Genomic DNA, 71,305 nt, shown 5'->3' with positions numbered 1-71,305 from the left:
TAGTTTCTAAAGTTCTTTTGTCCATTCGTTCACTGCTATGTGATCCAAACCCAGATGACCCTTTAGTGCCAGAGATTGCACGGATCTATAAAACAGACACAGATAAGTACAACAGACTGTCTCGGGAATGGACTCAGAAGGATGCCATGTGATGCTTCCTTAAAGTCAGAATAAACTGCATTAGAGCTGGAATCAAACTTTGAATTACCCTTCCTTTTTTGATTTTATCTGGCTGCTCTCCTATCAGTCCTCATCAGTTTTTAATTTTATTTTTTGTCTACCTCCCTCCATTCATTCACATGCTCATCTGAGAAGACTTAAGTTCTTCCAGCTTTGAACAATAACTGCTTTTAGAAACTGTAGTTACAAGAGGACGGTTGCCCAAGATTCAGAATTCTTTTAAAACATGGAGCGTGTGTGTTATGTGACCAATATCTTCACTCTAACTTGGTTATGGGACTAAACCACTGCTCACTGCTGTGACATGCTGAAGAAATCATCTGAGGGGGAGGGAGTTGGATGCTCAACTGTGACGTTAAAGGAAGCGGCATTATTCTAGCAACATCCATTTTGTTTAAGCCTTTCACTGTTAGATATTTGAGGGTGCATTATAAAGTTTATGCTCATAACTGATGTGACTGGAGAATTGGTATTGAATTTGCAGCATCAGCAGAACAGAAAATATGATGTATGCTATGTATGTCAATAAAGGAATGACCTCTTGTACTACAGAGAATGGAAATTGGAAGTTAAACACCCTTCATATTCCAAAATAGGGTCTCAAAACATTTTGTAATTTTCATTTAAATTGTTAGGAGGCTTGGAGTTATTAGTTAATCTATCTTCCAATACACTGTTCAATATAGCACTGAATAAATGATGCAAGTTGTCAATGGATGAGTGATCAACTCATAGCTCTGCTAGTAATTGATATAGTTCTTCAATAAATTTGCATAAACAAACAAACAAAACCCCCCATTTGCCACATCACTAAATGCACACCACATACCAGTGGATGTGTTCATCTGCCCAAGCAATGAAACCACTACCAATAGAGTACCTGTGACTGGAGTTATCGCCAGGCTAACCTTGTTTTCTGTACTGGGCAAATAGGTAAATTAAATGGTGATGTGCTGGAAATCACCATTCCTGCATGCTTAAAGTCCTCATGGGGACACTAATCTCTGCAGTACCACTAGGAATGTAGTATTGAATTTGGTTGCATTTTATCCTAGGTGGAAGCAGTATTTTAGCCTTCTGAGATGGGAGAAGAGCTGTTGAACAGTTCTTTGTGTGTGTGTGTGAACTGGAAGAATGACATACACAGACAAGAAGGCTGAGAGCAAAGTAACAGGATTTATTAAAGTAATAGAAAGAAAAAAAGCAGAGCCCCATCAAGGTTATGGGTCAAGAGAGGGTTTCCCGGGGTGGTTACTGTCAAAAGGTTTATATGCTAACGTTAGAGGGGAGTTAGGTGGCTTTGAGGACCACAGACTAGAGATTGTAAAGAAGTAGGTCTTTTGAGTCTATTCTTATCAGGACACCTGGTGTTCATGCACCCCGTGTCCAATCAGGATGCCGATCCCGTTCAGGGACTGGCTCAGAGTTCTGGAGCATACCTTCTGCTCCAATGGAGTCACTGATCATGAGCTGTCTACTCTATTTGTAAACTCCTGGGGGAGAGCAGCGTTAACCCTCTCTGCCTAACACATTTATATCTCCTGCTCTCACTTCCACTTGACCTTTCCCACTGCAATAACCCTCATTCCTCCCATGGGGAAACAATGAGGGGATTCTCCCAGCTGTTGAGTATGTCTATTCCAATTTTGCATTCTGGAACTGGCAAAATAACAAGAAGGTAGGTTTTGATATCCACTGAACCCACTAGACTCAGTCCCGAGCTAAAACTGCATTTATTACCTGACCTCCATAATCCCCAACTCTGACTAGCGGACCACAGTGACGTTTGGAGTGTCCTGGAATTGTTGCAGGTTTCTCATGCAGAGAGATAGGACACCTGGGTGTTCAGCAGGAAGCAGCATTTCTTAGTGCCACCACTGGCCCGGCTGTTCTGTAGCCAAAGGCTGAACCCCGAGCACAGTGGAGCATCGTCTGATATACCCCTCAGGCACATGAGTACTTTCCTTGCCTTACGTATATGGTAACAAACATCTTAATTGGGTATTCTATACTATAAAATTGTAACAGAGTTGTGACAGTGTCATGAACATCAAGATTATGGCAGAGTTGGGCCTGCACTCCAAGTGTGCCACATCTCCTTTTCTTTGTTTTGGGGGCACGTGTGCACATAGTGATCGATGGTGCATGTGCACATAGACATCGAGTGCATCTCCTGGCTTTTCTCTCTGTTCTGGGAGAGCTCTCACCACATTACCCCCTTTGATGTTCGAATCCCTTCAGGGTCAAAGAGCATCCCCCTGATTCAACGGTTTATATTTCCATAACATCATAACATGTGCAGCCATTTTCCTTTCAAACATAGCCTCCATTAGACTGAGGGCAGATCTTATAACCAAGGGTGGCAGGCAGGGTAGGATTAGGCAGGCCCTCAGCATCAAAACCACAACACTTACGAGAGTTTTGAATCCCAAAAAACGTTGAAAACCTTCCCCCAAATAATTCCTCAGCATTCCAACCTTTCCAGGTCTGGACCAGGCTGTAGGTGATCTTTCTCATTCAATCTGTAATTTCTTCTACCACCTTGCCTTCGTCATCAATCTGAAAGCAGCAGTTGCTCAGGTTAAATTTCCCACATACTCCATCTTCAGAAACAAGTAATTTGTCTAAAGCCCAGGGGTTTTCATGGATAGCCTTGTGCATTTGAGTACTTTCCTTGGTCAATAAATTGTGGGCTTGTGCAGTCTCATTAGTTATCATTTCAACCACAGCCTGTAGCCTAATGATGCAACCTAATGTGGATGGGAGTTTCGTACCCCCAGGACCCATGAGGTCCAGCCCAGGTGACTGGACCAGAATAGTGAATTATCCACTAGGCACCATTCGTCATCTTTCCAGTTACCAAATGCGAGAACTCACCACTCTCTTTGGGCCCCTCAGTCTTCATATATTGGGATTCCCAAGTGCTCCCCTCTGGCTAATGGAAGGAGGAAAAAGGAGAGGCACATTGCCCATGGTATACAAGATTCAGATGAGGATTGGGGCGGTTAAACAGAGGTGGCCCTTCCACATATCAGTGTTGTCCACCTGGGGCTTGCCATTCAAGTTCTGAGGCAGCATTGTCCCAGGCCAGTTTGAGTTTAGAGAAATTTGACAGGAGTTTGGGATGCAGTTTTGTGTGATTTTAAGATACTCACCACTGGCTTTTCCTGGTAATTACATTATAGAATTTTTGGTCCAGACATGTTAAAGTCCCAACTGAGATGTTAAACTGTTTACCCTCTCAGGCAAGACAATATTTTCCAATAATTGAAGTTTTGAGGAACAAAACACCAATAGTTGAATGGGAAACATGATTCCACTATAGGGCTCATGGGGGCGCTAGCTCTTCAGCCTCCCATGGCCACTGATTCCCCACGTTAGTTCTTCCATACACATAGCAAGAAGAGACGTTCAGAGATTGAAGTGCAGTCTCCGCCAAGGTTAGGAAAAGGTTTCTGATCATTATGGAGATAGGAAGCAGGCTTTTCTCCTTTTCCTCATAAAAGGAATGAAAGACCTGGTGGGAGGAAGACTTCAGTGAAGTTGTGACCCATTTGAAGTATAGTATGGTTCCTGTGTCAGTGTCTCACCCAGCTATCCATATGCCAACTTGGTAGGCTGTTTTCCATCTAGAGTCTTCCTGGTCAAGAATAGTGAAGTACACAGCTAGCTCCCCATAAGAATCTGTCATTTAGCCAAGCCTAAGCACTACTAGTTTTCACCAGACTTTCTAAATAAAAGGCCACCCATAAGAGGCCAACAGGAACGGGATTGGCTACAGGTTTGCTAAAAAATGCAGAATAGTGAAACTGACAGTGTCCCAGGCTTCCGGTTTACTGTTGGTTTTAGTGACAGCCTTTTGAAGGAGGGCAGTTTTGTTCTTAACTCTACCAAGTGGCCGATGTAACACAACTCCAAGAGGGACCAAAAAGAAAAAATCCTGGCATAATCAGGGATCACATATGATTTGCAGGCTGTGTCTGTGTGCACATATATTAGTCTTTGACCTTGTGCCTCCTTTCCCCAGATAAGCCTCCACGTGATGTGGCAGATGTACGGTTGGTCACAGCAATTGCCCAAGTCTTGCTCATGACCTCACATGCATCAAAACGTACTGACACTGGTTGATTTCGATTAGTGAACTAAACTTTGTAAATCAATGGGCCCCATTCCAAATCGCCATCTCCCGAGCTTTGGACTTCCAGCCACTCCTCAGCTGGGGAATACTGTGGGTCCAAACAAGTGTATTGATCTCCCGGTTGGCAGATAGAATAGGTGGTCTTATGATGTCTGCAGATCCCTGAGACTGTTCCCTGGCAAGAGAAATGGGCATGATAAAGTAGGGTTTTGTTGATACCTTGCCTGATTGACGGGCTCAACGGGAGCCAGATCAGACACAGCCAATAGCAGTGGAACACCCTATCTAAAGGAGGTAAAAGGGCTGGGGCTGTAGCTCGGTGGCCGAGCGCTTGCCTAGCATGTGTGAGGCACTTGGTTTGATCCTCGGAACCACATTAAAAATAAACGAATAAAGTAAAGGCATTGTATCCATCTATGATGAAAAATATCTTTTTAAAAGAGTTTTTTTAAAAGGAGGTAAAAGACTGCTACTACAGACTTTTCAATGCCATGCCAGTTGGCCAGAGCAGTCTCTGCTAATAACAAAAATTAAGACTAAGACCTTGGCACAGAGAGGAGTAAGGGGTGACAGTAACAAGGCACCACAGTGCAAAGACTAATACAGGAAATAAGAATAGTTTATTTATCCTGGCAGGCAGTTGATTCCTCCATCTTCTTCCTTGCGTAGATTAGTTAGCTTCCGGAGTGACTAAAGCAGGGCTGTCGTCTCCGGGGGTCCCTTGGGATGCAGCTGGCTTGTTTGGGATGGTTAACTTGCATGGTGGAGCTGGATCAAGAACGCACTCCCAATCCTGAGACGCTGGTTCACCCTGCTGTGATGAATCCAGGGGCATACCTCAGCCACTTCACTGCAGTAGGGTTGGATAAAATGACAGTGAAAAACCCCTCCCAGGAGGCTTCAGGGGTTGGACATTCCATTCTTTTATTCAGTCGGCATCTCCTGGTTTAAAGGGATGGGCATCAGTGCTCAGGGTCACAGGTAACTGTTCCCTAACCCAACGGTGTACAGTGGTTAGGGCTGAACCAACAGCCTGCATCTGCTCAATTCCTTTCCATCTGCTTGTATGCCTCTTATGGGAGGGTGTCCATAACGAAACTCATAAGGGCTGTCTGTTTAGAAGGTTTAGAACTAATTCTTAACAAAGCAATTGGCAACACCTGGTCCCAGTGTAGGTAGGTTTTCCTGACACAGTTTACATAATTGTGACTTTAGAGTTGGGTTCATTCACTCCACCTTCCTGAAAATCCTGGGACAGTATGCAGGATGTAACTTCCAGATGTACTTCAACCCCTCTGCCACCAATTGCACCCCCTCAGTCATGAGTGATGGCAAATTTTCCGATACCATTGTGACTGGGATTCTGAGTCGAGGAATTATTTCTGTTAGGAGAGATCAGGCCACTTCATGTACCTTCTCTGTGTGAGTATGGAAGGCATCTCTCCAGCCTGAGAAAGTGCACACAAAGACTAACAAATACTTATTGCCCTGGACCTGGGGGAGCTCAGCGAATTCCACAACTATATCATCAAATGGGGTCCCTCCAACACTTTGCACCCCAGGGGAGGCCTTTGGTCCCTGAAGTGGGTTATTCCAGGTAAATATTTTACAGTGTTTGCCACACTGCTCAGGCTATGCTGGGGAGCAGGGGAATGTAGAAATATCATCCCAATGTGGCCGCCAGAACTGTTCGGCAAATGTGGGTCTCCTGGTGGAACTGTCTGACAAAGACTGGGGTTAGGGCTCACTCGTGAATAACTTCATGGCCACCTAAATTGCATTGTCCAGGCAGTGAGAAGGGGCAACAAGCTGTGGCTACCTGTGGCTTCCACCATAGTGGCTTGTCTCTGTGGGAGGGTGCCCACAGGTTGGGTCACCACAGAATGTTCTGCACCAGTATTGGCCATGAAGCTCCTGGGCTGTCCCTCCACTGTCATTTGGATCATAATCTCCTAGGGGATTAATAAAATGGAGCCCAGTCGGTCCTAGTCTTCCTCATAGTTTCCTGTGCCATCCATTCCAACAAAATCATCCTCAGGGTCTTCTTAAGGTCGCCGGCCTGGTTGGTACCATCCTTGAATCACCTGGCCTCTCCCCCATCATCTGGGAACTGGGCAATAATGCTTTGACTGTTGAGGGGGCACTCATTCTTCTGGTGACCTTCTTGATGGCAATGAGCACACTGGTTCTATCTTAATCCTACCTCTGGGTGAGGTGGTCCCTCTTTCCAACTTCTTTGGCCTCTGCTCCAACCTGACAGGACACCTCTCCGGGAGTGCCCAGCTGCTCCACTGGGGTGGTGCAAACAGATCCACGTTCTTCTTCATTCTCCAGTCTGCCTCACACCGGGGCCTCTTGGTTTCAGTTGATGAATACTTTCATCATAACCTCCAATACTTGGCTGGCCTTCATTTCAGTGAATCCCTCCAACTTCTGCTGTTCACAATGGCTGCCTCCCTGGACCTGACCAACAAAGGGTGCATTAACCATTAGATCACTCTCAGCTGCTTCTGGGTCAGAGTGGGGTGTAAAGACAGAACACATTGCATAGCCTCTCACAGAATTGACTTGGGCTCTCTTCTGGACCCTGGCACACCTCTGAGGCCTTGCTCACGTCCATGGCCCTCCATCCTCCTTCCTTCCTGCCATCCAAAAGAGCATCTCAATAAAATTCAAGCATCTGAAATTCCTGGTCATCATTACAGTCCCATCGGGGATCTTCCTTGGGGAATTGACTCTGGCCGTAAGCCTGGGCATTTCCTTTTCCTGCGGGGACATGTTCCTCCAAGCACTTTAACTCAGCCTGGGTAATTTGGTGGTGTTCTTCAGTGTTAGAGAGACTCAGGAGTAGCTAGTAGCAATCAGTCCAAGCGGCCTTGTAGGTCTGAATGATGGATTGCTTTAGATCAGTCATAGCCCGAGGCTTCTCAGTGAAGGAAGGGGTATGGTTTTCCAATTCAGGAGATTAGCAGTGGTAAGAGGTTGATATATGAAGGTGCACTGTCCCACTTGCACCTGCCTGTCTTGATCATACTAGATGGGACCCTGGGTTTCTCTCAGTGGCAGCTGCAGGGCACATCGATGTGTACTGGGACGGGGTATTGGCTGGGACCTCCTGCTTCTCTCCAGCCAGAGTATACAGGGTTAAAACTGGAGGCTATGGGATGGCTACAGTCAGGGCCATTTCAGGTGGTTTCATGGCAAGAGTAGCCTCAGGGATGGGAGCAGACTCTGGCAAGGTTCTGGCTGCAGTAGTTGCAGGCACTGCTGGGGCAGCAGGGCATACAGTGGTGCATAAGGTGGGGAACGTCCTCAGTTCTCCAGATAGAATGGGCTTCTTGGGTTCTGGTAGGCACTCTGAGGGAGCCATCGCCACCATCGCCGGGCCCTTCATAATTTTACAGTTCTCTTCCAGACAAGACTTCAGCCAACATGGCCAAGAGAGGACCACATCTTTCCAACAACCAATCTAAGGGAAATGCTCAGAGTGACTGGGGTTCCCTACAACGACCCTAAACATCTCTCTAACTAGTTCTTTATCTAGTGACTCCTGGACAGGCCAACCTACTCTGAATGAGGGTCAAAATATTTCACAGGAGGCCTGGAGTTTTCTGGGTGTCAACTTCACTCTATAGTCTCTGGAATACTCCTTTTTGAAATGTTTTACCATACACCCTAGGGGGATGAGCTTACTTCTATTTGCCAAGCATTTCCTCCCCCTAAAAGATGGCAATCACACTCATGAGGAGTGGGGGGGAAAGGGAAAGGGTCACTTTGTCCGTCTCTGGGACTTTCAGGCACCTCTTAACATTGGCAGGTCGGTATAAACCCCCAACCGGGGCCAGGCTCATAGACCTTGTGGAGAGCCTGGCACAGCCATAAGCTTCATGAGGATCACCACAGACCTGCAATCAGGAGTCTGCATTCACTCTGGGCTTAGCCCGCCTCATTCAGTCACCATTAACTGGTGTTCAAATGGTCTCCAACCTGCTGCCCAGGACCTTAGAGTTGCGGTTTCATCTCACCCAGCTGAGAATACCCGGGAAACTCTTGGAGTTGATCATGCTCCCCTTGTGCCACTTAGGGCAGGTCTACCTCTTGAACTCGGGTCCCTATCTCTCCAAGGGGAAGAACTCCCTGAGCTGGTTCCTGGGGTCCCACTGGGTTCCCTTCTGCTCCCAGGGTCCTTGCCTGGCACGCCTGGAGTGTTAGTCCCCTGTGGATCAATCAGCTCACTGGCGCCAGGTGAGGTCACCTCCCCAGCATCCCGGGGACCTCACCCCAGTGACAGAGGACATGTAAACACTGCCGCCAAATCCCGGACAGGAGCACCCAAGAATTATTGCAGCATTCTCCCTCCGAGAGCAAGGGAACAGCGTGTTCAGCAGGAGGCAGCATTTATTAGCGCCTGCACAGACTTGGTGGAGCCTAATCCAAAGGCTAGCAACAGAGTACAGCAAGTGTTGTCTTATATACCCTGTTACATGCTAACTCCTTCTCTTCCCTATAGGGGAATATACATTTTGATTGGGTATTCTATCAATAAAATGGTAACATAGTTGCCACAGCGTCACACACAACAGGATTACCATAGAGTTACACCTGCACACAGAGTATCCAGAGCGTGGGAGTGTTGGCAGAGTTGCGCCTGTGCACCGAGTCCGCCATGCCGCCTTTTCCTTGAAGTGCACATGGGCACAGAGTTCTTGAGTGTGCCATGTCACTTCTCTCTCAGTTCCGAGGAGAGCGTTTATCACAGAGGTAATGTCAGTTCAGAGGCCATACACAGTAATCCCCAAAAGGTCTTCTAGTTCTGTTCCTTAATACACCAGTAAAAGGCTTAAGGTTTCTTTGGGGAAGGCTGGGAGGGAGGTTAATTGTGTAAGTTTTGGTAATGTGCCTGAGTCCTTCCACAATCAGCCTCCCCTTCATTTAAGGGGTTCTGGGTCTGTGAGCCGGCTCAAATCTGGGAACTGATTGTCTGAGACAATCAATTATTATTTTATTATTCAAATTAAACTTGTTCACTTGACCTAGAACTCTTCCACTTACATGGTTCAATAAGAATTCTGTAGGCGTCCTGTTGATATCGCTTCTAGGAACACCATGATCAATGGTCAATGCCACAAGTCCCTGTAAGTTATAGCATTCTGATAGCTGATTTGACTCTGTGTTTCTACTATTATAACAGTGCCTACCTTGCGTTTGGTGATTAAGTGCTACTGCTTGGTCCCTGCCACTCTTGGATCCAATTATGCCCACTGCATTTAGGTTCTCCAATTCAATGGCAACAGTCGCCACCATCATTTCTGACTACAGAGCTCTTCAAGGATGCTCAGGCTGCTCTCACAAACTTATTTCTCCAGACCCTCCTAGGGTGAGTAAGTCTGAAACGATAAGACCCCTCTAACATTCCAATCTCCCTAAATCATTGGATCTTTTATCTATACTATACCGAGGAAAGTCTGGCATTGGAACTTCATTTAGTGGAGGCTACCTTTTGGTCCATCCACATCATAGCTATCTAAATAAACACATAGAGCCCTTTCTAACTCCTCAAGCTCTAATACTAAATCCAGAATCCCTCCTTTGTAGTCCCATTTCAATCAATTCAGCCTGATCCAACTTTATGTTTCTTCCACCATTGCCCCACATCCTTAATGTCCATACCCACGCATAGACTTCAGATTTTTGTCTACATGTACTGAGAAAAAAATCCTTATTCTGTTCTTTTGGAGTGTATTGCAGCACATCAAAGGTCACATTTTGCACCTCACTTTAGAAACCTGCCGTGATATAACTCTAGGTATATATGTAGAAGCAAAGCGCATGGGTGGAGTGTGACTTGATGGTAATCAGCAGTTCCTTTCAAGGCAAGTATCACAGGGGGTACCGTTACATTTTCCTCAGGTGAAGCAAGGTTCACCTCCTCAGGCTGGGGTAGAGTGGTTGCTTCTGCTAAGGAGAAACACTCATCGGAAGATAAGGGCTCAGTGTACCCAGCACCATCAGGATCTTCCCATATGCCCCCCACTTCAACATTCAGGGTCCCATCCCTCCCCAGTCAATGCCCTCACTTTAGCAGCAGATAGGCTGCATGGTTGGGAGTTCAGTTTGCATTCTGATGCAGCTACAGGTGGGATGAGAATCTGGGGTTGGTATCCAGCAATTTCAGCTCTATGTTTATAGGAGATAAAGGTGTCTCTCAGGGCATACATTGAAAAATTCAGGTCGTTTACATGCCACTTGAACCGGGGATTCAAATCCCTGAGTTCATCCTTTTCTTTCTCTACTTTCTACACCAACACAGTTAGAAACAACCCACCAATCTCATTACACTTGTTGATTTGATAAAAAGTTTCAAAGGTATCATAAAAACCTGCAATCTTGCTTTTATAAGATCTGATTACGAGTATCCAACACTGATATTTAGTGTCTCTAATGTCACATAAGACCATGGAATATTGGTGCTGTATTTACGACTGTAAATGGAGTCTTTAGTGCCTTAACATCTAATCAGATGGAGAACCAATTCCCAAATAGCCAAGATCCAATTCAGAAAACTCGTCCCTAAATTCTGTTCCTCTAGAACTACTCTGGATATGAAAATCTATATTAGTGTTTTCCAGAGAAACAGAAACAATATGTTGTGTGTGTTTGTGTGTGTCTATCTGTCTGTCTGGGAGGGGGACAGGGAGAGGTCTACTATAAGATATTGGCTAACACAATATTGGCGCCTGTTGAGTTTGACATATGCAGAGTAGACCAGCAGGATGAAGGCTCAGAGAAGAGTTGATGTGGCAGTTTTTAGTCCAAAAGCAGTCTAGAGGCATAATTCTTCTTCCTTGGATTTCAGTCGTATTCTCATAAGGCTTTCAATGGATTGGATGAGGCCAATTCATTACACGAGGACCACCCACATCATGGAGAGTAATCTACTTTCCTCAAAATCTACTGATGTAAGGTTTAAACACATCTTAGAGCATCTTTGCAGCCAGGTATAGAATGGTATTTGGCCACACATACATACATAATGGACTACTGCTTCATCATAAAAGGGAAGGAAATTCTGTCATCTGAGACATCATGGACTAAAGTGGATATCGTGAGGTTAAGTGGAATAAGTCACTTGCAGAAAGACACATGATATCATTCATTTGTGGAATATGAAAAAGTTGATCTCACAGAAGTTGAGAGTAGAACAGTGGTTAGCAGAGGTTGGGGAGAGTAGGGAAGAGGGAGGAATGGGGAAAGGTTGGTCAATGGAAACAAGATATAATTTTAATAGGAGAAATGGTTTCTGGTGCACTGCCACAGAACAGGATGACTAGATAACAATAATGTACTGTATATTTCAAAAAGCTAGAAGAAAAGATTTTGCATGTTTTCACCATGAAAAAATGATGAATGTTTGAGGAGACTGAAGTGTTCAACCTAATTTAAATATCATATATGGGACTGGGGCTGTAGCTCAGTGGTTGATCACTTACCTAGCATGTGTGAGACACTGAGTTTGATCCTCAGCAATGCATAAAAATAGAAAAATAAAGGTATTGTGTTCACCTGGAAATAAACAGTAAAAAAAATCATAGAATGATTTAAACATTGTACAGTACACATGGCACTCCATTAACATGTACAATTTATATGTTGCCATATATCTGTTAAAAATTTACTTTTTAAAAAGCATTCAACATATAAAGTAGTCCCTGCATATCTTCAGGGAACACGTCCCAGGAAACCCTGTGGATACCTAAAACCTAAGATTCTTCCAAACCCTATATATACTATGGTTTTCCATGTATGCACACAACTGTAGTAAACTATAATTTATAAATTGGGCATAGTATGGGATTAAAAACAGTAAACATTAATAACATGGAATGGTGCATGCCTGCAATCCCAGTGACGTGGGAGGCTGATGCAGGAGGATTGCAAGCTCAAAGGCATCCTCAGCAATGTAGGAGGCCCTAAGCAATTCAGCAAGATTGAATCTCTAAATAAAATACAAAAAAGGGGGACTGTGATGTTGCTCAGTGTTTCAGTGCAACTGGGTTCAATACCTGGTTTTAAAAAAAAGGAATGATTAAAACAAAATGTTGTAATAAAAGTTGTGTGAATGTGATCACTTTCTCCTTCTCAAAAATTGTACTCTCCCATTTTCACTTAAAGCATAGCTTCTTTATTTCGGTACTACATGGCTCCTCTGTGTCATATCTGAATTGTCAAGAACACTATTCTTCTTCTTTGGGATCATTGCCAAGTAAAATAAGAGTTACTTGAACACAAACACTGCAGTGTCACCACAGTCAGCCTGGTAACCAAGAAAGTAACTAATGGATGAGTGGCCCGGATAGCATGGACATGCTGGAGAAAGAGAGGAGGATTCTTGTTCCTGGTGAGGTGGAGCAAAGCAGTGCAAAGATTTCTCAGGGAAGTGCACAATTAATTCTTGTGAATTATTTATTTCTGAAACTAACATTTAATGTTTTGCACCATGGCTGACGTTGACCATGGGTGGTGACTGAAACCTTCGAAAGTGTGATGGGGGACTGCCAAAACCGTAAAACACTGAATAAATTAGAGTTACAGTAAGTTACTATAGTAGGAAGAAAAGAAAGGTGAATAGGCCAGACAGTCATGTGGTGGAAACAAAGGTCTTGATGAAGCTCCACAAAGGTGAGGTAGACCAACGGGAGCCCTTGCTTCTTTGCCAACTTTAAAGGACCCTGCCCGTGTATCCGCCATCTACACGAAGTTTGCGGGATTTTAAAAGCTGGCAAAGATGACAAGGGGAATGTTACCCCAGGGGTAACACTGTGGCAGATTAATCAAGATGAAGATTCATGTAGGGGCCATGGTCTTCTGGCTCAAGGCCTGGCTGAGGACCTGAGGCCATACATACAGGTATGACTAACACCTACCTTACTACCCTCAGCCCAAAATAAGAGCTCTCCTATCTTTTAGGGTAATCACATCTTCGTTTCTCCGTTAGAGTCTTATCAGTGTAAAGGAGTACTCAGAAATATTAAAGTGAGTTTTTACTCTTTTTGAACTCTGTAGAAAGGAAGTCATAAAGTATATGTGATTGCAGATCTGGTCATGTGGCAGCCAGTAGCTATGTGATAGCTCCTAAAGTATTTCCATGTTCTTATCCCTGCAACCCATGGCGGCGATTGGTTAGACAGCACTATGGACCGAATGGTGTCTCCCTCTCCTAAATTCACAGGTTGGAGTCCATTATCATCCCCAGTGTATTTGCAGATAGGGCCCCGAAGAAGATGATTAGGGTTGAATGATGTGATGAATAAGGAGCCTTAATCTAGTAGCACTGGTGTCATTCTAAGAAGAAAAGACACCAGGGGTGTGCATGCACACGAAGGCCTTAGGAGGATACAGTGATCATACGGACATCTGCAACGCAGGAAGAGGGGCCTCCCAAGAAACCAGCACCTTGACCTGGGACTTACTGAATCCAAAACCAAGAGAAAACAAATCTGTTGTTTAGCCACCTGGTCTGTGGTCGTCTGTTATGGCAGTCCAAGGAGACTAATGCACGTGGAAAGGGGAAACAGGTAGTAGACAGAACTGAGACTGATAGTCGGATGACCTTAAATTAGGGAGCATATCCTGGATTACTTGGCTCAGTGTAATCATAAGTGCTCTTCAAAGTGGAACAGGGCGTGAGAGGAAGAGCCAGAGAGACGGTGGAGTGGGAAGGACTCAGACCAACCGTCTACGGCTCAGAAGATGAGCCAAAGAATACAGGAAACCTCCAGAAAAAGGCAAATGAGTAGAACCGACCCTAGAGCTTCCAGAAGGAATGCAGCCCAGCCACCTTTTGAACATAGGTGGTCTCTCTCTAGAGCCCATATGCACAGAAGGTTAGTATCTGTGTCTCCCAACGCCTCTATGTGGATTCTCACAGGTTTGTTGCTATTATCTGTTGCTCCGCTTGGTTGTCAAAGGTGTGACCATTTCTCCTCGTTCACCCAGTCACTTTGCATTGAATGCTAAACACGGAATATGAAAAGCTTTCCGAAATAATTTGAGGCCCAGAAGGATGTTTTCTTCATTGAAAAAAGGACTTAGTTTTGCTTTTAGCAGGCATCTCTGGGTATTAAAAATGAGAATTACTGAAGCTTTAGATGAACTGAAGGTGGGCTTTAGTTTCTCCTGGAGCTGGTGTAGTTTCGATTTCCCTAACTCCTGGGGTGTAGCTCTTCAGGTCTGCAAACCAAAACATGGGGGTGTGTATCCGGCCAGACTTCTTGGCAGGCCCTGGAGTCCAATTTTTGCCCCATCATTTTTCTAGAATAGGAAAGCTCTGCTATCTTCTTAAACGTTCATCTGCCACTTTTGCAATTCTCAGGCACCCCAAGAACAAAACCATACCCACAGATTGACCCACCTTTTTGAGTATCCTCCTGCACTGGATCTCAAACCTGTAATTCTCCCCTACCGCATTCACTTTCCAAAGATGTTAAGAAGGTTTTTTTTTTTTAAAATACATTCTTCAGTCTCTTCCCAATAGCTCTCCCAATATTCACATGTTGAAGCCCTAACCCCCATTATGTCAGAACGTGACTATATTTGGAAACAGGGTTTCCTAAACAGGTCATCACGTTAAAATGGGGTCATTAGGATGGGCCCTAGGGCACTACGACTGCTACCCATTTAAGAAGAAATTTGGACACAGGTATACACAGAGAGAAGATCACATGAGGACACAAGGATAAGACGGCCACCTAGTCAACTGATTTCAACAATGCTGCCATGACCACATGAAGGGGAAAGGACACTCCTTTCGATATATGATGCTGGGTAAACTGGATAACCATGTGCAGAAGAATTAAATTGGACCGTTATCCCACACTATTAAAAAATCAACTCAAAATGGACTAAAGACTTAAGTGTAAGACCTGAAACTATATAACTACTATATGAGACACACGGGGACTCTCTATGACATTGATTGGGGCAATGAACTTTTAGATAAGGAGCCAAAAAGCATGGGCTAATGTAGAGAAAAATGGAGTCTTGTTTAAGAGTCCTATCAAAAAGTGAAATCAGGGCAAGGAGTAACAACTTGCATGAGAAACTTAGTGGTCTGGCAGTGCCCCCGTTCAAGGACAGATAAGCTCTCTGTCCGAGACCATTAAGGAAAAAAAAAAAAAACGGGCTGGGGAGATAGCTCAGTCGGTAGAGTGCTTGCCTTGCATGCACAAGGCCCTGGGTTCGATCCCCAGCACCAAAAAAAAAAAAAAAAAAAAAAAAAACCAAAAACTTAAAGACATCTGGTTTCTGCTCTCAAGGCCTGGCTCCTGGCCAGATCCAGGTCTGGAGACCAAGCGTACTGAAGGCACTGAGTACAGTGGCTACAGACAATAACTTTATATGTTTACTCCAGTGTATTTAAGAGGGATGAGAAGAACTCAAAGGGGACAAGACTGCTTTCTTTGAATATGTATGCTGTGAAATGCCCGTGATGTCTCTCTGGTGCTGAGTTGGTATGCTACCTGGGATGGTTTTCCTTTTGTATATACTTTATATGTCTCAACAAATACTATGTTTTCCTATACGGCTTGTGGCGGTACATTCAGCGGATCAACCCATAAAAATTATAAGTCTGTGCACAGCAACGGGAAATATGTTCCCAGACAGCAACCAAAGCAGAAATGGGCTGAGGTTACAGCAAAGTAAAAAACAACTTTTGCACAAAGAAACAGAACAGTAAGCAAAGTCAAGGGGCAACTTACAGAAAAAAAGAAAAATATTTACAAGCTTATGTCTGACAAGGGATAGTACCCACAACACGTGAGGAACTCAAACGACTCAATACGAAGAGAACAAAACCCAATTTGAGAAAGGGCAAAGCACTTGAATAGACATTTCACAAAAGACCACATGCAAATGGCCAACGGGTATGTGAAAAAGCGCTCAGCATCACTCATCTGGAAGATGCAAAATGCAATCACAATGAGATATCCTCTCATACCTCTTAGAGAGCTCTTATCTAAAAGATGAAAGAGCTTGATGCAATGGCACCTGCCCATAACCCCAGCTGCTCAGGAGGCTGAGGCAAGAGGATTGCAAGTTCGCAGAGAGCCTGGACAACTTAGTGAGACTGTGTCTCAAAATAACATTTTAGGAAAGAGCTGGGGCTGGAGCTCAGTGGAACCCTGCTTGCCTACCATGCATGAGGCCTTGGGTTCAATCCCAAGAACCACAGAATAAATAAATAAGACGAAAACCAAAAGATTACAAATGTTGGCAAGGACATGGAGAATAGGTACCCTTGACACTGTTGGTGGGAATGTAATTAATACAGCCATCATGGAAAACATTGTGGAGGTTCCTCGAAAACTCACAACAACCCAGTGACGTGGGAGGCCGAGGCAGGAGGATCATGAGTTCAAAGGCATCCCCAGCAACTTAGCGAGCACTTAGCAACTTAGCGAGATGCTGTCTCTAAATAAAATACATAAAGGGCTGGGGATGTGCCTCAGTGGTTAAGCACCCCTGGGTTCAATCCCCAGTACAAAACAAAACAAAACAACTCATATCAGGAACTACCTGCACATCTGTGTTTCTTACAGCACTGTTCACAACAGTCAAGACGTGGGGTCAACTTACATGCCCACTGATGGATGAATGGGTGTAGAAAACGTGTACATATGCATGTAAAAGCATACTGCTCAGCCTTAAAAAAGAAGGAAACCCTGTCATTCATGACAACATGTATGAACCTGGAGGACATTATGTTAACTCAAAACAGCCAGGCACAGGAAGGCAAATATTCATGATCTCACTTGTATGTGGAAATTAAATGGTCAAACTCATGAGAGAAGAGGACAGATTAGTGATTTCAGGGGCTGGGATAGAAGGGAGGATTCAGAGATGTTGGTCAAAGTGTCATGGGCTGGGGATAGAGTTCAGTGGTAGACTGCTTGCCTAGCATGCACAAAGCCCTGAATTTGATCCTCAGCAACATCAAGAGAAAGAAAGAAAGAAAGAAAGAAAGAGCTCTTTGTTAATATATCACAGTGAGTTCCACCTTTATGTATATTTATGAAGCACAGATTTTTTAAAATAAATAAATAAACAGGAGGAAGACCAGCCAAGTAGAAGAAGTAAAACAGGGGAATGAGGAGAGTAGGAAAAGAGGAAACACTGGGAACAGAAATGGATCAAATTGTATTCTATGCATGCATGATTATGTCAAAATGAACTTCACTATTGTGTATAACTAGGATGTATAAATGAAAAAGAATACAAAATTTCGGTTAGGAGGAATAAGCTGGAGAGATCTATCGTGCAGCATAGTGGTGAAAGTTGGTGTTAATGCATACTCTGTACTTGAAAATTGCTAAGGGAACAGATTTCAAGTATACTTACCACAAAAAATACAGGTATGCGAGTTAATGTATTTATTAGTATTCAATTTCACTCTTCCACAAAGTATACCTATTTCAAAATACCATGTTGTACACCATAAATATGTACCATTTTAATTTTCCATTTAAAATTAAATGAAAATAAAGTGAGAAAAGGAGCAAACAGAATAAAATAAATTAATTTCATCCAAAAACTGGTGTGATATTGGTGAGGATGTAGATAAACTGCAAACCTTATGAGCTATTGGTTGCAACGTGAAATGACTCACCTACTATAAAAATACATAGAGCATTTCCTCAAAAATTAAAAAGAGTCACCATATGATCTGGCAATTCCATTTCTGGGTAAACATTCAAAAGAATAGGAAGTTGGTTCACAGAGACATTCATACACCCCTTGTTCGTAGAGGCATTATACAAGAGAGCCACGAGTAGGAAACGAACCAAGTGTGTACATCGATAGATGAGTAGATATACAAAATAGGGCACATTATTTGACCTTAAAAACAGAATATTGTTCAATATTTAAAAGGAAGGAAATTCTTACACATGCCACACATGGATGAACCTTGGAGGACACTATGCTATAGAATGAGTCCTTCACAAAGGACAAATGCTACGTGATTCCACTTATATGAAGTACTTAAAAGAGTCAGATCACAGAAACAGAAAGTGAAATGCTGGTTTGCACAGGCTGGGGGCAGAGGAAAATAGGAGTTGTTGTTTCATGGGTATACATTTCGGTTTTGTAAATGAAGACATTCTGGAGATTGACTGCACAATAATGACACCACGGAACTTAACATGAAAAAAATTATTAAGATGACAAATACAAAATGGGACTGGGGATGTGGCTCAGTGGTGAAGTGCTCCTGAGTTTAATCCCTGGTACCCTCCCCCCAAAAAAAAGACAAATTTTAAGTTATGTTTCTCTTACCACAATTAAATAAAAAGTGATGTGATTTCTGTCTCCAGAGTGGACCCTGAAAAAGAAGCTGTTTATATTATGATGACTCACATATCCATATGTCTGTCTCCAACCCAGAGTCAGATCTCTGCCTACTCACCATCTCAAAGTGGAAGTCAAAAAGACTTCTCAAATTCACATGTCCACGACTGAAATCTGCATGTGGAATGCAAGATGCAACCAATACGAACGTGATCTGTGATGCCGTTTCTACAAAGGTAAATAATAGGTCACACCAAACTATATTATGTACACATGGGATGTACACATGAGATATTAAAGCCGTAAAGAATAGTGAACAAAGGATGCTCAGAAAAGTGAGGATGTGTTACCTCCTTGAGGGGGAAAGGGACTGATATCACACAAGGACACCTCAGGAGTATTGGGGGGGGGGTGCTGGTGGTGTTTGGGTCTGTGACCGGGAGGTGACACCATATAGATGTCCTCGAAATTCATTTACTAAACTGTGTACATATATTGTGCAGTTCTCTGGATGCATATTTTATGTCACCAAGCCATGGTGGGGATCACTAATAATACTCATACATCTTTGTCATTAAATACTTCTCACAACCCACCAAACCTGGGTGTGCCTGATATCTTTTCTCTCCATGCAGTATAGCAGGGCATGGATTCTTTCCTAAATACAACTGGAAATCAGTTCCTTCACAATGGAGTAAGGTGGAGCAGTGCAGAGAGCCCTAGGACGGCGGCTGGCATTGGGCCAAGAGGTGGCGCATAATTAGTGTTAACACGGCGTGATCTACTTTTGCCTGATTAGTTAATGTCTCTTCTGCGCTAGTGGTCAACAGATGTTCCCCATTCTTTCTTGATTGGTACCGTGGCGCATGCTCCAACCGTGCTACTTAATCCTAAGCTGATTGGCTGCCTTAGTGTATATAAGACATTCTCTTCACCTGGGAGGAGATCGCAGAACGAAGGTTGCAGTTCACAGAACGCGGGACTAAGCAGACACCTCCAGATCACAGGTCACAAGACACACCACTAAGAAGCACCTCTGATAGCACGCACCTCTAGCATGCACCTTTAGGACGCAGGATGCAGGACGCACCTCTAAGAAGAAGCGGTAGAACTTTGATAAGCGTAGCCTCTCTGAAAGAGTAGCACCTCTAAAATTAAGCAAAGTCTCTCTTCCTCTAAGCAAAGTCTCTCCTCCTCTAAGCAAAGCCTCTCTTCCTCTCAAAGCCTCTCTTCCTCTAAAACTAAAAGTAAGCAAAGCCTCTCTTCTTCTATAAACTAGGGAACAAGCAAACAAGCAAGGAAGTAGCCTAAATAAAGTAATAGAAGTAGTTCATTTCCAGTCCACCTCCGATAAATTACTGCGAGATCGTTGCTGCGGGCGGCAACAGAGCAGCACTCTGGTTAAAGTTAAGATCACCAGTCGTGGGACAAACTGAAATTGAGAATATCCTGATCGGGCAGGGTGTCAGTGGAGGGGCAGGTTCAGCTGGCCTGGGGTCAGGTTTGGGGCCAAGAGGGGCTGGAACCAGTGGAATGCTGAGCCCAGGACCCATGGGGCCATGTGGCAGGCTGCTGGCCTACCAGTGATTGGGTATCAGCCCAGGGATCCGTGGCTGCTGGTGGGAATCTGCAGCGCTCCCTAGGCCTGGGTCCTGGACTTCCTGCCCTACCAGTTCCCGCTGTGGCTGCTGGAGCTTGAGCTTCACAGCAAGCTCATTTTTGGAAGTGAAAGAGGTTCCACATGTTGAGTATCTACCACGTGCCTCACATACAATGATCACCATGAGGTGAACCGGTTTCCTCTGCCATGTGTTCCCGCCACGGTGCCCTTCCTGGCTGCAGGCCCCAAAGCGACTGGGCCACCTGACTGTGGATTGAAACCTCCAAACTGTGAGCCTAAATGAACGCCTCCTCAGAACAGAAAAATAACTCCTGATGTCATGTACTCAGAACGAGGGCACGTGTCCTATGCAAGTTACCTGCCCCAAATGTTTAACCTGAATCTAATCATGAGGGAGCAATCGGACAAATCTTGCTCCAGGGGCTTGCTGCAAAACAGCTGCACGGGATCTTCAAAACTGTCTCCATCACGCAAGGCAAAAAGTCAGGGGTTATAGTTGAAAGGATGCTATAGCAACTTGGCAGACTGCAATGCATTACCCCTTGATTGGAAAGAAGGGTTTTAAGAAAGCAGTTGTGAAGGATGTCATTGGGGCAATCAGAAAAGGTTTCATGGAGTCATACAGTAGGAATCAGTATTGTCTCAAAGTTAAATGGTCTTCCTGTGATAACTGAACTAAGGTTTTGTAGGAGACCATTCTGAGATATGTGCTGGATATAATGAAGGGTGATGTATCAAAGGGTCTTCAAGTGAAACAAGTGTTTCAAAAAAATGATGAAAAATACACACTCACATAGTCAGGCACGGTGGCATTTGCCTGTAGTCCCAGCTAATTGAGAGCCTGAGGCAGGAGGCTCTCTGGAGCCCAGGATTTCGGGACCAGCCTGTGTAGTGCAGGGAGACCCCACCTCGTAAAAGAGTAAAGTGAAATGAGATAAAATTTAAAACTACTTGCTGTTATGGTTTGGATATGAGGTGACCCACAAAAGCTCCTGTTTAAGTTAATGCAGGCGGTGAAATTGCTAAATTAGGAGTGCTATCACCTCTTTAGATGATTAATCCATCTGTTGGATTAACGAGTTAAAAGGACTAACTAGGTGGTGAGTGTAGGCAGGTGGGGTGTGGCTGAAAGAAATAAGTCAATGGGGGCATGACTTTGGGGTTTATATTTTGTCCCTGCTGCCTCCTCTCCCCCTACCCCCCCCACTCTGCTTCCTGGTTACCATGAGGTTAGCAGCTTTCCTCCCCCGTTCCCTTCTGCCTCACTTCTGGCCCACGGCAATGGACTCGGCCCAGCACAGACTGAGCCCCGGAATCCATGAGCTCACAATACACTCTTCCCCCTCTAAGTTGTTCTTGTCAGGTATCTTGGCCACAGTGATGAAAAGCTGACTGGCACACTTACAAACACAAATGGAGATGTCTGAGAACAAATGAATTGACAAATTGTTAACAACAGATGAGTCCAGGTGAAGGATATATGGGGTCTCCTTTCACTTTCCTTGCAATGCCTGTGGAGGTCAGAAACTTTGAAAAGTATAATCTCCAGTAAAGGGGAATATTGTGGGCCACGTTATTCCAATTCACTTGAAAATGTAGAAAAAGGTCACCAATACCTAGAAGACATAACTGGCCCCAAACTGATGCAAGATGGAGTAGCGAACCTGAATCATAACCATGACAGAAATACGTCAGGGGTCAAAATGCTTTTAACAAACAGACAACTGCCCCAAATGCAAGCAGACAAACAAACTCCAGAATTCCCCCACCAGATTCTGACAGACAATGCTAGGAGTGAACACCTTCGTTCTGACACGAACTCCTGGAGGAAACTGAAAAGGAGGGACACTCCCCAACTCATGCTATGAGTTTGGAATAACCACCATCCCAAATCCTGACAGAAGGCAGTCTGAGAGAGAAAAATCCCATGTCAAGCACACATTCGTGACACAGAAGCCAAAAAAATTCAGAAAGACGGTGTTAGCCCGTAGAATCCTCCAGCATACATGAGGGAGAGCACATGATATGCCAAGATTAAATTGGATTTATTCCAGGAATACAAACTCGATTTATCCTCAGAAAATAAAGTAACATAATTCTGTGCATTTACAGATTAGAGGAGAAAAACATGATTTTCATGTTGAGAAATGGTAATTAGGTAATTTCAATATCCATTTCAGATGTATTGTTTACAGTTTGTATGTAAAAACTCAAGAGTTCTGGAAATATAATTTACTTACAGGTCTATGAGACTTGTAAACACATACTTTCATGGAACCACTATCACAATAAAAAATGGAGAACATTTACATCGCCCCCAAACTACTTCATGCTATTTGGTAGTTAACCCCTTCTACTAAACCCCTGGACGCTGGCAGGCAACAATCTGTACTTTGGCCCCTATGCTTTTGTCTTTGCCACGTCTGTCATGAAAACGGAACCATACAGCCTGGAGCCTTTTTAAAATTGTCTTGATTCATGGAAAGGGACACAGATGGGACTTCTGAAGGTACAATGTACAGTCTCTGGACCAGGGTAGTGGTTACTTGGCTTTAGCTCTTCGTAATTACTTGCCAAATTGTATGCTTATGTCTCCTGTGCTCGTAAGTTTACACATAAACCATCTGTTTCTTTATTTACTTTTAAGTATCTTGGTAAGGGGTTTTCATTAGGCAGCAATCGTCAATCCTTTAAGCAGAAGTGAGTGATTCTTGGAGAAGTCAGGTGACTCCCGAGATCTAGGGAGGGGCATGTGATTGGGGTGGGGCACACAGGAGGGTCCCAAGGTTGGCAGTGCTGGGATTCTTTCTGAGTGGTGGTTACCGGGGTCTTCCACCCTGTGCAACTGTGGGGGCCCGTTGACGCTGTTGTCTAGCAAACAGTGCACCATGGCTTCCCGCAGGTATGGTTCACATGGCCAGCCTGGTGGCCACAATGTACACAGCCAAACCTGGCAAACGCTGGCACTGTCTTCACCCCAACAGGAAATGATGATGAGGCACCACGCATGGGGAAAGTTGTTCTCGGAGACTGCAGACAGACGGGCACGAAGCTGTCCAAGTTCACCCAGGATTTTGTGACAGCAAGGACTGGAATCTGTGGTTGTGACTCATCATGACAATCTGATGCCGTGGACGTCACCTCACACCCGAAAATGCATCCTGCTGAGCCTCCACACAGCTGGGGATAGCTGCCCTGGCTGCCTCTCACTGGCCCAGATGACATCCCTTTCGCCCTAGCTGGAGTCTGGTGTGGGGAGACCATCTTTTCTGCTCTCAGGGTGAAAGCTTACATTTGGAAATGAATAACTGGGAGCCTGGGCACCTGGTTCGGGTGGGATTTATCTCAGGGCTCCAAGGTGCAGCTGCATCAAGCACAGGCACAGGGAGGGTTCAGCCAACCTCCAGAGCCCACTCTGAGCAGAGTAGCACGAAGAGGCAGCACCAGGACAAGGGCTCTCCAAGCCAGCGCCCAGTCCTCCTGGCTGGCAGGGGAGGCTTGAGGGAAGGAGCAGGGTGGGGAGCGCACGCTGAATGAGGGAAGGGATGTGACCTCCTTTCCATTTGGGCCCGATGGAATTTTCTAATGCGAGCCTCGGAATCTGCCACCTATTCCACTAGAGCTGGGAGATTCAGCCCTGACAAGTGCCAGTGGCGTGGTGTACTCCTTGAAGCAACATTACTGTGCCACGGCTGGTATGACTCTGGAACAAGAGAGGGCCTGTGCTCAGAGGGAAGGAGTGGGACTGGTAAAGCTGGTCACCAAGGGTCGAGCTCGTGCACTGGCAAGCGTCAGTCAATATGCTGCTCCCCTTGTGAAGACGGCCTCTTGCCTCCAAGGACAGTGCCGGGTGCCAGAATTCACCCCAGTCGGAACCGGCCTAGATGTCTCAGGTGGCAGAAACCCCCAGATGCAGAGTCTCTGCCCAGCTTCTTCAGGCAGATGTCAGCTTGTTGCGTTACCCCTCCAAGAAATAGCTACTTAGGTCAGCGTCTCAGACACAGCCTGAGGGACCCAGCCCCCCTACCCCGCTCAGGTGGAGGTTTGAAGTGGATGGTGTTAAGTCCCCGCCGCCCATCCTTTCTGGCTCTGAGGACTGATTGCCCTACCACTTGTGTGACAATCTGTCTCCCTGAGCCCATCCCACAGGGCCCAGAAGGGACACGGAATGAGAATACAGGGAAGGGTGGTCCCAAGCATGACCCGCTCTCCACAGGCAGTCCCTCTCCCCTACTCGCCATCTTTGCTGTGCCAATTCTGCCCAGGCATCGGTTAGCTCAGGGCGTGGCCATCTCCCACGGGAGCACCCTGCTTCAAGATGAGGCGAGAACCAGCCACTCTGAGGTAGCCAGCCTGCTAATCATTCTGTTGGCAACACAGGACTTTTGAGACACGATATTCATCCCAAAGGAGGATCAAGAGCCTCTGCCAGAGACTCCCGACATTTTGACAGCACTGACTCCATTGCTGAGTTTGGCGACTTTCACTTCATCCCAACCCACGCCCTCCTATGACTTAGGATTTGGACAATACCCCTTCTAAAAGGTAGATGCCAACCTTGCTCCGCTGCATTCTATCACCTGTGGATTGCAGGCCCTTCCCCTACTGCCTCTGTTCCCTGGATCTGATCTTTCTCTGTCCAGGGAGATCATCTCCAGCTCATCTGATTCGCCAGCATATGCAGACACTGACAGGCACAGGAGAGCCAGCGCACGCATGCGTGCACACACACACACACACACAATGCTATATCTTCATTTGTCAGGTTTGTCTGTTAGACATGCAGCCTCTCCAGAATGGGAGCTGTCTCACCTACTCAAACATGCATCTGTCCCTGAGTCTCGGGCACACCCAATCCTGAACCCTGGATGAGGCAAGGAACCCAGCCCACCTGTCCATCAGTGAGGGTAACATAGAACATGAAGCTCAGACAAAACTCTCCTGTGACCTCAGGAGGCAGTCTGGAAGATGGAACTGGGACATGCAAATACCACATCCAGGAAAATCCGTGTCATGGGGTTGATCAAACAATATCTTGCTGGGGACCATCCATGCACATGCAGACCTACCACCCACCTCTGCCCTTTTCAAATGAGAGCTACGGAGCTGACAGGCTGGGCAGATTTTCCCCAAGATAGCATAAGGGAGCCAGAGGGGACTCACCTCCTCACCTCCAACCCAGAGACAAACCCACATTTCCTTCCATTCCCTACACCCTACTCTTTCCTCCCATCTTCCCTGTACCTTTGCTTTGCTCTCCACCCACTGGAATGTGACCTCTGCCTCCATCCCTCTACTGAGAGGAAGAAGGGGAAACCGACAGGATTTGGCCACTGAGCTTTAAGGGTGAGGGCTAAGCAGGAACTAAGGATGATGGGCGATTTCTAGCTGAGCTGTCCCTCTGTGGGGTACTACCAGAAGAAGAGAGAGAGTCCAGACAGTGGACTGGGCCTGGGACGGGAAAGGTGAGCTCAACTGTGCCCTCTCCATGCCTGCCGAAATCACTCACTAGAACGAGGCCACCCGGGGAGAGCCATGGGAGAGATCAAGGATGCACAGGGGACTGAAAAGAAGCGGGGGAGGGGAGAAGCAGGGCAGCAAAACAAAGGAATAAAGGCAGGAGGGACTGGAGATCTGGAAGGGGTTCATTAGTTACTCCTGAAAGGGGGGACCAAAAGGCAAGAATTTGTCCTATGAGACCCCTAGAGAAAAGGCTGTTTGCAGAGAGCACCAGGAGGGCAAGAGGAGAAAAGGGAGAAATTCTAGTGTCCAGGCCCAGTTCACAGTGAACACAGACCCAGGGGTACCATGGTAAGCCTGAACACCAGGCTCCTGCTCAGAGGCCAGCCCTGACTGCCCTCTGGGAGAAGCCCACCACAAAATGCCAGGGATACTGTTCTTTGTTTTGTTTTGGTACCAGGGATTGAACACAGGGGAGCTTAACCACCCGAGCCCTTTTTAGCTACTTATTCATTCACTCATTTTAATTTTGAGAAAGGGTCTTGCTAAGATGCTGAGGCCGGCTTTGATCCTCCTGCCTCAGCCTCCCGAATCACTGGGAATACAAGCGTGCACCACTGCACCCAGCCAGGGATACTGTTCTTAACCAGTTTCCCCATGCTACTCCTGGCCCCTGCAGGCCCTCAGCCCTCAGACAGAGCAGACCACAGAACAGGAGAGGTACTTTAATTTGAAACTGCTGTGAGTGGGCAGGGGGGCCTGGCTGTAGGAGAACCAGAGGGAATCAGCTGGGCCGCTGCTCCTGGGCTCCACTGGTGCCAGCTGCTCGCCATGTACAACAATGCTGGGTTCAAACTGTCGAGCAGAGCAGAGCAGAGCAGAGCAGAGTCAGGGCTGTCCCTTGGCCAGAGCCTGCATGCAGCCCTCCCAGACAGCTGGGATTGGGGGAAGGGGAACGGTGAGCATAACACTCACTTCCAAGGTCCTGGAACTTGTGAGCGAGGGAATGCAAGACAGCTGAAAGAGAGGCATAACTGAGCACTCAGACATAGGCATACAAGGTCTTGTCCCCTGGTCCTCTTCTCCCATGCCCTGTGTCCAAACAGCCGTGGGACTGACTCCCCCACCCACCACTGGAACTCCATAAAGGAAAGACATGTACCGTAAGTGCTCGAATACCGGGGCATGGCAGAACCATCCAGAAACTTGTTAAGAACAAGCAATCAAGCAAACAAATGTAGGGCAACAAACACCAAACAAGCCACACCAACCAGAGCTTGAAGGGAAAATAAAGGAGGGGTCTCTAGAGGCCCAGAGAGGAGGAGTCTTTGGGACTCAATGGCAGAGGAGGTGGAGGTCAGAAAACGCACTGCTCTTTGTGCACAGCCCCAGCAGTCAAGGCACAGAAGGCACCAGGGCCAGGGCAGCTTGGTTTCCCCCACCCCACAGGAAGGTCCCTCCCTGTGGTGCTGCCTATACCTGCAGCCCAGCCCAGCCCAGCCCCGCCCCGGGAACCTGCATGGAGACACTGAGGTCTGCCTCTGCCCGTGTCCCTGCCCCAGCCCAGGCTTTGTCATACCTAGTTGCTCCTTGAGGTCGTCTATTTCTTTCTGTAGCACCACACACTGACCCAGCCAACAGCAGAGAAAGAGAAACGAGGAGTAATATCCTGGCCTCCTGTCTCCCCATCCTCCCACTCCCCCCCGCCCCCACTCCTCATATCCTCCACAACCCCCAGCCCAGGGGCAACACAGGCAGGGAATCCTCAGTGGAAAGGAGGAGGCCTCTGTCCCTGGGATGTGGGGTGCCAGGGGACACCCAAGTCAGCTTAACCTGGACCCGGAGCCCCCCATCTAGTTGGGGCCAGCATTTTTGGAGCCAGAGGAAAGCCTTACCCGGGGACAGCCCTGTGCTCCAGGTGGTTGCTGCTGCCTTTCCGGAACCCGGGTCTGCACAGGTGGATCCTGCTCACCTGAAAACAGAGCACCAACTCCAGCTCCCCAGCCTGGGTGTGAAGTGGAAAGAGCCTGGCTGGGTCTAAAGCGAGGCAGCAGCCCCCTCTGCAGGCAGCAAGTTGCACCTGCTCTCACCTGCCATTCCACCCCTTTCTCTGAGCCTGCCTTTCCTGCTCTGCAGTGTCAGTCCCCCACAGCTGTCACTGTGGCTCTCGGTTGGACACCAGTGGAGCTGCAGTCACAGCCAGCCCCTGGTAAGTGTCACATGGCTGGACAGGACACAGAAGAAAGGGCCGTATTCCTCTGAAAGTCTCCTTCTGGGAGTTGATGGTTGGGGCACCACTACAAATCACCCGTACCACATAAACCCCAAGCCGGGGACCAAGAGGCCTAAGGCCAGTGCTGCCCACACCCAGCTCCCTGTGGGAGCAAGGCTGGGTCCCCAGAAGTGACAGGGACAGAGATTTCCCTCCTCCACCCCTTTCCCCTTCACTGTTATCAAACCACGGGACTCACCAGAGGGCGCAAGGCCTCTGGGAGTGAGGACTCCCTGGCTCGAGTCCAAGGGCTGGGAGCTTCCTGGTGGTTGGGGGACTCTGGTGTTGGGGTCGCCACCGCTGAATTCTCCGGGGTGCATGCACAGGCAAGGTGTCCCTGGCCTGTGGGTTGAAAGCTAACACAGAAATTTTTTCAATGAGTCCAGTCAGGGTGTGTGTGCGCTTGCGCACAGGGGCTGGGGTGAGGCGGGCAACAAGGAGGAATACCAGCGCTCATCTGATCAGCACTGTCTCTTACTCAGGCCCAGGTCTGGAGGAAGAGCTGAGTCAGGGAGAAGCATGGGTGGGCTGTGAGGGGGCCGGATTCGAAGAAAGCCCAGGCCCCCTGCAAGGCAGGCTTGGGGAAGAGCTGGGAGGGAAGAATCAGGAGACAGATGGGGCTAAACACCCAAGATGGGCAGCTCAAACTGTAAAGGGTCACCTGATCAAGTCAGTGGCCAGCCCTGCTTTCCATCCCAGCCCTGTCTAGGAAAGAGGCAGGAAATGCACAAAGTGTGGCGAACAGCGACTGGTACCTACCAGGTACTTTCCTGTTGTCTGCCTGGACTACAAAGACCCCTAATTTGGCATCCTAATGACAGCAGGCTCTCAAAGACAACCTGAGCAAGGGGCCCGGGAAGCAAGAGCAAAGAACCGTGGGTGGAGTGGCAGGAGGAAGAGGAGTAAAGTCTACTCACCTGGGCCTGTGGGACTGCATCTCTATTTGAGTCATTATCTTCACTGGTCATAGACTGGGACTCCCCTGTCTTATGGGCCACAGTTCTCTTCCCAGTACCGCTGTCCTCTGACTGTGTGGGTCCCAAGGACAGGAAGGAATACCTCTTGGACCTCCCAAGCAGCGGAATCCCCGAGACTGGAGGGAAGGTGGCCAGTTCCAGGGGAGTTGCCTTGAGTCTTCGCCCCCATGAAGGGAAGGGCCCGCCCAGGGTTGCTCTCCAGGCACCTCCCAGGGATTTCCTCTCCTGGATGACTTTCTTCCGAGGAGTGGCCCTGGGCAGGCCCCCTGCAGCTGCAGGGGCTGCTGCTTCTGCTCCTGGGAAGCTGGGCCAACTCTCTCCCTTGCCCCAGAGCACGCTTTGCATTTTCTTGGAGGAGCGGGCTTCCAGCTCTGCCGAGGCCTGTCTTCCCAGGGCTGAGGTGAGATCGTGGGGAGCGGAGGTGGGCAGAGGACCCAGCATGTGAAGGAAATTCTCCCTGCTACCAACGCTCACGCTGGAGCGTCCAGCAGGGTCTCCAGGTTCCCTGGGGCTGCTGGACCTGGCCTGGCCTCCTCCTTTGGGGCAAATGCTCACCCTCATCGGCTGTATCTCACTGGACTCATCTGAAGACTCGGAGCCGGAAGAGGGCCGCTGGCCTTCCCCGCTGCCCGTCATCCTACTTTTGGTGCCTCTCTTGGCCTTCCCCCAGGCCCGGCCCCCCTCGGGCCCACTGGGGTGGCTCAGAGGGGCGGCAGAGGCCTGCTGCGCTTCCACGCGGCTGGGGGCCAGCGCGCCTCTCGTGCTGAAGCCTGCCTCTGCGTTCGCCCAAATGGCGGACAGTTCGGTGGCGAAGCTTTCTGGGGACGCGTATCTGCGGGTGCCCCAGGGCTCCCGGCCCATCAGCTCCTGCACGATGGCCGAAGACTCCAGAGTGAGGTGGGGCACCAAGTCCTGAAGTCCCGTCTCGTCAGCCGGGGAGCCAGGTCTGCCTTCACGACCCGGCAGCACCATCCCGCTCGCCTCTATCTCTTCCCACTCAGCCTCCAAGTCAAACTCAAGGGCTCTGGGGTCTGGGAGGCCACCCTCGCCCTCCCCACTACGCGGTGGTCCCAACTCAAGGCCAAGGCCCAGGCCCTGGGACCACGGGGCTCCGAAGGATGCAGAACCGAAGCCCGCGGGCTTCCCACTGTCTGCACCAAAACCGTCTCCCTGAATGGAAGCCTCATCGGCGGAGCTCATGGCACCAGTCTGGGCGGCCAGACTCCAGGGGAGATGACACACCAATTCCAGGCACTAGCAGCTAGGGCCTCAGGGAACACAGTCACAACAGGAGACACACGAGACCGCCTCAAGCTCACGAGGCTTCACGCAGCATCGTGAGCCTTCTAGGCCCACGTCGAGGGCCCTTTTATTGGTCCGCCTCCCCGCCAACCAACGCACGGCTTGTTGGCGCCTCTCTCCGTGCGCTCGCCAATAGGGATGAGGGCGCCAGACTAGTTGCGAAGCCCTGGGTTCTACCAGCTCTTCACCAGCCAGTTCCAGCAGGGGAGTCTAATTGGGAGTGCTTTCCTCGCATCTCTGCTCATCTTACAGCCTCTCACTAGTGGTGCTAATGCTTTTCCTGTGAAGGTTCGACTTAATTTTCACTCATCTGATCGGCCCTGGGCAGGCCCCCTGCAGCTGCAGGGGCTGCTGCTTCTGCTCCTGGGAAGCTGGGCCAACTCTCTCCCTTGCCCCAGAGCAAGCTTTGCATTTTCTTGGAGGAGCGGGCTTCCAGCTCTGCGGAGGCCTGTCTTCCCAGTGGGAAGCCCGTGGGCTTTGGTTCTGCATCTTTCGGAGCCCTGTGGTCCCAGGGCCTGGGCCTTGGTCTTGAGTTGGGACCACCGCATAGTGGCGAGGGAGAGGGTGGCCTCCCAGACCCCAAAGCGCTTGAGTTTGACTTGGAGGCTGTCACAAACGCAAGGAGGAGTCAATGAGAGTAAATTTAGTCCAAAATCAATTGGCTTTTATTTGACGCTAATCGCATGTTTATTGTAGTTATTTTATCTTTAGTCACACCAACATCACACATTACTTAATCACTAAATTGCTATAAGCCCTGAATAAACAAGACTCACTTGTTACTGAGACACGTTCCTAAGGTCCACTCCTATATGATGTGTCTTGAGTCAAAGGGCAGCTACACCCAGAGGTTAGTCAGCAAGACAGCTCAGGAGATTTCCCTGGGGAACTCCCTGTGGCTGGAATCCTGAGCAGGGAGGATGGTTGGAAGGCGAAAGAGAGCTTCCAGGTCAGGCAGGCAGGCTGGTGGAGACATCTCAGGCAGGATGCACATGGGCAGCTCCGTGGTCACTTCCACAGGAATATCTCGGTCACCGTCAGGACAACAGATATTCCAGCAAGCAACAACCAAGTCAGTGAGTCTCCTCCAGGCTTGGTGGAGCACTGGCATTATTGGTTAAAACGGAAACTGGAGCTAGGCTCAACATGAGTCCTTTTAAATTCTTTTTCTCAGACCCTGCCAGCTGATCTTCATCAGGGAGAAGACTCGGGGTCAGTTGCACATGTCTCCAGCTTGGGGCAACGTCAATCTTATCTTGGGGCAACACCACATCATTACCTCATTACAGCACAGAGCACTCAAGTTACTTTTTGCAAGTTACACAGCACACAGAAGGTCACACATTTAATTTTGCTCCTTACAGAGGCTGAGTGGGAAGAGATAGAGGCGAGCGGGAGGGTGCTGCTGAGTCGTGAAGGCAGATCTGGCTCCCCGGCTGAAAAGATGGGACGTCAGGACTTCGTGCCCCACCTCCCTCTGGAGGCTGTGGCTATCATGCAGGAGCTGATGGGCCTGGAGCCCTGGGACACCTGCAGATACCCGTCCCCGGAAAGCTTCACAACTGAACTGTCTGCCATTTGGGCAGACTCAAGAGGCAGGCTTCAGTGTGAGAGGAACGCTGGTCCCCAGCTGCATGGAAGTGCTGCAGGCCCCTGCTACCACTCTGAGCCACCCAAGTGAGCTCGAGTTTGGCTGGGCCTTGGGGAGCCCAAGAGAGGCGCCAAAAGTAGGATGATGGGCAGCAGGAATGCCCACCGGCCCTCTTCCAACCCTGAGTCTTCAGATGGTTTCAGTGAGATACAGCTGATGAGGGTGAGTTTTGCCCCAAAGGAGGAGGCCAGGCCAGGTCCAGCAGCCCCAGGGAATCAGGTTTCTATGCTAGAGGGAATTTGCTTCATATGCAGGGCTCTGTACTGACCTCCACTCCCCAGAACTCACCTCATCCATGGAAAGGCAGGCCTCAGGACAGCTGGAAGCCTGTTCCTACAAGAAAATGCAAAGCATGCTCTGAGTCAAGGGAAGGACCAAGCCCAGCAACGCAGGAGGTACACCTGCTACTGCAGGGGGCCCGCCCAGGGCCACTCCTAGGAAGAAGACCATCTGGGAGAAGAAATCCCTAGGGGGAGGCTCAGAAGTTACCCTGGGCTGGACCTTCCCTTCCTGGGGGTAAGAAACTCAGGCAGCTCCCCTGGAACCCACCACATTCCCCCCAAATTGCATAGGGTCCACTGCTTGGGAGATCCAACAGATATCCCTTGGAAGCACTGGGACTCAAACAGTCTAAGCACAGTGAAACTGGGGAGAGATGTGCACCTAAGGAGACACTGGAATCCCGGCCAGTGGCCAGTGATGATAATGGGCCAAATACAGATGCAGTCCTACAGGCCCAAGTGAGTGGGCCTTCATCTTCCTCCTTCTCTCACTCCTCCCTTCTCCTCCCCCAACACACACTTGCTTGCCCTTGTTCCCTCTGCCCCTTGCACAGAGGTTGTCTTTGGGAGCCCGCCGTCATTACAATGTCAGCTAGGGGTGTCTGTAGTCAGGGCAGACATCGAAAACGTAGCTGGTGTGTGCGGGTCCCTGTTGATCACATTTTGTGCATGTCCTGCCTGCTCCCTAGAGGGCCTGGGATGGAAAGAGAGCGTGGATGCTAATATGGTCGAATGATGACCCCTTTCACTTTGGGCTTCACATCTCGGGCATTTAGTCTCATCTGCCTCCTGATTCCTTCCTCCCAGCACTTCCCCCAGGGGGCCTGATCATTCTCAGTGTCCCCCTTAACCCCACCTACCCTGCATCTCCCTGACTCAGCTCTACCTCCTTGCCTGGAGCTTACTGAGAGACATTGCTAATGAGATGAGCCTTGGAATTTCCCCTTTGTTCCCGACCTCATCTAGCTCCTGTGCACACGGGATCATACTCAACAGGCACACCCACTAGGCGAGTCAGAAATGTCTGCATTAGCTTCCAGCACACAGGTCAGGGACACCTTGCCTGGGCATGCATCATGGAGAATTCAGCATTGGTGACTCCAACACCAGAGTCCCCCAACCTCCAGGAAGGCACCAGCCCTTGGACTTGAGCCGGGGAGGCCTCACACGCAGAGGCCCAGCCCCCACTGGTGAGTCTTGTGGGCTTTGTAGCAGTATCGAAGGGCAGGATATGGAAACCTCTGGCTCTGTCAGTTCTGTGGACCCAGCCTTGGTCCCAGGTTTTCCTGCCTACCAAGAGAGTACTCACATAAGAAACTGGGTTTGATTCCAGCGGCTCGGGAGGCTGAGGCAGGAGGATGGTGAGTTGAAAGCCAGTCTCAGAAACTTAGCAAGGCCCTAAGAAACCCAGTGAGACCAGGTCTCTACATAAAATACAAAAAAGGGCTGGGGATATGGCGAAAGAAAGAAAAGGAAGGAAGGAAGGGAGGGAGGGAGGGAGGGAGGGAGGAAGGAAGGAAGGAAGAAAGGAAAAAAAAATGAAACTGGCTGTGGGCAAGAGTAGCTACATGCCATTTGGTTCCCTGTGTGGGTTTTATGTGGTGTGAGTGATTTGTGGCAGTGCCCCAAACACCAACTCCACAAGTAGACTTTTGGCAGAATTGAGCCTTCTTATTGGATCCTGTTCAGCCACATGGCTCCTCCACGGCCAGGTTGTGGGTGTAGCCCTGCTGGTGTCCAACCCAGAGACATAGGGCTACAGGGCCACAGTGACAGCTGGGGCTGACACTGAGCAGCGGGGAAGGTCACCAGAGAGGGTATGGAGCTGCAGGTCAGAGCAGGTGCAACTGGCTGCCCGCAGAAGGAGATGCTGCCTCACTTGAGACCCAGCCAGGCCCTTTCTGTTTCCAAGGGAGGGCTGGGGAGCTGGATTTTGTGTTCTCTTTCAGGTGACCAGGAACCAGCTGTGCATCCCCTGGTTCCTGAAAGGCAGCAGCAGCCACCTGGAGCACAGGGTTGCTCCCAGGTACTGCTTTCTCTGGCTCCTAGAAATGCTGACCCAGCTAGGTGGTGGGCTCCCTGTCCAGGATAAGCTGATGTAAGTGGCCCCTCGCATCCCGCACCGTAGGGATGAGAGGATGGATGGTGGCCTCCTCCTTTCCTCTGAGGATTCCAGGCCTACGCTGCGACTGGACTTTTGGATATGGGGAATGGGAGAGGTGGGGGTGAGCAGGAAGTTGAGGAGAGAGGAGGCCAGAATATTAATCTCACTTCTCTTTGCCCAGTGTCTGCTGGCTTAGTGTGTGGTGCTACAGAAAGAAAGAGATGACCTCAAGGAGCAACTAGGTATGAGGAGTCCCGTGTGGGGCTGGGGTGGGACAGAGGGAGACCTTGGTGTCTCTGAGTGAATGTGCCTGCAGATTCAGGCAGCACCACAAGGATGGACTTTCTCGTGGCTGGCCTGGGAGTCTTGTGTGCATTGACTATTGCGGCTGTGTACAAAGAGCGGTGCACCGTGTGAACTCCATGAGCTCCACATTGAGTCCCAGATGTCCCCTTTACTGAGGACCTTCACAGATGCCACCTTCATTTTTCCTTTAAGGGCTGGTTTCTGTAGTTTCTTTAATGTGTTTGTTGTCCTGTGTTTGTTTACATGCTTGTTTGATTTAAATCATTTCTGTGTTGCTGCCACACTGCCCTGTGGCCCATATTTCTCAAGTGCTCAGTTTTGTCTCTCTCTTTCAGTGGCCATGCCGTTCCTTGATGACAAGTTCTAGGACCTTTGAAGTGAGTGTGTGGCTCCTCACACCCCTTTCCCACAGTCCTGGCTATCTGGGAAGGCTGTGGTCTGACTCTGCTCTGCTTGTCAGGTGGCACAAAGCATCTTTCTACAAGCTGAGCCTAGCTACTGGTACCTGTGGTGCCCAGGAGCAGCAGCCAAGCTGGTTCCCTCTGTTTCTTCTTCAGCCAGGGCTGCTTCTCTGCCCCCACTTTTGGGCTTGCCCACCCCAGTTCACAGAAGTTTCAAAATAAAGTGCCTCTCATGATCTTGTGCACTTTCTCTGAGGTGTGGGTGCTTGGGTGGGGACAGGAGAAGTATGAGTAGCTGCCCCCTTTCGGAGCACATCGTGGAACAATATCCCTGGCATTCTGTGGTGGGCCTCTCCCTGAGGCGAGTCTGGGTCAGCTTCTGAGCAGGAGCCCTGTTCTCAGGCTTACCATGGTCCCCTGGGTTCTGTGTGGGCTGGGTCCAGCCACACCAGCATTTCCTCCCTTTCCCCACCTGCCCTCTTGGTGCTCTCTGGTGACATTCTTCTCTCTGAGGGTCACATAAGGACCCGTTATTGCCTTCTCTCCTTCCTTCTTCAAGTAAAAATAAGCCCCTTCCAGAGCACCAGTCCCTCCTGCCTTTTCTTTCTTTTTTTTTTTTTTTTTTTGGAAAGGAAGCAGATACCTTGCTTCTACCTTCTCACCCTACTTTTCTGCCCAGAGCGTCCTTGATCTCTCCCATGGCTCTCTTCTGGTGTCCTCTTCAGAGTGAGTCATTTCAGCAGCATACAGTTTTTCAAAATCATCCCCTATAATCCTTCAAATTTCCGGCTTTAATGTCTCCTTTTTCATCTCTAATTTTGTTTATCTGAGTCTTCTCTCACATTGGTCTAGCTAAGGCTTTGTTAATTTTGTTTCTCTTTTCAAATAAATACCTCTTTGTGTCATTTATCATTTATGTTGTTCTTTTGGGCCCTATGCCATATGATTATGCTCTGATCTGTATTATTTTTTTCTGTCTAAATATTTTGGTATGGTTTGTGCTTGATTTTATAAGACCTTGAGATGCACCATTAGGCTGTTATATTTTAAGTCTTTCTGCCCTTTTAATGTAGGCTCTCACTGCTATAAAATTCTCTCAGTACTGCTTTTGCTGCATGTTTCGGTATGTTGTTGTTTTAGTCAGCTTTTTCTCTGCTGTGACTAAAGGATCTGACCAGAAGAATTTTAGGAGAAACAGTTTATTTGAGGGCTCACGGTTTCAGTGGTCTTAGTCCACAGAAGGCTGGCTCCATTCTTTGGGGCTCGAGGTGAGGCTGAGCATCAGGGTGGACGAGTACGGCGGAGGAAAGCAGCTTACATGTTGATCAAGAAGCAGAGACTCCACTCTCCAGATACAAAATATATACCCCATGGCCACACCCCCAGTTAAGCACTTCCTCAAGCCGCACACCACCTGCCCTCAGTTACCATTCAGTTAAACCCATCAGGGATTAATTCACTGATTAGGTTAAGACTCACAACTCAATCATTTCTCCTCTGAACCTCCTTGCATTGTCCCACATGTGAGCTTCTGGAGGACAGCTCATATCCAAACCATGTGAGTTGTCTTTCCATTTTCATTTGTTTCAAGGGAGTTTAACAATTTCCTTCTGACTTCCTCAATGACTCACTGTTTGTTCAAAAGTATGTTGTTCAAACTCCATGTCTTTGTGTGATTTCTATAGCTGCTCTGTTCTTGATTTCTAGTTGTATTTCATTGTGATCAGAAAAGGTACAGGATATGATTTCAGTTTCTTTAATTACTTAAGACTCGTTTTGTGACCTAATGTGTGGTCTCATCTAGAGGAAGTTCCTTGCTCTGATGAATGCGTATATATTGCAGCTCTTGGACGGAATCTTTGATCTATAGCATAGTTGAAGTCTGATATTTCTTTATTGATTTTTGTCTGGATTATCTATCCATTGTGAGAGTGGGGTACTGAAATCCCCATCTATTGCATTGGAGCCTACCTCTCCCTTTAGGTCCAATAGTATTTGTTTTATAAAACGGGGTTCTGCATTATTAGATGCATATGGATTTATAATTGTTATATATCTTCTTTTTATTTTTTTAAAATTTGTTCTCCTTAGTTATACATGTCCGTAGAATGTATTTTGACATATTGCATATACATGGGGTATAACTTCCCATTTTTGTGGTCGTACATGATCTTCATGATGAACTGAATCCCTTGATCATTATATGATGACCTGCTTTTTCTCTTCTCACTGTTTTGGTCTTAAAGTCCATTTTGTCAGATATAGGCATAGCTATCCCTGCTTGGTTTTGGATTCTGTTAGCTTGGAATATCATTGTCCATCCTTTCACTTTCAGTCTGTGTGTGTCCTTACTTTCGAGGTGAGTTTCTTGTAGGCAGGATATTGTTGGGCCTGTGTTTTAATACATTCGGCCAGCCTTTTTTTTTTTTAAACTGGAGAATTAAGACGACTTACATTCAGAGTTTTAACAAAAGATATAGACTTGCACCTTCCATTTCATTGATTTTGCTTCTAGTTGTGTTGAATATTCTCTGTTTGGTTCTTCCTGTTATTCACCTTTGTGATTTGACATTGTAGTGTGTTTATAATGTTTGATTCTTTTCAATTTCTCATTTGTGTATCTACTCTTCTAGTGATATTTATACTTTCACATGCTCTCATGCTAGCAGCTATCTTTCTTCTGCTTCTGGTGTAGGACTCTGTGGGAAGCCATTCATATTTAGCAGAATCAGACTAGGTTGACCCATGGGACACAGAGGCCTGGCTTCCAGGAACCAACAGCCACGAAGGTCTGTCCCAGGTTGCCAGGAAGCATGTGGCGCTGTGTGGGAGTGGTTCCCTGTCTCCTTTGGGAATATTTCTCCTAAGAGAATGACTCCCCTAACTCCACCCTATCCTGTCCATCTCAGAAGAAGCTCCTCCTGGTCTTGCCCCACCCCCCCCCCCGCTTTACCTGTGTATTATAAATTAAAAAAGAGTTTGGCGACTCCAGGTTGTTGTTGTTAGAAGCCAGAGCTGGTATGGCCAGACCCGTTATGCCCCCTCTCATTTAAAAAGAGTATTGGCCCTTGTGTGTTTGTTGAGTAGAGAAGTTTTTGGGTAATAGATTGAAAAACAGTCAACACCATCCTCTGGCAGTTAACCCTTTTCTCATCCACGTGGGATGTGGCAGAGAGGCCCCCACAGGACTCCTTTGAGCATCTTTGGTAAGGTTGATCTGGTGGTCATGAACTCCCTTAGCCTTTGCTTATCAAGGAAGGCCTTGAATTATCTTTTGATTCTCAGTGATAGCCTTGCTGTGCATAGTAATCTTGGTTGACAGTTTTCTTTGAGAACTTGAGATACATCATTCCATGCCCTCCCAACTTACAGGATTTCTGCTGAGAAGTTTGCTGTTAGCCTAATGGGGTTGTTCTTAAATGGGTCTTGGAGCATTTCTCTTGCAGATTTTAAAATTCTTAATTCTTCCTTTGTCCTGCATTTTGACAGTTTGACCATATGTTGTGGTGAGGATCATCTCTGGTCATTTCTACTGGGGGTTCTGTAGCCCACCTCTACTTGGATGTCCACATCTTTCCAAATATTAGGGGAGATTTCTGCTACTATTCCATTGAATAGGTTTTCTATGTCCTTACCTCTATGTCTCCTACTTCGGGTAGACCATTGAGGTGGAATTTGATGTTTTTAATTGGTCTTTCTTTCTTATTTTTACTTCTGTAGGTGGTATTTCAGAAGACCCGTCTTCAAGCTCTGATATGCTTTATTCTGCTTGGTTTTGAGGCTTTATTCCTTTTCTCAATTCTTTTTCCTTTTCCTTTATTTTCACAGTTCTGGGAATTGAACACACGGTTTTGAACTTGTGATCCTCCTGCCTCGGCCTTCCAAGTAGCAGGGATTCCAGGAATGTGCCACCACACCCATCTTGAATCTTTCAATTGAGCCCTTTATCTCACTTATATGGCTCTTTATTTCCAAGATTTCTGATTTTTCAGTCAAATGTCTTTATTTCTTTACTGAAGTTTTCATTCATATCCTGAATTGTCTAAGTTCATTAACAGTTTGTATTCTCTTGAATATCACTAAACTTGTCTTCTCTTTTGAAAGATCATTCTTTATCATTCTTGGTCAGGGATTTCATCCACTTTGATATCTTTGGAGTCATTTACTAGAGAGTTATGAACTTCAGGAGCTATCATATTACCTTGGCTTCCCCCCCCCCTCATATTTCTTCTGTTCCTATGTTGAGATTGGCACAACTGGTGAAATGGGTATCTCTACTACTATTATGGGAAGGCCTTCAGAATAAGCTGCTTTCTCCTAAAGAAGCGGTTTGGGGTGTGAATTGGTTCTGCAACGCTGAGTTTATTTCCAGCCGACTGAGGTAGCATACTCCCCGGTAGCTTCTTTGGCTGTGATTAGTGAGTGAGTGAGTCCGGGCACAGTTCATTCCGTATGGAGTTGGAGAAACCCAGTGTCTCTGCAGGTTGTGGAAGAGTGGGGACAATCTATCAGTGTAGGGAGGTATGGTGTAGACGGCAGAGGGTGTACCCTGTGTGGTTACTCCTAGAGTGGGAGTGTGGCTCCTTTTGGGTGATGGGAGTTTCCTCAGACACTCTTGATAATGACTGTGTTACTTGAATGGGACTCTGGTACTGGTTGCTCCAGTTGTGGTGAGGAGTCCTCTGGTTAGACACTGTTGCCAGTCCAGGTGCTTCATGGGGAGAGGTGGGGGCCAGGAATGTGACATCCACACCAAGATTTGTCAGCTGTGTGTGATCAGATAAGGTGAAGGGGATGACTGATGCAGGGGACCTGCATAGGTGTGGAAGCAGGAAATGTTGTGTTTTTCCTTTCTGTAGCTTCTGGGCGTGCCTGTCCAGGCACAGGATCTCGCCCCCCCCGCCCCGCCGCCGCCGCCCCCGACACATCAGATATTATGGAATGACAGCCAAGGGCTTTTCTGTCCCTTTTCTTTCAGTAGTAGTGCCCATCAGGCTTTGATCTGAAGCTGGGAAAATTTCCTCTCAGCTGAGGGGCTCGCGTTAAGAGAGGGAGAGCAGAATGCAGCTGGCACAGCTGGGCAAAGTTTCCTCCCTTAGGTTGAGCACTCTGATGACAAGGTGATGGCTGGGGGCTTTTTTCTCCCCCTCTGTTTCTTTCATCTGTAGCACCCACCGAGGACCTAGTGGGTGTGGGTTATGGCTGGAGCTGGGTAAAACTCCCCTCTGCTCAGAGGCTTGCAGGAGGGAGGGTGAGTTTGGAACGCAGATGGTGCCAGTGGGCAAAGTTTCTCTCTGGACTTTCTTAGGCTGTGCAACTCAGGTGTGGGGCTGTGGCCAGGTCCACCACAGCTCAGTTGCTCAAATCTGCTCCAGCATCCTCTGTGGGTAGGGGAGCAGTGGAAACTCAGAGTTCCATCTTCTACCAGAAGATGGGTTCCAGAGATGGGAATATGCATGGGACTCTGACCCTTAAAGCAGTCTAACTCCAGACAATAGTTCCCCTTTCAACATGGCTCCTGGCTACAGTAGCCTGGGGGTTCACTGAGAGATGATGCTAATTCCTTTTCCAAAGCCAGACTACTATGCAGACCTCTTATCCCTTCAGGCTGCAGGCCTGCAAGGGCCAGGGCCATGAAACTTGCCAATAGCTGGGATCCTCAGTACTTGTAATGATGCAGTTTGCTGCGCCTCTCTCTTTCACCTGTACCCTTGCAATGGGACACCCCCCCACACACACAGCCCTGGAGCCAGCAGGCAGCTGATGGGATATTTGGTTTCTCTTGCTATACTGCTGTCCCAGGTCTCTCCATTTTACGAGGTTTTAATTTCTCCACTGTTGAATTCCAGTGTCCTCCCATGGTCACTTCCCTCAACATGCACCTGTACACCTATTGCCTTGGTTCTTTGTGGAGGAGCAGGTGAGTGCTAGTTATCTCTATTCAGCCACCTTGCCTGCCTCAGTAGCATTTTTTTTTTCTTTCTTTGGTGCAAGGGATTGAACTCAGGGGTGTTTCACCATTGAGCCACATCCCAAGCCCTTTTTATTTTTTTTTATTTTGAGACAGGGTCTCATTAAGCTGCTTAGGGTCTCCCTAAATTGCTGAAGCTGGCTTTTAACTTGCAATCCTCCTGCCTCAGCCTCCTGAGTCACTGGGATTACAGGTGCCTGACCTCAGGAGCGTTATTATATACTAAATACAAATTAGCTGAGAAAAAAAATCATGGAAGGAACTGAATTCGCACATTGAAGAACACACAAAAACTCAGAAGACCTCCCATGTTCCTGGATTAGAAGAATTAGTATTGTTAAAATGTTTGTAGTGAGCCACGAACAGAGAGGTGCACCTGTGGCCCTAGGTATTCAGAAGGATGAGGCAGGAGGATAGTGAATTTGAGGCCAACTTGGGCAACATAGAGAGACTGTGCCTCAAAAAAATTGTCCATATTTCCCAAAGTGATTTGCAGTTTCAGTGCAATCCTCATCAAAATACCAGTGACACTCTTCAAAGAAACAGAGAAAATAATCCTAAACTTCACATGGAATCATAAAAGACTCTGAATAGCCAAAGCAATACTGAGCAAAAAGAACAATCACAAGTGTGATGCCTTGTCACACTACTTGACCTGAAGACACATTACATGAGTGTATTCACCAAGGCAGCCAGCATGTTTCCAGCATCAAACTCAACACACAAACCAATGGAACAGAATAGAGATCCCAGAAATAAATCCACACATATGCAGCCAACTGACTCTCAACAAAAAACATACATTAGAGAATAAACAGCTTCTTCTGTAAATGGTGCCAAGAAAACTGGATATCCACATGCAGATGACTGATTCTTGATCTCTGTCTCTCATCCTGTACAAAACCCAACACAAAATGGATCAAAGACTTTAACATGAGACCTGAAACTCTGAAACTTCTAGGAGAAAACATAGGGGAAATACTTCAAGACACTGGTACACACAATGATTTTTTCTGGATACGATCCCCAAAGCACCAAAAAGTAAAGCAAAGCTAGACAAATGGAATTACGTGAAACTAAAACGTTCCTGCACAGTAAAGGAAGCAATCCACAGAGTGAAGAGACAACCTTCAGAGAGGGAGAAAATTTTTTCAAACCGTTCATCTGATGAGATGACACCTTGGGGCTGATACCTGGAATATACAAGGAATTCAAGAAAACTCAATGAGCAACAACAAAAATAACCAAACTGAAATATGGCCAACAGGCCTAAGAAGTCATTGTGCAAAAGGAGACACATGATCGGCCAACAGGTATATGAAAAAATGCTCCACATCACTAATAATAAGGGAAATGCAAATCAGAACCACAGTGAGATACCACCTCAGCCCAGTGAGAATGGACATTATCAAAAAGACTGAGGATAACACATGCTGGCGAGGATGTGGTGGAAAAGGAACGCTCATACACTACTGATGGGAATGTAAACCAGCACAGCCATTATGGAGAACTGTACTGAAGTTCCTTCAAAAACTAAAAACGAATCCATCATATTATCCAGCGAACCCTCTCCTGGGTATATATCCAAAAGGAAATACAATTAGCATATCATGGAGATACCTGCATTCCAATGCTTATTGCAGCACCATCCATAATAGCTGACATATGCAAGCAATCTAGTTGTCCACCGACAGGTGAACAAATAAAGAAAAGTGTGATACACACACACACACACACACACACACACCCCACAGAATACTGTTCATTCATAAAACGAATAAAATCCTCTCACTTATGGCAAAATGGATGGAACTGGACGACAGTAATCGACATAAGTGAGACACAGGAAGACAAATACCACGAGTTCTCTCTCCTATGAAGAAACTAAAAAAGTGGATCTCAATGCAGAAGAGAGAACAGTAATTAAGAGAGGCGAGGAAGGTTAGTGGGAGGAGGGATAGAGAGATAAAAGACACCAAAGCACATAGAGGAGGAAGATATTCTAATGTCATAAGGCACGGTAGAATGTCTATATTCAAAGTAACCTATCTCTTATGAAGAGCTAGCAGAGAGAAGCTCAAAGGCTCTAAACAAAAAGAAATAACACAGAAATAGAAGTCCTAATCACCTGATTTGATCAGTACACAGCGTTCATATATTGCAATATCACAATACCACATTACTATGTACAAATATTACGTTAATTAAAAAAGAAAACACAATTTAAAATAATAATTGACAAAGGATGTTAAAAGACTTGGCAACTAAGTGTAATGCATGATCTGTGATTACAAAGAGGTGTTTCACAAAGCAGCTATGAAGGATATTATTGAGACAAGCAGCAAATGTTTCATGTGGTCATATAGTAGAAAACTGTCTTGGCTCAATGTTAAACATTCTTAGTGTGATAATTACACTCAGGATCTGTGGGAGACTGCTTATTTAGGAGATAAATGCTAAAGATGTTAGAGATGATGTATCACAATACTTCCAAGTAACTTAATGATGCAGCGAAGTGATTTAAAAGGCACATTAAAAACACACAAAAATTGTGATGGTGGGAAAGTTGGAGCAATTGGAATAAAATGTTAATAACTGGTAAATCCAGTTGAGGGATACATGGATGCTCCTTGCCCTTTCCTTGCAATTCCTCTGTCAGACAGAAATTTTAAAAAGAAAACTCTGGTGTAAAGAAGAAAGATATGGACTGTTTATTCCAATTAATGCAGTAATGTAGGAGATTGCAAATTTCTAGAAAAGGTGACTTGCCAAAACTGATGCAAGAAAGAACAAACCATACCCAGTGAAAGAAATACATCAGGAGTCAAACGTTTTGGGTTGTTGTTGTTGGTGATGTGTTGTCTTTTTCAGTGCTGGGGGTTGAGCCCAGGGCCTCATGTGTGCCGGGCAAGTGGCCTATCCAAAGCAACACCAAAATTCCAGAATGCTTAAAAATTTAAAAAAAGCCACACCTACCCACTCAATTCTAAAAATATTCCAGGAATAAATATCTTAACTTTGACACAAATTCCTGTAGGAGACTGGAAAGGAGGGACACTCCCCACCTCATCCGATGAGGTAGGAATAAAACATCCATAACGAACCCGAACACAAAGGGTTGGAGACAGGAATACCCCAAGTCAATGACACACTCATTACATAGAAGGAAAAAACAAAAAACAGAAACAGAAACGGAATGTTAGCAGACAGAATCCTAAAACTACAGGATATAAATGGGAAAACAGAGAATCATATGGCATGATTAAATTGTATTTATCCAAGAAAAATTTTTATTTACTTAATAATGTAAAGTAATATAATTCAGCGCATTATCACATTAAAGGAGAGAACACGATCCTCATATTTAAACGAATTACTAAATTTCAATATCCATTTGAGAAGCAACGTTCACCGTGTTTCTACAAAGTCAGGAATATAGAGATACAATTGACATACAGATCTACGCTTTCTTTGAATGCATACCATTATGGAAGCACCATCACAATCTCTACAGCATTTCCATCACCCCCACATTCCTACATGCCGTGTGGCAGTTCATTGCCTCACTCAACCCCCACGTTCGGGCAACCGCCGATCCATTATTCCTGCCTTTTCCAAGTCATACAAATGGGATCATACAGGATGGAGCCATTTGCATTTGGCTCCCTTCCCAGAAAGGGACTCAAATGGGACATCTGAAGGTACAATGTACAGTTTCCACAGCACAGCAGTGTTTACCTGGCTTCATCTCTTTATAATTACTTGCCAAACTGTAGGTTTGTGTTTCCTGAACTTGTAATTTTACATGTAACTTGATCTAATTTAATTTTTGTATCTCGGTGAGGGGTTTTCTTGAAGAGCAATGTTTTGTTTCCTTTAAGCAGAAATAAGTGATTCTTGGAATCATCAAGGGAGCTGTAAATGTTAGGTGACCCTGGAGCTCTAGGGAGGGGGATGTGCTTGAGGTGGGGCACCCAGGAGGGTCCCAAGGCTGCCAAATCTGTGATTCTTCCTCCGAGTGGTGACTACCAGGCATTTCCCGCCTGCCCAACTGCTGGGGCGCAGTTCGTACTGTCGTCAAGCACGCAGTGCACTCTGGATCCCTGCAGGAATGGTCCACATGACCACCCTGGAGGCCACAACGTGCACAGCCAAACCTGGCAGACACTGGTGCTGCCGTCATCCTAATAGGAAATGGATGGTGAGGAACTATGTACGAGGATAGTAGCGCTCAGAGATTGAGGACACGCAGGCACGAAGTTGCCCAAGTTCGTCCAGGACTGGAATCGTGGCTGTGACTCACCATGACAACTCTGATGCTGTGATTGTCACCTCACTCCCCAGGACGCAGCCTGCTAGACCTCCACATACCCGGGAATGGCCACTGTGGTTGCCTCTCATTAGCTGACTGGCTGGCTGACACCCTTTCTGCCCTAACTGGAGTCTGACAGGGAGACCATCTTTTGTGCCCTCAGGGTGAAAGCTCTTGTTTGGAAATGAACAAGCAGGAGCCTGGGCACCTGACCCACATGCAATTTGTCTCAGGGCTCCAAGGTGCAGCTGCATCAAGCACAGGCACCGGGTTCAGCCAACCTCCAGAGCCCACACTGTGGGAAGCAGCACAAAGAGGCAGGACTGGGACAAGAGCTCTCCAGGCCAGCACCCAGTCTTCCTGGCTGGCAGGGGAGGCTTGAGGGCAAGGTGGGAAGCGCACACTGAATGAGGGAAGGGATGCGACCTCCTTTCCATTTGGGCCTGATGGAATTTTCTAATGCGAGCCTTGGAATCTGCCACTTATTATGGAAGGTTTAGCCCTGACACTCACCAGTGGGGTGGTGTACTCATTACAGCAACATTATGGTAGTGCAGCTGGTGTGAATACGGAACAGGAGAGAACCTGTGCTCAGAAGAAGCGAGACTGGTGAAGCCTGTCACCAAGGGTTGAGCTAGTGCCCTGGCAAGGCTCGGTCAATATGCTGCTCCCCTTGTGAAGATGGCCCCTTGCCTCCAAGGACAGTGCCCAGTACCGGAATTCACCCCAGTCAGAACCAGCCTAGATGTCTCAGGTGGCAGAAACCCCCAGCCAAAGTCTCTGCCCAGCTTCTTCAGGCAGACGTCAGCTTGTTGTGTAACCTCTCCATGAAACAGCAACTTAGGTCAAGGTCTCAGTCACAGCCTGAGGAACCCAGCCCCCCTGTTCAGGTGGAGGTTTCAAGTGGATGGTGTTAAGTCCCCGCCGCCCATCCTTTCTGGCTCTGAGGACTGATTGCCCTACCACTTGTGTGACAATCTGTCTCCCTGAGCCCATCCCGCAGGGCCCAGAAGGGACACAGAATGAGAATACACGGAAGGGTGGTCCCAAGCATGACCCGCTCTCCACAAGCAGTCCCTCTCCCCTACCTGCCATCCTTCCTGTGCCAATTCTGCCCAGGCATCGGTTAGCTCAGGGCGTGGCCATCTCCCACGGGAGCACCCTGCTTCAAGATGAGGTGAGAACCAGCCACTCTGAGGTAGCCAGCCTGCTAATCATTCTGCTGGCAACACAGGACTTTTGAGACACGATATTCATCCCAGAGGAGGATCAAGAGCCTCTGCCAGAGACTCCTGACATTTTGACAGCACTGACCCCATAGCTGGGTTTGGTGACTTACACTTCACCCCACCCCATGTCCTCCTACATTTTAGGACTTGAACAACGCCCCTCCCTAAAAGGTAGATGCCAACCTTGCTCTGGTGCATTTGATCCCCTGCGGATTGAAGGCTCCATCCCTACTCCCTCTATTCACAGAGTCAGATTATCCTCTGTCCAGGGAGATCATCTCTGGTTCATTTGATTCACAAGCACACACTCTGACAGACACACGTGCGTGTATGCACACCTTCAACGCTGTATCTTCATTGGTCAGTGCTGTCCATTAAACGCCCTGGCTCTCGGGAATAGGAATCTGTCCCCGAGTCTCAGGCACACCCAGCCTGGGCCCTGGGTGAAGCAGGGAACAGTCCATTAGTGAGGGTGACATAAGAACACAGAGCTCAGACAAAATCTCCTGTGACCTCAGGAGGCAGTCTGGGAGATGGAGCTGGGACGTGCAAATACCACATCCAGGAAAATCTGTGCCATGGGGGTGATCAAAGAGTAACCCGCTGGTGACCATCCATGCACATGCAGACCTACCACCCACCTCCGTCCTTTTCAAATGAGAGCTATGGAGCTGACAGCCTGGGGAAGGGCTGGCTGGATGGCAGCTAGGACTTGACATCCTGATTCCTGACCATCCAATTCCAGCTGCTGGTGGGCGGTTTTGCCCAAGATAGCAGAGAGGAGTCAGAGCAGACTCACCTTCCTACCTCCAACACACAGACAAACCCACATTTTCTCCCATGCCCTATACCCTACTCTTTCTTCCTATACTCCTTATACTTTTGCTTTGCTCTGCCACCTGATGGGATGTGGTCTCTACCTCCAACCCTCTACTGAAAGGAAGAAGAGAGAACTGACAGGATTTGGCGACTGAGCTTCAAAGGTGAGGGATAAGCAGGAACTAAGGATGTTGGGTGATTTCTAGCTGAGCTGCCCCTCTGTGGTGTGCCACCAGAAAATACTGAGTCCAGAAAGATGACCGGGCCTGAGAGGGGAAAGATGAGCTCAACTGTGCCCTCTCGTGCCTGTTGAAATAACTCTCTAGAAAGAGGCCACCAGGGGAGGGCCATGGGAGAGTTCAAGGATACTCAGGACAGAAAAGAAGGGGGAGAAACAAAGGAATAAAGAAAGCCTGGCAGCAAAACAAAGGAATAAAGGCAGGAAGGACTAGAGCTCTGGAAGGGGCTAATTTGTTCCTCCTGAAAGGCAGGGGTTGGGGGGCAGCATTAGATGAGAATTTGTCCTCTGAGACCTCCAGAGAGAAGCTTATTAGCAGAGAGCACCAAGAGGACTGGAGAGGAAAAGGAGGAAATTCTAGTGTATCTGAGTTCAGCCCACAGAATCCAGTCCCAGGGCACCATGGTAAGCCTGAGCACTGGGCTCTTGCTCAAAGGCCAGCCCAGACGCCCTTCAGGGAGAGGCCCACCACAAAATGCCAGGGGTACTGTTCTTAACCAGCTCTTCACCCTTCTCCTGGCCCCTGCAGGCCCTCACCCATCAGAGAGTGGGCAGACCACAGAACAGGAGAGGTACTTTAATTTGAAAATGCTGTGAACTGGAGTGGGCAGGGAGCCTGGCTGTAGAAGAACCAGAGGGAACCAGCTTGGCTGCTGCTTGTGGGCTCCACCGGCATCAGCTGCTGCTCGCCTTGTACAATGATGCTGGGTTCAACCTGTCAGAGCAGAGCAGAGTCAAGGCTGCCCCTTGGCCAGAGCCTGCATGCAGCCCTCCCAGACAAGCTGGAATTGTGGGAAGGGGAACGGTAAGCATAACACTCACTTCCAAGGTCCTGGAACTTGTCAGCGAGGGAATGCATGACCACTGAAAGAGAGAGGCATAACTGAGCAATTGGACATAGGCGTACAGGGTCTTGGCCTCCTGGCCCCCCTTCCCCCATGCCCCGTGGGGAACCTCCAGCCCCTGTCCAAACAGCCCTGGGACTGACTCCTCCACACACTACTGGAAATCAACACATAAATGTCTTTTATAAGGAAACAACATGTACCAGTAAGTGCTCGAATACCGGGGCATGGCAGAACCATCCAGAAACTTGTTAAGAACAAGCAATCAAGCAAACAAACGTGGGGCAACAAACACCAAACAAGCCACACCAACCAGAGCTTGAAGGGAAAATAAAGGAGGGGTCTCTAGAGGCCCGGAGAGGAGGAGTCTTTGGGACTCAATGGCAGAGTAGGTGGAGGTCAGAAAACGCACTGCTCTTTGTGCACAGCCCCAGCAGTCAAGGCACAGAAGGCACCAGGGCCAGGGCAGCTTGGTTTCCCCCACCCCACAGGAAGGTCCCTCCCTGTGGTGCTGCCTATACCTGCAGCCCAGCCCAGCCCAGCCCCGCCCAGCCCCGCCCCGGGAACCTGCATGGAGACACTGAGGTCTGCCTCTGCCCGTGTCCCTGCCCCAGCCCAGGCTTTGTCATACCTAGTTGCTCCTTGAGGTCGTCTATTTCTTTCTGTAGCACCACACACTGACCCAGCCAACAGCAGAGAAAGAGAAACGAGGAGTAATACCCTGGCCTCCTGTCTCCCCATCCTCCCACTCCCCCCGCCCCCACTCCTCACATCCCACACATGTTGCCCAGGGGCAACACAGGCAGGGAATCCTCAGTGGAAGGGAGGAGCCCTCTCTCCCTGGGGTGTGGAATGAGAGGGGACACCCAAGTCAGCTTAACCTGGACCCGGAGCCCCCCCCCCCCCCAATCTAGTTGGGGCCAGCATTTTTGGAGCCAGAGGAAAGCCTTACCCGGGGACAGCCCTGTGCTCCAGGTGGTTGCTGCTGCCTTTCCGGAACTGGAGTCTGCACAGGTGGATCCTGCTCACCTGAAAACAGAGCACCAACTCCAGCTCCCCAGCCTGGGTGTGAAGTGGAAAGAGCCTGGCTGGGTCTAAAGCGAGGCAGCAGCCCCCTCTGCAGGCAGCAAGTTGCACCTGCTCTCCCCCACAGCTCCGCCCCTCTCCCTGGGCCTGCCTTCCCTGCTCCCTGGTGTCAGTCCCAGCTGCCATTGTGACCCCCTAGCACTGTGGCTCTGAGTTGGACACTGGCAGAGCTGTAGTCACAGCCAGAATCTGGGAGGAGCCATGTAGCTGAACAGGACGCAAAAGAAAAGGCTGTGTTCCTCTGAAAGTCTCCTGGAGTTGGTATTTGGGGCAGCGCTACAGATCACCCCCACCACATAAACACAATGCAGGGGACCAAGTAGCCTGAGTCCAGTCCTGCCCACACCCAGCTTCCTTTGGGAGCATTGCTCGTACAGGCAGGGAAGCCTGGGAGCAAGGCTGCACTCTGACAAGTGACAGGGCCAGAAGGTTCCCTCCCTCACCCTTCTCCCCTCCACTGCTATCAAACCCACAGTACTCACCAGAGGGTGCAAGGCCTCTGGGAGTGAGGCTTCCCTGGCTCAAGTCCAAGGGCTGGGAGTTTCCTGGAAGTTGGGGGACTCTGGGGTTGGGGTCACCACTGCTAAATTCTCCACGATGCATGCACAAGCAAGGTGTCCCCGGCCTGTGTATTGGAAGCTAACACAGAAATTTCTCACTGGGTCTGGTTAGGGTGCGTGTCTGTTGAGTACAATCCTGTGTGCACAGGGACTGGAGTGAGGAGGGAACAAAGGGGGACTTCCAAGGTCCACCTTATTAGTACTGTCTACCTCACTCAGTCCCAGGCCCAGAGGTAGAGCTGAGTCAGGGAGAAGCATGGGGGACAGTGGGGAGGAGGGGCACTGTGGCAGAGAAATCCCAGACCCTCAACAAGGCAGGCTTGAGCAAGAGCTTGGAGGAAGGAATCAGGAGACAGATGGGACTAAACACCCAAGATATGCAGCTCAAACTGTAAGGGTTCACCAGACCAGGTCGGTGGCCAGCCCTGCTTTCCATCCCATCCCAGTCCCATGTCTGGGAAGGAGGCAGGAAATGCACAAAAACGTGGCCGACAGTGACTGGTACCTACCAGGTACTTTCTTGATGTCTGTCCCGACTACAGAGACCCCCAACTTGGCATCCCAAAGACAGTGGGTTCCCAAAGACAACCCCTGAGCAAGAGGCCCAAGGAGCAAGGGCAAAGAAGTGTGGTCTGGTAGAGGAGCAGAGCAGAGCAACAGGAGAAAGAGGAGGCAGGCTTACTTACTTGGGCCTTCAGGACTACATCTCTATTTGGGTCATTATCTTCACTGGTCACAGGCTGGGACTCCAGTGTCTTCTTGGCCACAGACCTCTTCCCAGTGCTGCCATGCTTGGACTGTTTGGGTCCCAAGGGCAGCAAGGAATACCTCTTGGACCTCCCAAGCAGCGGAACCCCCGAGATTGGGGGGAAGGTGGCCGGTTCCAGGGGTGTTGCCTTGAGTCTTTGCCCCCATGAAGGGAAGGCCCTGCCCAGGGTCACTCTTGAGCCACCTCCTAGGGATTTCTTCTCCTGGATGGTCTTCTTCCTAGGAGTGGCCCTGGGCAGGTCCCCTGCAGCAGCAGCGACAGCAGCAGCAGTAGCTGCTCCTGGGAAGCTGGGCCTGCTCCCTCCCTTGCTCCAGAGCACGCTTTGCATTTTCTTGGAGGAGCCAGCTTCCAGCTCTGCCGAGGCCTGCCTTTCCAGGGCTGAGGTGAGTCCTCGGGGAGCGGAGGTGGGCAGAGGGCCGGGCATGTGAAGGAAATTCCCCCTGCCACGGACACCTGTGCTTCTGGCTGGGTCTCCGGGTTCCCTGGGGCTGCTGGACCTGGCCTGGCCTCCTCCTTTGGGGCAAATGCTCACCCTCATCGGCTGTATCTCACTGGACTCATCTGAAGACTCGGAGTCGGAAGAGGGCCGCTGGCCTTCCCCGCTGCCCGTCATCCTACTTTTGGTGCCTCTCTTGGCCTTCCCCCAGGCCCGGCCCCCCTCGGGCCCACTGGGGTGGCTCAGAGGGGCGGCAGAGGCCTGCTGTGCTTCCACGCGGCTGGGGGCCAGCGCGCCTCTCGCGCTGAAGCCTGCCTCTGCGTCCACCCAAATGGCAGACAGTTCGGTGACGTTTTCCGGGGATGGGTATCTGCGGGTGCCCTGGGGCTCTGGGCCGGTCAGCTGCTGCACGATGGCTGCAGACTCCAGAGCAAGGTGGGGCACCAAGTCCAGAGCGTCCCCCTTCTGGTCAGCAGGGGAGCCAGGCCTGCCTTCACGCCCCGGTAGCACCGCCCTTCCCTCCTCGACCTGGTACCCTGGGGCCTCCAGCTCGAACTCGTAACCCTCAGGATCTGGGCAGCTGCCCTTGCCCTCCCCACTCCGTGGCAGGCCCAACTCAAGGCCCCGGCCCAGGCCTCGTAGGGCTCTGTGGCCTCCAGGACGGACCCCTGCAGGCTTCCCACCATCCTGGCCAAAACTGTCTCCCTGAACAGAAGCCTCACTAGCAGAGCTCATGTCACCAGTCCCAGAAGCCAAGCTCGAGGGAGACCATAGACCAGTTCACTGCCCGAGCAGTTAGGCCTGGGGTACACAGTCACCAACGGCAACGCGCAGGAGATCGCCTCAACCACCACCCGGCTTCGCGCGGCTTCGCGAGTCTTCGATGCCCGCCTTGCGGCCTTCTAATTGGTTCACCTCCCCACCAACCAGCTCGCATCTTGTTGGAGCCTCCCTCCGTGCACTCGCCAATAGGGACCTGGGTGCTAGCACTGTCGGGAAGTCCTTGGTGCTACTGACTTTTTTTTCCCTCCTGCCTCAAACTTCTGAGTGGCTGGGATTTCAGGTTTGCCCCACTGTGCCCGGTTGTACTGACTCTTGACACGGCAGTTCTTGTGGTGAAGTCCAATCGTGGGTGTGCACTTTACGGACTTATTTTACTGAAACATCCGTCAGGGAGCCTCCTTCATGTGAGAGCGTTAATGCTGAGCTTCAATTTTCCATCTGTAGAGTGAGGGTCATAACTTTGAGGCAGGAGGATGTACATATTCAAGAACAGGTCGGCAGCTTAGTGAGGCCCTATGCAATGTAGAGAGACTCGCTCTCAAAAAAAAGTTAGGGGATTAAGTTCGATGGTAATGTACCGCTGGATAATCCATCCCAGTTTTAAAGAAGAAGAAAAAAAAAGTCAGTAGCACCAAGGACTTCCCGACAGTGCTAGCACCCAGGTCCCTATTGGCGAGTGCACGGAGGGAGGCTCCAACAAGATGCGAGCTGGTTGGTGGGGAGGTGAACCAATTAGAAGGCCGCAAGGCGGGCATCGAAGACTCGCGAAGCCGCGCGAAGCCGGGTGGTGGTTGAGGCGATCTCCTGCGCGTTGCCGTTGGTGACTGTGTACCCCAGGCCTAACTGCTCGGGCAGTGAACTGGTCTATGGTCTCCCTCGAGCTTGGCTTCTGGGACTGGTGACATGAGCTCTGCTAGTGAGGCTTCTGTTCAGGGAGACAGTTTTGGCCAGGATGGTGGGAAGCCTGCAGGGGTCCGTCCTGGAGGCCACAGAGCCCTACGAGGCCTGGGCCGGGGCCTTGAGTTGGGCCTGCCACGGAGTGGGGAGGGCAAGGGCAGCTGCCCAGATCCTGAGGGTTACGAGTTCGAGCTGGAGGCCCCAGGGTACCAGGTCGAGGAGGGAAGGGCGGTGCTACCGGGGCGTGAAGGCAGGCCTGGCTCCCCTGCTGACCAGAAGGGGGACGCTCTGGACTTGGTGCCCCACCTTGCTCTGGAGTCTGCAGCCATCGTGCAGCAGCTGACCGGCCCAGAGCCCCAGGGCACCCGCAGATACCCATCCCCGGAAAACGTCACCGAACTGTCTGCCATTTGGGTGGACGCAGAGGCAGGCTTCAGCGCGAGAGGCGCGCTGGCCCCCAGCCGCGTGGAAGCACAGCAGGCCTCTGCCGCCCCTCTGAGCCACCCCAGTGGGCCCGAGGGGGGCCGGGCCTGGGGGAAGGCCAAGAGAGGCACCAAAAGTAGGATGACGGGCAGCGGGGAAGGCCAGCGGCCCTCTTCCGACTCCGAGTCTTCAGATGAGTCCAGTGAGATACAGCCGATGAGGGTGAGCATTTGCCCCAAAGGAGGAGGCCAGGCCAGGTCCAGCAGCCCCAGGGAACCCGGAGACCCAGCCAGAAGCACAGGTGTCCGTGGCAGGGGGAATTTCCTTCACATGCCCGGCCCTCTGCCCACCTCCGCTCCCCGAGGACTCACCTCAGCCCTGGAAAGGCAGGCCTCGGCAGAGCTGGAAGCTGGCTCCTCCAAGAAAATGCAAAGCGTGCTCTGGAGCAAGGGAGGGAGCAGGCCCAGCTTCCCAGGAGCAGCTACTGCTGCTGCTGTCGCTGCTGCTGCAGGGGACCTGCCCAGGGCCACTCCTAGGAAGAAGACCATCCAGGAGAAGAAATCCCTAGGAGGTGGCTCAAGAGTGACCCTGGGCAGGGCCTTCCCTTCATGGGGGCAAAGACTCAAGGCAACACCCCTGGAACCGGCCACCTTCCCCCCAATCTCGGGGGTTCCGCTGCTTGGGAGGTCCAAGAGGTATTCCTTGCTGCCCTTGGGACCCAAACAGTCCAAGCATGGCAGCACTGGGAAGAGGTCTGTGGCCAAGAAGACACTGGAGTCCCAGCCTGTGACCAGTGAAGATAATGACCCAAATAGAGATGTAGTCCTGAAGGCCCAAGTAAGTAAGCCTGCCTCCTCTTTCTCCTGTTGCTCTGCTCTGCTCCTCTACCAGACCACACTTCTTTGCCCTTGCTCCTTGGGCCTCTTGCTCAGGGGTTGTCTTTGGGAACCCACTGTCTTTGGGATGCCAAGTTGGGGGTCTCTGTAGTCGGGACAGACATCAAGAAAGTACCTGGTAGGTACCAGTCACTGTCGGCCACGTTTTTGTGCATTTCCTGCCTCCTTCCCAGACATGGGACTGGGATGGGATGGAAAGCAGGGCTGGCCACCGACCTGGTCTGGTGAACCCTTACAGTTTGAGCTGCATATCTTGGGTGTTTAGTCCCATCTGTCTCCTGATTCCTTCCTCCAAGCTCTTGCTCAAGCCTGCCTTGTTGAGGGTCTGGGATTTCTCTGCCACAGTGCCCCTCCTCCCCACTGTCCCCCATGCTTCTCCCTGACTCAGCTCTACCTCTGGGCCTGGGACTGAGTGAGGTAGACAGTACTAATAAGGTGGACCTTGGAAGTCCCCCTTTGTTCCCTCCTCACTCCAGTCCCTGTGCACACAGGATTGTACTCAACAGACACGCACCCTAACCAGACCCAGTGAGAAATTTCTGTGTTAGCTTCCAATACACAGGCCGGGGACACCTTGCTTGTGCATGCATCGTGGAGAATTTAGCAGTGGTGACCCCAACCCCAGAGTCCCCCAACTTCCAGGAAACTCCCAGCCCTTGGACTTGAGCCAGGGAAGCCTCACTCCCAGAGGCCTTGCACCCTCTGGTGAGTACTGTGGGTTTGATAGCAGTGGAGGGGAGAAGGGTGAGGGAGGGAACCTTCTGGCCCTGTCACTTGTCAGAGTGCAGCCTTGCTCCCAGGCTTCCCTGCCTGTACGAGCAATGCTCCCAAAGGAAGCTGGGTGTGGGCAGGACTGGACTCAGGCTACTTGGTCCCCTGCATTGTGTTTATGTGGTGGGGGTGATCTGTAGCGCTGCCCCAAATACCAACTCCAGGAGACTTTCAGAGGAACACAGCCTTTGCTTTTGCGTCCTGTTCAGCTACATGGCTCCTCCCAGATTCTGGCTGTGACTACAGCTCTGCCAGTGTCCAACTCAGAGCCACAGTGCTAGGGGGTCACAATGGCAGCTGGGACTGACACCAGGGAGCAGGGAAGGCAGGCCCAGGGAGAGGGGCGGAGCTGTGGGGGAGAGCAGGTGCAACTTGCTGCCTGCAGAGGGGGCTGCTGCCTCGCTTTAGACCCAGCCAGGCTCTTTCCACTTCACACCCAGGCTGGGGAGCTGGAGTTGGTGCTCTGTTTTCAGGTGAGCAGGATCCACCTGTGCAGACTCCAGTTCCGGAAAGGCAGCAGCAACCACCTGGAGCACAGGGCTGTCCCCGGGTAAGGCTTTCCTCTGGCTCCAAAAATGCTGGCCCCAACTAGATTGGGGGGGGGGGGGGCTCCGGGTCCAGGTTAAGCTGACTTGGGTGTCCCCTCTCATTCCACACCCCAGGGAGAGAGGGCTCCTCCCTTCCACTGAGGATTCCCTGCCTGTGTTGCCCCTGGGCAACATGTGTGGGATGTGAGGAGTGGGGGCGGGGGGGAGTGGGAGGATGGGGAGACAGGAGGCCAGGGTATTACTCCTCGTTTCTCTTTCTCTGCTGTTGGCTGGGTCAGTGTGTGGTGCTACAGAAAGAAATAGACGACCTCAAGGAGCAACTAGGTATGACAAAGCCTGGGCTGGGGCAGGGACACGGGCAGAGGCAGACCTCAGTGTCTCCATGCAGGTTCCCGGGGCGGGGCTGGGCTGGGCTGGGCTGGGCTGGGCTGCAGGTATAGGCAGCACCACAGGGAGGGACCTTCCTGTGGGGTGGGGGAAACCAAGCTGCCCTGGCCCTGGTGCCTTCTGTGCCTTGACTGCTGGGGCTGTGCACAAAGAGCAGTGCGTTTTCTGACCTCCACCTACTCTGCCATTGAGTCCCAAAGACTCCTCCTCTCCGGGCCTCTAGAGACCCCTCCTTTATTTTCCCTTCAAGCTCTGGTTGGTGTGGCTTGTTTGGTGTTTGTTGCCCCACGTTTGTTTGCTTGATTGCTTGTTCTTAACAAGTTTCTGGATGGTTCTGCCATGCCCCGGTATTCGAGCACTTACTGGTACATGTTGTTTCCTTATAAAAGACATTTATGTGTTGATTTCCAGTAGTGTGTGGAGGAGTCAGTCCCAGGGCTGTTTGGACAGGGGCTGGAGGTTCCCCACGGGGCATGGGGGAAGGGGGGCCAGGAGGCCAAGACCCTGTACGCCTATGTCCAATTGCTCAGTTATGCCTCTCTCTTTCAGTGGTCATGCATTCCCTCGCTGACAAGTTCCAGGACCTTGGAAGTGAGTGTTATGCTTACCGTTCCCCTTCCCACAATTCCAGCTTGTCTGGGAGGGCTGCATGCAGGCTCTGGCCAAGGGGCAGCCTTGACTCTGCTCTGCTCTGACAGGTTGAACCCAGCATCATTGTACAAGGCGAGCAGCAGCTGATGCCGGTGGAGCCCACAAGCAGCAGCCAAGCTGGTTCCCTCTGGTTCTTCTACAGCCAGGCTCCCTGCCCACTCTAGTTCACAGCAGTTTCAAATTAAATTGCATCTCATGTTCTGTGGTCTGCCCTCTATCTGATGGGTGAGGGCCTGCAGGGGCCAGGAGAAGGGTGAAGAGCAGGTTAAGAATAGTACCCCTGGCATTTCGTGGTGGGCTACTCCCTGAGGGGAGTCTAGGCTGGCCTCTGAGCAGGAGCCCTATGCTCAGGCTTACCATGGTGCCCTGGGACTGGATTCTGTGGGCTGAACTCAGATACACTAGAATTTCCTCCTTTTCCTCTCCAGTCCTCTTGGTGCTCTCTGCTAATAAGCTTCTCTCTGGAGGTCTCAGAGGACAAATTCTCATCTAATGCTGCCCCCCAACCCCTGCCTTTCAGGAGGAACAAATTAGCCCCTTCCAGAGCTCTAGTCCTTCCTGCCTTTATTCCTTTGTTTTGCTGCCAGGCTTTCTTTATTCCTTTGTTTCTCCCCCTTCTTTTCTGTCCTGAGTATCCTTGAACTCTCCCATGGCCCTCCCCTGGTGGCCTCTTTCTAGAGAGTTATTTCAACAGGCATCAGAGGTCACAGTTGAGCTCATCTTTCCCCTCTCAGGCCCGGTCATCTTTCTGGACTCAGTATTTTCTGGTGGCACACCACAGAGGGGCAGCTCAGCTAGAAATCACCCAACATCCTTAGTTCCTGCTTATCCCTCACCTTTGAAGCTCAGTCGCCAAATCCTGTCAGTTCTCTCTTCTTCCTTTCAGTAGAGGGTTGGAGGTAGAGACCACATCCCATCAGGTGGCAGAGCAAAGCAAAAGTATAAGGAGTATAGGAAGAAAGAGTAGGGTATAGGGCATGGGAGAAATGTGGGTTTGTCTGTGTGTTGGAGGTAGGAAGGTGAGTCTGCTCTGACTCCTCTCTGCTATCTTGGGCAAAACCGCCCACCAGCAGCTGGAATTGGATGGTCAGGAATCAGGATGTCAAGTCCTAGCTGCCATCCAGCCAGCCCTTCCCCAGGCTGTCAGCTCCATAGCTCTCATTTGAAAAGGACGGAGGTGGGTGGTAGGTCTGCATGTGCATGGATGGTCACCAGCGGGTTACTCTTTGATCACCCCATGGCACAGATTTTCCTGGATGTGGTATTTGCACGTCCCAGCTCCATCTCCCAGACTGCCTCCTGAGGTCACAGGAGATTTTGTCTGAGCTCTGTGTTCTTATGTCACCCTCACTAATGGACTGTTCCCTGCTTCACCCAGGGCCCAGGCTGGGTGTGCCTGAGACTCGGGGACAGATTCCTATTCCCGAGAGCCAGGGCGTTTAATGGACAGCACTGACCAATGAAGATACAGCGTTGAAGGTGTGCATACACGCACGTGTGTCTGTCAGAGTGTGTGCTTGTGAATCAAATGAACCAGAGATGATCTCCCTGGACAGAGGATAATCTGACTCTGTGAATAGAGGGAGTAGGGATGGAGCCTTCAATCCGCAGGGGATCAAATGCACCAGAGCAAGGTTGGCATCTACCTTTTAGGGAGGGGCGTTGTTCAAGTCCTAAAATGTAGGAGGACATGGGGTGGGGTGAAGTGTAAGTCACCAAACCCAGCTATGGGGTCAGTGCTGTCAAAATGTCAGGAGTCTCTGGCAGAGGCTCTTGATCCTCCTCTGGGATGAATATCGTGTCTCAAAAGTCCTGTGTTGCCAGCAGAATGATTAGCAGGCTGGCTACCTCAGAGCAGCTGGTTCTCACCTCATCTTGAAGCAGGGTGCTCCCGTGGGAGATGGCCACGCCCTGAGCTAACCGATGCCTGGGCAGAATTGGCACAGTAAGGATGGCAAGTAGGAGAGAGGGACTGCCTGCGGAGAGCAGGTCAGGCTTGGGACCACCCTTCCCACATTCTCATTCTGTGTCCCTTCTGGGCCCTGCGGGATGGGCTCAGGGAGACAGAATGTCACACACATGGTAGAGCAATCAGTCCTCAGAGCCAGAAAGATGGGCGGCGGGGGACTTAACACCATCCACTTGAAACCTCCACCTGAACAGGGGGGCTGGGTTCCTCAGGCTGTGGCTGAGATACTGACCCAAGTAGCTATTTCTTGGAAGGATAACACAGCAAGCTGACATCGCCTGAGGAAGCTGGGCAGAGACTCAGTAGCTGGGGTTTCTGCCACCTGAGACATCTAGGGTGAGTTCCAGCACTGGGCACTGTTCAGGAAAACAAGGGGCCATCTTTACAAGGGGAGCAGCCTATTGACCCAGCCTTGCCAGGGCACTAGCTCAACCCTTGGTGACAGGCTTCACCAGTCTCGCTTCTTCTGAGCACAGGTTCTCTCCTGTTCCGTATTCACACCAGCTGCACTACCATAATGTTGCTGTAATGAGTACACCACCCCACTGGTGAGTGTCAGGGCTAAACCTTCCATAATAAGTGGCAGATTCCAAGGCTCGCATTAGAAAATTCCATCAGGCCCAAATGGAAAGGAGGTCGCATCCCTTCCCTCATTCAGTGTGCGCTTCCCACCTTGCCCTCAAGCCTCCCCTGCCAGCCAGGAAGACTGGGTGCTGGCCTGGAGAGCTCTTGTCCCAGTCCTGCCTCTTTGTGCTGCTTCCCACAGTGTGGGCTCTGGAGGTTGGCTGAACCCGGTGCCTGTGCTTGATGCAGCTGCACCTTGGAGCCCTGAGACAAATTGCATGTGGGTCAGGTGCCCAGGCTCCTGCTTGTTCATTTCCAAACAAGAGCTTTCACCCTGAGGGCACAAAAGATGGTCTCCCTGTCAGACTCCAGTTAGGGCAGAAAGGGTGTCAGCCAGCCAGTCAGCTAATGAGAGGCAACCACAGTGGCCATTCCCGGGTATGTGGAGGTCTAGCAGGCTGCGTCCTGGGGAGTGAGGTGACAATCACAGCATCAGAGTTGTCATGGTGAGTCACAGCCACGATTCCAGTCCTGGACGAACTTGGGCAACTTCGTGCCTGCGTGTCCTCAATCTCTGAGCGCTACTATCCTCGTACATAGTTCCTCACCATCCATTTCCTATTAGGATGACGGCAGCACCAGTGTCTGCCAGGTTTGGCTGTGCACGTTGTGGCCTCCAGGGTGGTCATGTGGACCATTCCTGCAGGGATCCAGAGTGCACTGCGTGCTTGACGACAGTACGAACTGCGCCCCAGCAGTTGGGCAGGCGGGAAATGCCTGGTAGTCACCACTCGGAGGAAGAATCACAGATTTGGCAGCCTTGGACCCTCCTGGGTGCCCCACCTCAAGCACATCCCCCTCCCTAGAGCTCCAGGGTCACCTAACATTTACAGCTCCCTTGATGATTCCAAGAATCACTTATTTCTGCTTAAAGGAAACAAAACATTGCTCTTCAAGAAAACCCCTCACCGAGATACAAAAATTAAATTAGATCAAGTTACATGTAAAATTACAAGTTCAGGAAACACAAACCTACAGTTTGGCAAGTAATTATAAAGAGATGAAGCCAGGTAAACACTGCTGTGCTGTGGAAACTGTACATTGTACCTTCAGATGTCCCATTTGAGTCCCTTTCTGGGAAGGGAGCCAAATGCAAATGGCTCCATCCTGTATGATCCCATTTGTATGACTTGGAAAAGGCAGGAATAATGGATCGGCGGTTGCCCGAACGTGGGGGTTGAGTGAGGCAATGAACTGCCACACGGCATGTAGGAATGTGGGGGTGATGGAAATGCTGTAGAGATTGTGATGGTGCTTCCATAATGGTATGCATTCAAAGAAAGCGTAGATCTGTATGTCAATTGTATCTCTATATTCCTGACTTTGTAGAAACACGGTGAACGTTGCTTCTCAAATGGATATTGAAATTTAGTAATTCGTTTAAATATGAGGATCGTGTTCTCTCCTTTAATGTGATAATGCGCTGAATTATATTACTTTACATTATTAAGTAAATAAAAATTTTTCTTGGATAAATACAATTTAATCATGCCATATGATTCTCTGTTTTCCCATTTATATCCTGTAGTTTTAGGATTCTGTCTGCTAACATTCCGTTTCTGTTTCTGTTTTTGTTTTTTCCTTCTATGTAATGAGTGTGTCATTGACTTGGGGTATTCCTGTCTCCAACCCTTTGTGTTCGGGTTCGTTATGGATGTTTTATTCCTACCTCATCGGATGAGGTGGGGAGTGTCCCTCCTTTCCAGTCTCCTACAGGAATTTGTGTCAAAGTTAAGATATTTATTCCTGGAATATTTTTAGAATTGAGTGGGTAGGTGTGGCTTTTTTTAAATTTTTAAGCATTCTGGAATTTTGGTGTTGCTTTGGATAGGCCACTTGCCCGGCACACATGAGGCCCTGGGCTCAACCCCCAGCACTGAAAAAGACAACACATCACCAACAACAACAACCCAAAACGTTTTGACTCCTGATGTATTTCTTTCACTGGGTATGGTTTGTTCTTTCTTGCATCAGTTTTGGCAAGTCACCTTTTCTAGAAATTTGCAATCTCCTACATTACTGCATTAATTGGAATAAACAGTCCATATCTTTCTTCTTTACACCAGAGTTTTCTTTTTAAAATTTCTGTCTGACAGAGGAATTGCAAGGAAAGGGCAAGGAGCATCCATGTATCCCTCAACTGGATTTACCAGTTATTAACATTTTATTCCAATTGCTCCAACTTTCCCACCATCACAATTTTTGTGTGTTTTTAATGTGCCTTTTAAATCACTTCGCTGCATCATTAAGTTACTTGGAAGTATTGTGATACATCATCTCTAACATCTTTAGCATTTATCTCCTAAATAAGCAGTCTCCCACAGATCCTGAGTGTAATTATCACACTAAGAATGTTTAACATTGAGCCAAGACAGTTTTCTACTATATGACCACATGAAACATTTGCTGCTTGTCTCAATAATATCCTTCATAGCTGCTTTGTGAAACACCTCTTTGTAATCACAGATCATGCATTACACTTAGTTGCCAAGTCTTTTAACATCCTTTGTCAATTATTATTTTAAATTGTGTTTTCTTTTTTAATTAACGTAATATTTGTACATAGTAATGTGGTATTGTGATATTGCAATATATGAACGCTGTGTACTGATCAAATCAGGTGATTAGGACTTCTATTTCTGTGTTATTTCTTTTTGTTTAGAGCCTTTGAGCTTCTCTCTGCTAGCTCTTCATAAGAGATAGGTTACTTTGAATATAGACATTCTACCGTGCCTTATGACATTAGAATATCTTCCTCCTCTATGTGCTTTGGTGTCTTTTATCTCTCTATCCCTCCTCCCACTAACCTTCCTCGCCTCTCTTAATTACTGTTCTCTCTTCTGCATTGAGATCCACTTTTTTAGTTTCTTCATAGGAGAGAGAACTCGTGGTATTTGTCTTCCTGTGTCTCACTTATGTCGATTACTGTCGTCCAGTTCCATCCATTTTGCCATAAGTGAGAGGATTTTATTCGTTTTATGAATGAACAGTATTCTGTGGGGTGTGTGTGTGTGTGTGTGTGTGTGTGTATCACACTTTTCTTTATTTGTTCACCTGTCGGTGGACAACTAGATTGCTTGCATATGTCAGCTATTATGGATGGTGCTGCAATAAGCATTGGAATGCAGGTATCTCCATGATATGCTAATTGTATTTCCTTTTGGATATATACCCAGGAGAGGGTTCGCTGGATAATATGATGGATTCGTTTTTAGTTTTTGAAGGAACTTCAGTACAGTTCTCCATAATGGCTGTGCTGGTTTACATTCCCATCAGTAGTGTATGAGCGTTCCTTTTCCACCACATCCTCGCAGCATGTGTTATCCTCAGTCTTTTTGATAATGTCCATTCTCACTGGGCTGAGGTGGTATCTCACTGTGGTTCTGATTTGCATTTCCCTTATTATTAGTGATGTGGAGCATTTTTTCATATACCTGTTGGCCGATCATGTGTCTCCTTTTGCACAATGACTTCTTAGGCCTGTTGGCCATATTTCAGTTTGGTTATTTTTGTTGTTGCTCATTGAGTTTTCTTGAATTCCTTGTATATTCCAGGTATCAGCCCCAAGGTGTCATCTCATCAGATGAACGGTTTGAAAAAATTTTCTCCCTCTCTGAAGGTTGTCTCTTCACTCTGTGGATTGCTTCCTTTACTGTGCAGGAACGTTTTAGTTTCACGTAATTCCATTTGTCTAGCTTTGCTTTACTTTTTGGTGCTTTGGGGATCGTATCCAGAAAAAATCATTGTGTGTACCAGTGTCTTGAAGTATTTCCCCTATGTTTTCTCCTAGAAGTTTCAGAGTTTCAGGTCTCATGTTAAAGTCTTTGATCCATTTTGTGTTGGGTTTTGTACAGGATGAGAGACAGAGATCAAGAATCAGTCATCTGCATGTGGATATCCAGTTTTCTTGGCACCAATTTACAGAAGAAGCTGTTTATTCTCTAATGTATGTTTTTTGTTGAGAGTCAGTTGGCTGCATATGTGTGGATTTATTTCTGGGATCTCTATTCTGTTCCATTGGTTTGTGTGTTGAGTTTGATGCTGGAAACATGCTGGCTGCCTTGGTGAATACACTCATGTAATGTGTCTTCAGGTCAAGTAGTGTGACAAGGCATCACACTTGTGATTGTTCTTTTTGCTCAGTATTGCTTTGGCTATTCAGAGTCTTTTATGATTCCATGTGAAGTTTAGGATTATTTTCTCTGTTTCTTTGAAGAGTGTCACTGGTATTTTGATGAGGATTGCACTGAAACTGCAAATCACTTTGGGAAATATGGACAATTTTTTTTGAGGCACAGTCTCTCTATGTTGCCCAAGTTGGCCTCAAATTCACTATCCTCCTGCCTCATCCTTCTGAATACCTAGGGCCACAGGTGCACCTCTCTGTTCGTGGCTCACTACAAACATTTTAACAATACTAATTCTTCTAATCCAGGAACATGGGAGGTCTTCTGAGTTTTTGTGTGTTCTTCAATGTGCGAATTCAGTTCCTTCCATGATTTTTTTTTCTCAGCTAATTTGTATTTAGTATATAATAACGCTCCTGAGGTCAGGCACCTGTAATCCCAGTGACTCAGGAGGCTGAGGCAGGAGGATTGCAAGTTAAAAGCCAGCTTCAGCAATTTAGGGAGACCCTAAGCAGCTTAATGAGACCCTGTCTCAAAATAAAAAAAAATAAAAAGGGCTTGGGATGTGGCTCAATGGTGAAACACCCCTGAGTTCAATCCCTTGCACCAAAGAAAGAAAAAAAAATGCTACTGAGGCAGGCAAGGTGGCTGAATAGAGATAACTAGCACTCACCTGCTCCTCCACAAAGAACCAAGGCAATAGGTGTACAGGTGCATGTTGAGGGAAGTGACCATGGGAGGACACTGGAATTCAACAGTGGAGAAATTAAAACCTCGTAAAATGGAGAGGACCTGGGACAGCAGTATAGCAAGAGAAACCAAATATCCCATTAGCTGCCTGCTGGCTCCAGGGCTGTGTGTGTGGGGGGGTGTCCCATTGCAAGGGTACAGGTGAAAGAGAGAGGCGCAGCAAACTGCATCATTACAAGTACTGAGGATCCCAGCTATTGGCAAGTTCATGGCCCTGGCCCTTGCAGGCCTGCAGCCTGAAGGGATAAGAGGTCTGCATAGTAGTCTGGCTTTGGAAAAGGAATTAGCATCATCTCTCAGTGAACCCCCAGGCTACTGTAGCCAGGAGCCATGTTGAAAGGGGAACTATTGTCTGGAGTTAGACTGCTTTAAGGGTCAGAGTCCCATGCATATTCCCATCTCTGGAACCCATCTTCTGGTAGAAGATGGAACTCTGAGTTTCCACTGCTCCCCTACCCACAGAGGATGCTGGAGCAGATTTGAGCAACTGAGCTGTGGTGGACCTGGCCACAGCCCCACACCTGAGTTGCACAGCCTAAGAAAGTCCAGAGAGAAACTTTGCCCACTGGCACCATCTGCGTTCCAAACTCACCCTCCCTCCTGCAAGCCTCTGAGCAGAGGGGAGTTTTACCCAGCTCCAGCCATAACCCACACCCACTAGGTCCTCGGTGGGTGCTACAGATGAAAGAAACAGAGGGGGAGAAAAAAGCCCCCAGCCATCACCTTGTCATCAGAGTGCTCAACCTAAGGGAGGAAACTTTGCCCAGCTGTGCCAGCTGCATTCTGCTCTCCCTCTCTTAACGCGAGCCCCTCAGCTGAGAGGAAATTTTCCCAGCTTCAGATCAAAGCCTGATGGGCACTACTACTGAAAGAAAAGGGACAGAAAAGCCTTGGCTGTCATTCCATAATATCTGATGTGTCGGGGGCGGCGGGCGGCGGGGCGGGGGGGGCGAGATCCTGTGCCTGGACAGGCACGCCCAGAAGCTACAGAAAGGAAAAACACAACATTTCCTGCTTCCACACCTATGCAGGTCCCCTGCATCAGTCATCCCCTTCACCTTATCTGATCACACACAGCTGACAAATCTTGGTGTGGATGTCACATTCCTGGCCCCCACCTCTCCCCATGAAGCACCTGGACTGGCAACAGTGTCTAACCAGAGGACTCCTCACCACAACTGGAGCAACCAGTACCAGAGTCCCATTCAAGTAACACAGTCATTATCAAGAGTGTCTGAGGAAACTCCCATCACCCAAAAGGAGCCACACTCCCACTCTAGGAGTAACCACACAGGGTACACCCTCTGCCGTCTACACCATACCTCCCTACACTGATAGATTGTCCCCACTCTTCCACAACCTGCAGAGACACTGGGTTTCTCCAACTCCAATACGGAATGAACTGTGCCCGGACTCACTCACTCACTAATCACAGCCAAAGAAGCTACCGGGGAGTATGCTACCTCAGTCGGCTGGAAATAAACTCAGCGTTGCAGAACCAATTCACACCCCAAACCGCTTCTTTAGGAGAAAGCAGCTTATTCTGAAGGCCTTCCCATAATAGTAGTAGAGATACCCATTTCACCAGTTGTGCCAATCTCAACATAGGAACAGAAGAAATATGAGGGGGGGGGGAAGCCAAGGTAATATGATAGCTCCTGAAGTTCATAACTCTCTAGTAAATGACTCCAAAGATATCAAAGTGGATGAAATCCCTGACCAAGAATGATAAAGAATGATCTTTCAAAAGAGAAGACAAGTTTAGTGATATTCAAGAGAATACAAACTGTTAAATGAACTTAGACAATTCAGGATATGAATGAAAACTTCAGTAAAGAAATAAAGACATTTTGACTGAAAAATCAGAAATCTTGGAAATAAAGAGCCATATAAGTGAGATAAAGGGCTCAATTGAAAGATTCAAGATGGGTGTGGTGGCACATTCCTGGAATCCCTGCTACTTGGAAGGCCGAGGCAGGAGGATCACAAGTTCAAAACCGTGTGTTCAATTCCCAGAACTGTGAAAATAAAGGAAAAGGAAAAAGAATTGAGAAAAGGAATAAAGCCTCAAAACCAAGCAGAATAAAGCATATCAGAGCTTGAAGACGGGTCTTCTGAAATACCACCTACAGAAGTAAAAATAAGAAAGAAAGACCAATTAAAAACATCAAATTCCACCTCAATGGTCTACCCGAAGTAGGAGACATAGAGGTAAGGACATAGAAACCTATTCAATGGAATAGTAGCAGAAATCTCCCCTAATATTTGGAAAGATGTGGACATCCAAGTAGAGGTGGGCTACAGAACCCCCAGTAGAAATGACCAGAGATGATCCTCACCACAACATATGGTCAAACTGTCAAAATGCAGGACAAAGGAAGAATTAAGAATTTTAAAATCTGCAAGAGAAATGCTCCAAGACCCATTTAAGAACAACCCCATTAGGCTAACAGCAAACTTCTCAGCAGAAATCCTGTAAGTTGGGAGGGCATGGAATGATGTATCTCAAGTTCTCAAAGAAAACTGTCAACCAAGATTACTATGCACAGCAAGGCTATCACTGAGAATCAAAAGATAATTCAAGGCCTTCCTTGATAAGCAAAGGCTAAGGGAGTTCATGACCACCAGATCAACCTTACCAAAGATGCTCAAAGGAGTCCTGTGGGGGCCTCTCTGCCACATCCCACGTGGATGAGAAAAGGGTTAACTGCCAGAGGATGGTGTTGACTGTTTTTCAATCTATTACCCAAAAACTTCTCTACTCAACAAACACACAAGGGCCAATACTCTTTTTAAATGAGAGGGGGCATAACGGGTCTGGCCATACCAGCTCTGGCTTCTAACAACAACAACCTGGAGTCGCCAAACTCTTTTTAATTTATAATACACAGGTAAAGCGGGGGGGGGGGTGGGGCAAGACCAGGAGGAGCTTCTTCTGAGATGGACAGGATAGGGTGGAGTTAGGGGAGTCATTCTCTTAGGAGAAATATTCCCAAAGGAGACAGGGAACCACTCCCACACAGCGCCACATGCTTCCTGGCAACCTGGGACAGACCTTCGTGGCTGTTGGTTCCTGGAAGCCAGGCCTCTGTGTCCCATGGGTCAACCTAGTCTGATTCTGCTAAATATGAATGGCTTCCCACAGAGTCCTACACCAGAAGCAGAAGAAAGATAGCTGCTAGCATGAGAGCATGTGAAAGTATAAATATCACTAGAAGAGTAGATACACAAATGAGAAATTGAAAAGAATCAAACATTATAAACACACTACAATGTCAAATCACAAAGGTGAATAACAGGAAGAACCAAACAGAGAATATTCAACACAACTAGAAGCAAAATCAATGAAATGGAAGGTGCAAGTCTATATCTTTTGTTAAAACTCTGAATGTAAGTCGTCTTAATTCTCCAGTTTAAAAAAAAAAAGGCTGGCCGAATGTATTAAAACACAGGCCCAACAATATCCTGCCTACAAGAAACTCACCTCGAAAGTAAGGACACACACAGACTGAAAGTGAAAGGATGGACAATGATATTCCAAGCTAACAGAATCCAAAACCAAGCAGGGATAGCTATGCCTATATCTGACAAAATGGACTTTAAGACCAAAACAGTGAGAAGAGAAAAAGCAGGTCATCATATAATGATCAAGGGATTCAGTTCATCATGAAGATCATGTACGACCACAAAAATGGGAAGTTATACCCCATGTATATGCAATATGTCAAAATACATTCTACGGACATGTATAACTAAGGAGAACAAATTTTAAAAAATAAAAGAAGATATATAACAATTATAAATCCATATGCATCTAATAATGCAGAACCCCGTTTTATAAAACAAATACTATTGGACCTAAAGGGAGAGGTAGGCTCCAATGCAATAGATGGGGATTTCAGTACCCCACTCTCACAATGGATAGATAATCCAGACAAAAATCAATAAAGAAATATCAGACTTCAACTATGCTATAGATCAAAGATTCCGTCCAAGAGCTGCAATATATACGCATTCATCAGAGCAAGGAACTTCCTCTAGATGAGACCACACATTAGGTCACAAAACGAGTCTTAAGTAATTAAAGAAACTGAAATCATATCCTGTACCTTTTCTGATCACAATGAAATACAACTAGAAATCAAGAACAGAGCAGCTATAGAAATCACACAAAGACATGGAGTTTGAACAACATACTTTTGAACAAACAGTGAGTCATTGAGGAAGTCAGAAGGAAATTGTTAAACTCCCTTGAAACAAATGAAAATGGAAAGACAACTCACATGGTTTGGATATGAGCTGTCCTCCAGAAGCTCACATGTGGGACAATGCAAGGAGGTTCAGAGGAGAAATGATTGAGTTGTGAGTCTTAACCTAATCAGTGAATTAATCCCTGATGGGTTTAACTGAATGGTAACTGAGGGCAGGTGGTGTGCGGCTTGAGGAAGTGCTTAACTGGGGGTGTGGCCATGGGGTATATATTTTGTATCTGGAGAGTGGAGTCTCTGCTTCTTGATCAACATGTAAGCTGCTTTCCTCCGCCGTACTCGTCCACCCTGATGCTCAGCCTCACCTCGAGCCCCAAAGAATGGAGCCAGCCTTCTGTGGACTAAGACCACTGAAACCGTGAGCCCTCAAATAAACTGTTTCTCCTAAAATTCTTCTGGTCAGATCCTTTAGTCACAGCAGAGAAAAAGCTGACTAAAACAACAACATACCGAAACATGCAGCAAAAGCAGTACTGAGAGAATTTTATAGCAGTGAGAGCCTACATTAAAAGGGCAGAAAGACTTAAAATATAACAGCCTAATGGTGCATCTCAAGGTCTTATAAAATCAAGCACAAACCATACCAAAATATTTAGACAGAAAAAAATAATACAGATCAGAGCATAATCATATGGCATAGGGCCCAAAAGAACAACATAAATGATAAATGACACAAAGAGGTATTTATTTGAAAAGAGAAACAAAATTAACAAAGCCTTAGCTAGACCAATGTGAGAGAAGACTCAGATAAACAAAATTAGAGATGAAAAAGGAGACATTAAAGCCGGAAATTTGAAGGATTATAGGGGATGATTTTGAAAAACTGTATGCTGCTGAAATGACTCACTCTGAAGAGGACACCAGAAGAGAGCCATGGGAGAGATCAAGGACGCTCTGGGCAGAAAAGTAGGGTGAGAAGGTAGAAGCAAGGTATCTGCTTCCTTTCCAAAAAAAAAAAAAAAAAAAAGAAAGAAAAGGCAGGAGGGACTGGTGCTCTGGAAGGGGCTTATTTTTACTTGAAGAAGGAAGGAGAGAAGGCAATAACGGGTCCTTATGTGACCCTCAGAGAGAAGAATGTCACCAGAGAGCACCAAGAGGGCAGGTGGGGAAAGGGAGGAAATGCTGGTGTGGCTGGACCCAGCCCACACAGAACCCAGGGGACCATGGTAAGCCTGAGAACAGGGCTCCTGCTCAGAAGCTGACCCAGACTCGCCTCAGGGAGAGGCCCACCACAGAATGCCAGGGATATTGTTCCACGATGTGCTCCGAAAGGGGGCAGCTACTCATACTTCTCCTGTCCCCCACCCAAGCACCCACACCTCAGAGAAAGTGCACAAGATCATGAGAGGCACTTTATTTTGAAACTTCTGTGAACTGGGGTGGGCAAGCCCAAAAGTGGGGGCAGAGAAGCAGCCCTGGCTGAAGAAGAAACAGAGGGAACCAGCTTGGCTGCTGCTCCTGGGCACCACAGGTACCAGTAGCTAGGCTCAGCTTGTAGAAAGATGCTTTGTGCCACCTGACAAGCAGAGCAGAGTCAGACCACAGCCTTCCCAGATAGCCAGGACTGTGGGAAAGGGGTGTGAGGAGCCACACACTCACTTCAAAGGTCCTAGAACTTGTCATCAAGGAACGGCATGGCCACTGAAAGAGAGAGACAAAACTGAGCACTTGAGAAATATGGGCCACAGGGCAGTGTGGCAGCAACACAGAAATGATTTAAATCAAACAAGCATGTAAACAAACACAGGACAACAAACACATTAAAGAAACTACAGAAACCAGCCCTTAAAGGAAAAATGAAGGTGGCATCTGTGAAGGTCCTCAGTAAAGGGGACATCTGGGACTCAATGTGGAGCTCATGGAGTTCACACGGTGCACCGCTCTTTGTACACAGCCGCAATAGTCAATGCACACAAGACTCCCAGGCCAGCCACGAGAAAGTCCATCCTTGTGGTGCTGCCTGAATCTGCAGGCACATTCACTCAGAGACACCAAGGTCTCCCTCTGTCCCACCCCAGCCCCACACGGGACTCCTCATACCTAGTTGCTCCTTGAGGTCATCTCTTTCTTTCTGTAGCACCACACACTAAGCCAGCAGACACTGGGCAAAGAGAAGTGAGATTAATATTCTGGCCTCCTCTCTCCTCAACTTCCTGCTCACCCCCCACCTCTCCCATTCCCCATATCCAAAAGTCCAGTCGCAGCGTAGGCCTGGAATCCTCAGAGGAAAGGAGGAGGCCACCATCCATCCTCTCATCCCTACGGTGCGGGATGCGAGGGGCCACTTACATCAGCTTATCCTGGACAGGGAGCCCACCACCTAGCTGGGTCAGCATTTCTAGGAGCCAGAGAAAGCAGTACCTGGGAGCAACCCTGTGCTCCAGGTGGCTGCTGCTGCCTTTCAGGAACCAGGGGATGCACAGCTGGTTCCTGGTCACCTGAAAGAGAACACAAAATCCAGCTCCCCAGCCCTCCCTTGGAAACAGAAAGGGCCTGGCTGGGTCTCAAGTGAGGCAGCATCTCCTTCTGCGGGCAGCCAGTTGCACCTGCTCTGACCTGCAGCTCCATACCCTCTCTGGTGACCTTCCCCGCTGCTCAGTGTCAGCCCCAGCTGTCACTGTGGCCCTGTAGCCCTATGTCTCTGGGTTGGACACCAGCAGGGCTACACCCACAACCTGGCCGTGGAGGAGCCATGTGGCTGAACAGGATCCAATAAGAAGGCTCAATTCTGCCAAAAGTCTACTTGTGGAGTTGGTGTTTGGGGCACTGCCACAAATCACTCACACCACATAAAACCCACACAGGGAACCAAATGGCATGTAGCTACTCTTGCCCACAGCCAGTTTCATTTTTTTTCCTTTCTTCCTTCCTTCCTTCCTCCCTCCCTCCCTCCCTCCCTCCCTTCCT

At 48.5% G+C, this 71,305-nt stretch overlaps 3 protein-coding genes and 1 pseudogene across 4 annotated transcripts in view; 2 read left to right on the top strand and 2 right to left on the bottom strand.

Annotated features, from left to right (window-relative positions):
• Positions 1-152, top strand: part of LOC306651406 (ubiquitin-conjugating enzyme E2 D2-like) — a 450-nt pseudogene extending 298 nt beyond the window's left edge. Inside the window, exon 2 of the transcript in view lies at positions 1-152. This exon is cut by the window's left edge and continues 95 nt beyond it. The product of the transcript in view is annotated as a ubiquitin-conjugating enzyme E2 D2-like (transcript).
• Positions 153-28,495: 28,343 nt separating this feature from the next.
• Positions 28,496-30,194, bottom strand: LOC306651575 (uncharacterized protein CXorf49 homolog; the record flags this gene model as incomplete). The annotated part of the gene is made up of 2 exons (XM_079124241.1): positions 28,496-28,606; positions 28,935-30,194. 2 exons carry the CDS (start codon positions 30,192-30,194, stop codon positions 28,496-28,498), a joined length of 1,371 nt encoding a protein of 456 aa, XP_078980367.1.
• A 17,991-nt stretch (positions 30,195-48,185) lies between these two features.
• Positions 48,186-52,039, bottom strand: LOC306651573 (uncharacterized protein CXorf49 homolog; the record flags this gene model as incomplete). The annotated part of the gene is made up of 3 exons (XM_079124239.1): positions 48,186-48,323; positions 48,431-48,472; positions 50,786-52,039. The coding sequence occupies 3 exons, from the start codon at positions 52,037-52,039 to the stop codon at positions 48,186-48,188; spliced, it is 1,434 nt and encodes a 477-aa protein (XP_078980365.1).
• Positions 52,040-52,990: 951 nt separating this feature from the next.
• Positions 52,991-56,712, top strand: LOC306651572 (uncharacterized protein CXorf49-like; the record flags this gene model as incomplete). The annotated part of the gene is made up of 6 exons (XM_079124238.1): positions 52,991-54,244; positions 54,852-55,047; positions 55,548-55,624; positions 55,901-55,946; positions 56,559-56,600; positions 56,708-56,712. 6 exons carry the CDS (start codon positions 52,991-52,993, stop codon positions 56,710-56,712), a joined length of 1,620 nt encoding a protein of 539 aa, XP_078980364.1.
• Between the last annotated feature and the right edge of the window lie 14,593 nt (positions 56,713-71,305).

This window comes from Sciurus vulgaris (assembly GCF_902686455.1).
Source record: "Sciurus vulgaris genome assembly, chromosome: X".
Taxonomy (NCBI): Eukaryota; Metazoa; Chordata; class Mammalia; order Rodentia; family Sciuridae; genus Sciurus; species Sciurus vulgaris.
This window is presented reverse-complemented; position numbering and strand designations above follow the sequence as displayed.